At 34.7% G+C, this 58,096-nt stretch overlaps 2 protein-coding genes across 3 annotated transcripts; one reads left to right on the plus strand and one right to left on the minus strand.

The window, feature by feature from the left end:
* Window positions 1–10,687: 10,687 nt before the first annotated feature.
* LOC109008273 (protein EXPRESSION OF TERPENOIDS 1-like) lies at window positions 10,688–12,943 on the minus strand. Its single transcript, XM_018988293.2, has 2 exons — window positions 11,771–12,943; window positions 10,688–11,347 (listed from the first exon to the last, which is right to left on the minus strand). The coding sequence occupies exons 1-2, from the start codon at window positions 12,375–12,377 to the stop codon at window positions 10,965–10,967; spliced, it is 990 nt and encodes a 329-aa protein (XP_018843838.1). The 5' UTR covers window positions 12,378–12,943; the 3' UTR covers window positions 10,688–10,964.
* Window positions 12,944–36,821: 23,878 nt separating this feature from the next.
* On the plus strand, window positions 36,822–51,593 carry LOC109021557. Of its 2 annotated transcripts, XM_035693375.1 has the most exons (8): window positions 36,835–36,937; window positions 37,053–37,177; window positions 38,565–40,514; window positions 40,621–40,675; window positions 41,480–41,628; window positions 42,212–42,298; window positions 49,507–49,635; window positions 51,186–51,593. In XM_035693375.1, exons 2-8 carry the CDS (start codon window positions 37,109–37,111, stop codon window positions 51,285–51,287), a joined length of 2,541 nt encoding a protein of 846 aa, XP_035549268.1. In that variant the 5' UTR covers window positions 36,835–36,937; window positions 37,053–37,108; the 3' UTR covers window positions 51,288–51,593. The 2 variants fall into 2 exon arrangements, with proteins under 2 accessions (XP_035549269.1, XP_035549268.1); XM_035693376.1 differs by lacking the exons at window positions 42,212–42,298; window positions 49,507–49,635; window positions 51,186–51,593 and adding an exon at window positions 42,094–42,205 and having other exon boundaries at window positions 36,822–36,937.
* The last annotated feature ends 6,503 nt before the right edge of the window (window positions 51,594–58,096 follow it).

Genomic DNA, 58,096 nt, shown 5'->3' on the forward strand with positions numbered 1-58,096 from the left:
TAAACATTCTATAGTAGCATTAAACGATTTACATTATCATTAACTTTAAAAAATTTCAAACTAACGAATAACGCAATAAATAAAACCCAAGACGATCCAGACACTTTTGTACTTCTTCTTCATTGATTGGAATTTTGCATCTTCTATTCTTTCACGTTCATATGATATCCTTTCATTTCTTCATTGTGCTAATTCCAAGGCTCGCTTACAACAATCCGGTTGTTCCATTGCAAGGTCAACCCATTCAACAAATTCACACTGGTTTTGAGCCTTGTAATATGGACAATTCAAAAATCACCGACCAAAACTTTTGGGGTTAGCCGACGTTTGCAGTTTGGAGGGAATACCACAATAACATAGTGGTTTCCGTCTCGACATGATTTCATCTTCTGCCCTCATAGAATGTAAACTAGATATGGTGTATCTGCCATTACTTTCCATATTTCTGGGAACGAATATAAAAACAAGCAATAAACAAACACACAGTGTATGAGGTATTTTTACAAACACAAGGTGCACAATTTTATACCCAACTGACCTTGAGTTCTTCTCATCTACAAACTTGCTGCAAAAAATAGAAGTCAAATTTACCGAGCAATATTGTAATCAATCTGAATGAACATATCAAAGCCATATCTGAGAAGAAGGAAACCGAGTACGAGGTGAAAGAAGCAAATCGAGATGCGACCAACCAGCAAGCTGAGAAGACTATCGAGAATAAAGGGGCTGCAAAACCCAAGAAATTGTGCAGCCATGTACTTCTTGGAGATCTCCCCAGCCTCTTCGTTCCTTAAATTTGATGGAAGCGGTTTAAGTTCAAGTTTGGATGGTTCCTTACGTGGTAACTTTGGGAATTTAGCTCTGTAAGTCTCGTCGGCCATGACCACATCTCGATCACTTATTTGAAAACAATAATGTACTTCTAAAGCGAATTCCATATATTTAAATACGTCATAAGTGATCTGCTCCTCGCCGACCCTCAAAATGAGTTTCTCTTTCTAGACATCAATTAAAGTTCTCACCGTCACAAGAAAATGTTGGTTCAGTATCAAAGGGATCTCTTCGTCCTCCTCCATATCAAGTACAATGAAGTTGGTCGGAAGATAAATTTATCAACTTTCACCAGTACGTCCTCAATGAGTCCTCTAGGGTAATTAATGGATCTGTTTGCCAACTGCAGAGAGATGGTGGTCGATTTTCCTTCTTCAAGACCTAATTCCTTAGGCAGTAGTTTCTTTTGTACAATTGTACTGCTCTCCTCTGTCACCAACTGTAGAGAGAATTGATTATCAATCTTATTTTTTCTTAATATCTGTGAAAAATGAATTGGTGGATCATAAATTGAAGAGTAATAAGTTTCAAAAATAAAATCCCTAGATTTCTTGGGTTTTGCAGCCCCTTTATTCTCCTTAGTCTTCTCAGCTTGTTGGTCGGTCGCATCCCGAGGACCCGATCTACTTCTTTCACCTCGTACTCGGTTTCCTTCTTTTCAGACTCCACATTTTCGATAGCTTCTGCGTCTCGCTCAGTATTGCCGACTGGTCATATGTCCGCCCACTTCTCAATGTTATGGCTTTGATATGTTCCTTCAGATTGGTCATAGTGTTGCTCGGTAAAGTCCCTGTTGTCCTCTTGGTAAGCATGTTTGAGAGCTGACTGATTTGTGCCTCAAGATTTCGGATTGAAGTTGAGTTGTTTTCATTCACCATATCAGTCTTGTGCATGTATTGCATGATCATATCTTCAAGTGTCGGCTTCTTCTCTTGTTGTGGAAACTGTTGAGGTGGTCTAGTCGGCACTTGGTTCTTGTTCCATGAAAATTATGATTATTTCTCCATCTAGAATTGAACATGTTTGAATAAGGATTATTTTGACGTTGAAAATTGGACACGTAATAGGCTTGTTCATAACTCGAATTGGTAAAAGGATTCCTCACTTGGCAATCTACACTTAAATGATTTACTGCGCAATGATCACAAACAATATTAGTTTGAATAGCATTAACGTTTATCTTACCTATTTATTGTGATAGATGCCATTTGCGCCACCAATGTGGTAATAGCATAATCTCTTAACGCCTTGTACTCCTAGTCGGCCATATTAAATTTGGAGGCGGTGACCTTTTTTTTCTTCTCTTTTATTGTACGCCTTGTTCTCTTTTTTTAAAAAGAATAAAATAAAATAAAATTCAAAGTAGTAAAAATCTAACTGATATCAATATCAATAACAAATAACTATTCCCCGACAACAGCACCAAAAACTTGTTCGCATAAAAATATATATGCAAGTGCACAGAATATAACAAGTAGTAAAGTGTTTTAAAGAAAACGGATATCGAACCTACGGAAAATAATTATGTTATTGAGTATTGAAATTGAATAAACTAATTACTATTTGAAAAAATGAAATTTGAAGAATGGTTTATCTAAATTAAACTGAAAAAAAAAGAATATTAAAATTAAGATTTTAAAAATAATAATAATAGATCTAGAGTATTTGACTTCACTTAACAAATCCCACAATTTATTCTTCCTTGTAATAGAATCACAATTATTCCAAGTTGATAATAAAAATTCCTTAACTATTCAATATTTTCTCTTGAACAATACCAAAAATGTCTCCAATTAATAATTTCTATCTCTATGTGAATTTAACTAATTGGAGACTCAATAAGATATTTGAATTTTTTTTGAAAATCACATTAATCGCGGTAAAACATATCTACTTTCGCTCAACTAATGGTGTTTAATCCTAGAAATTTAATCACAAATCACATCTTAGTCTCATTGCAATCCAAAAGATCGACTAACAGTTAGTTAGAAAATTGTAAACATTAAGAACAAGGAACAAACACTCAATCATGAAAATATTGAAAATAAAATAACTTGGAATATAAACTGTGTGTTCAATGCTAGGCTACATCAAAGGTCTATAAAATAGAATTAGTTCATAATGAAATTAAAAAGAAAAAGAATAAAACTGGTGTTTTTCGTTGAAGTCGGTTGATGAGGCATGCGGTTCTCGCCTCTGCCCTCCAGTTCCGCATTCTCGAAAGAACACTTCAAAAATAAATTCTGAAACTCTAAAACATAAAAACTCTTGACTCCGATTTAGAACTCCTCTTTTTCATCCTACAAGATGAGATTAAATAGATGTCGAAATTTAAATCTGGAAATAAGATAACTGCTGCTAAAATCTCGCTTAAAGATCTAGAAAATAGTTTATAAAGATAAATGTTAACATAAAAGGAATTATCTCAAGAATAACGAATTTATCTAAAATGGAAGATTCAGTGATATGCGGCTTGAATTGCGGAGTTTAGGAGGATTTGGTCGCCAACAGATTGATTGCAGAACTCTGATTTAGTGGTCAGCAGCAAAATGATCTTGGTCGGGAGGAATTATCGCAACGAGTAGATGCCGTGTGCGTTGAATATAACTGGCGTGGAGGTCACAAAAACCAAACAACCCTCTCCTCGCCTACCGAGTGGAAAGACTCACAACTTAATAATCATTTTCACATTTTTTACTGGATAAATATAGTCAGTCCAAATTCCTGGCCAAATTATTTTTATATATTTTTATATGCTCCCTTCTGCTAGTCTGTAGGGTGGCGCCCTTTTGCTTTACTTTTTATTTGCTATCATTGTGGCATTGCCACTTTCTAGTAGTATGTGATTTTGGAGGTAGTTCTGGTCTGTACATTTGTAATGTGGCTTTGATTGAACTGGACCCACTTGTTGGTTTATGCTAATTATGGATGCTTTTCTGGAATCAGCAGTAAAATGTGAAATCTCCTGATTTTTACAAGAATCTGAATCGATAAGTACTATTTTTTAAAAAAAGAATAATCCATTAAGAGAAAATGTAAAAAAAAAAAAAAAGATTTTACAGAGAAACTTAAGTTAAAGTAAATATAATTATTGAGAAAATGTTAGGTTTTATAATAGAAGAATATAACCGTTGGAGAAATATAACCTTTAAAAATATATCCTTTGAAAAAATATTACTGTTGAAAAAATATATCCATTGGAAAAATATGACTGTTGTAAAAAAAGTCCGTTAAAAAATTATATCCATTTAAATAATATGAATGTTAGAAAATTAATGTGTAATTTTTTAATAACAAAGAAATATTCCAATTACCACTAGAATTAAAATAAATGAAAAGATCAAAATCAATATTTTAACATAATAGTGATAGATTTAGAGGGTTTGTTATTTGATGTTGTTGAAAAGTGACTAGTTAAATAAGAAAAAATAAATTTCTTAGTTAAATTTTGGTTAAAGAATGGCTAGGAGCGCCACTACTAATGCTCTAAGCACTTTAGAGCATTAGATCAAGTGAGCTAGGCATGGTTAAATTTTTATCAAATTTTAGCTAAATTGGTTAAGTTTCATCTACATCAAACTCAACAATTCTACTTTAACTTTAGCCATCTCCTTTTCAATGGCCAAATATAGCCAGCCCAAACTGCGCGCTGGCCAAATAATATTTTGGACAGAAATATAATCTTCCTGCTTCTATCTTCATCGCACGCAAAGCACACGGCATGGAGAAACAAAACATCGATCGAGTACCATTGTTGTTGCAGCCTCCCAAAGCTTTTTCGATTCTTTTTTCAAGGACCCCTATTCTTTTCTCCAGTGAGCTTCTACTACTTGAAAGTGTGTAGTAAATGGGCCATATTATATATATATATATAATACTCTGGAAAAAAAAAATTGAAAGCATCACTTGACAAGTAGAAGTAGTAGATTCAGATGGACGTGTGAGAGGTAATATTTGAGATGGAACCTCCGAGTAATTTGTACGGAGGCTAATAATGACGGGATCAGTTGTGGTTGCTTGGACTAGATTAACAGTCGAATGGTATAAATTTGGGCTATCAAAGATGACTTGGTAGTTGTTTTGGACGTTCCGCTAGCTACATGATTATACATGCATAATTTATAGGTATGTTAGCTATGGTTTTGTAGTTTTTCTTTTCCTATATTGTCGGCTTCCACTTTTCAAGTTGGCTCTGATTTGAGATTTTCTTGGTTGAAATTTTAGAGTTTGGAGGATTATGGTGAAAATGGACTAGATAATCAATATTTTAATAGAAAAGTGATAAATTTGGAGAGTTCGTTATTTAGTGATGTTGAAAAGTGTCTAGCTAAATTTATAAAAGTAAATTTACTAGTCAAATTTTGACTAAGTTATTATTAGATTGCGTTTGGATGTTGAGTTGAGCTGAGCTCAACTCAACTTTTTTATAAATAGTAGTGAGCTGAGTAGTAGATTGAGTTATGTGGATCAGTCAATTTAAACTGACTTTAAAGTGTACTTAGATATTAAGATGAGTTTAATACTTTTATGAGAAATTGAAAAAGATTATGAATCCCACGTATAAAAATGTTTTAAGTTGAAAAATATTGTGGGTTCTACGTGTAAGAAAATTTTGAGTTATGATGAGTTTAGTAATTTGAGAGTTGGGTGTTTGGATGTTAGGCTTAATTTAAAATTAGACTGAACTCAGCTGACCTTAGGTGAATTTGAGAACCAAACGCAGCCTAATGCTCTTATATACGTATGCTCTACACACCGATCGAGTTCGGAATAAAATTTTCCTCTATATATCTATCTTTGATGTGGACATACTAATTAAAACTACTTTATAAATGCTTCCGGTCCTTGTGAAAAACTGCAGTAGACCATTTGAAATTTTGAATGCTTCTATTTATAAGAAAAACTGAAGCAACATGATCTGGTTAGAACATAGCAAATTAAGACTGTTTGGTTACATTAATTTGGTTGAATTGGAAAAGTAAAGTACGAATTGGACTGGAATATTAATTTGGCTGATCCGATATTGCATGTTGGCAAACTTAGAACCACATCAGTTGAGAGCTGCTAGCCTGGTTACATTAAAAATTATCGACTACAAATCTACAATAATTGTTATATTTAATATAGATTGTGATATTAAATAGGTGAATTTATTGAGTATGAGTTATTATGTATTTACGTGAACCATTATTTTAAAGAGATGCATTGGTTCAGTGGTAATGGTATGTTGCTTCAAATGAAAGGGTAGGAGTTTGAAACTCTATAAGTGCAATTTGATTTATAATTTTGTGAAGTCTTGGACTTGGACAGACACAATGCTTGGGTCAACCAAGCCTTGCACGTGGGCCAAAGAGTCACAACACTTGGGTGTTTACACATGGGCCGAATAGGCACTTTGATAGGGTGCAATGTTTTAAAAATCAATTTAATTGAAAAGGCAGAACCAATGCCCTCCCTTTCCCAAGTGAGGCACCTGCTGACCACTAGGCTAGATCATACCCTTTGGTTTTTAAATGAAACATCATGATCTTTAAACTAATAACTGCCACTTGAAAAGTCACAAATTAAGAGTTGTGATCTTTCACATAGCGTCACTTCATTCTCTATAAATAGGAGATGAGACCCACGAATTTGATATTCTATTCTCTCATATTTTCAGTCACTTGCATAATTTTATAGAGAAATTCTGAAGAAAAACTTCAGAATTACTATCTGCAGTTAGTGACTTTGTTGTATTCTGGATGTAAATTACTTGTAATCCGATAGTAAACTATTTCGAGTTGAGGCAATTATCATCTTAAAAATAGTGATCAACACGTCTCAAAGTCATATTTATTTTTTAGATTATTGTATCCGTACAATTTTCTTTAACAATAATTATATCTTTGGCATGATCAGGCATGCTTGCAGTAGACATGCATGCATGCTAAAGATCAGATTCTTCGTAAAAATGGAAATGACAGAATAAACCTGCATCATCTATATGCAGGTCGCAGCGGCAGAGCTACGGGGATGGATAAAAATTACTGTTATTTTGGACCACAATAATTATATAAAATATATTAAAATTCATGCGCAAGCTGCCTGGCCCCTACCAACCATTTACGCTAATGATGGTCACCCCGCAAAACTCTACACAGTGCAATAGTATTGACTGGAACAAACCCTAGCTAGTTGATGCATGTTTATGTTCGGCTTTTTCGATGCTGCTTAAAAGTTCGAGCCGGCGGCCATGATCGATGATCATCCATTAATTCATTTCGAAGTTGATCGCCTGCATCGTTGCCACAGTTTTCAAATCTCTCAGATCCAGTTAGTTATATTCGTAATTTGGAAAACGTGTTAATGATAACTGCATGAATTTGACCAAAGGAAGTACTAAGTACTGTGTATACTTTCAAGGGCTATATATATAGAGTAAGATTGACCTACTGGATTTGGCAGTCAAGCACATTGATAAGTTGGAAATGATTCATCACAATTAATCTGGATTCATTATTTATATATTTATTTTTTTAAGAAAAATCGGCAGATTTTGCAAACTATAAGATGATCATCATGATCTGCTACATATATATATATATATGATTGTGTTTTAAGATCGAGCGAGCTGATCTCTGATCTGAACACATGCATATGGCATACCAAGTTTAGTTTAGGTTATTGTTATTCAGAAAAGTAACTTTGGATCCATTTGGTAAAGGAAATAATGGGGAAAAGAGAAAACTTTGGATCCTACTTATAACTCCTCGTTCCAAACAGCTAAACTGATGGCTAGATGGTACCACCCTACCTACGAATTGCTATCCGAACTGTATAATACCTAAAACTTGATGTGAGAGGGAGAGAGAGAGAGACCCTAAGTTGGTGGGGGCTTCACACATGTTCGTCATTCATGGATAATTAGGCCGGCCAGTGTCCTTATTTTCCGAGTACATTTAATTTGGACTGATGAGAGTCAATTTTCAGCCGAATTTCTGACAGGGACAGCACAGAGGGTATGTATGTATAAGGAAATCTTGACCCACTTTTCGTTTCTTGACCACGATTCGTTTTAAGATTGTCCAGGACACCAACATCCAAATTAAAAACCCAAAACCAAAAAAGTATTGCATGCGCTGGTCATGAGCTAGCTAGTCATCAGCTTCTGTTTTTGTAGTCTTTGATTTTTTTTTTTGTTTCTCTCCCTTTTTCCTTTTCTGAGCCGGCCCAAAAGGTTTTGATAAAGAATTAAAATGAGAGATGATAGTTGAAAAAAATATTATTAAGATATAATTTTTTAATATAATTTTTATTTTAAAAATTAAAAAATTAATTATATTTTACTTAAAATTTTAGAATAATTATAATAATTAGATAAATTGAGATAAACTTATTATCCAAACACGTTAGCTATCAAAAGGATTCTTCCCGAAAGGCTATATATATATATATATATATTATTGGGTGTTATTATAAGTGTAGCAGAAAGGAAAAAAACAACTGGAGTTGGCATTCACAAACGTAATTAAATACAAAATAATATATACGAGTTAGTAAGTTACATGCAGTATGTAATTAAGTTGCACAGATCATTCTGGGACTAGTGACTGAAATGGCACTAAAGAACATCAAATTGACCAGTAATCTGCAGTGAGGTGTAAGATAAAAAGATTTGGTTAATGTTGTATGTCTACACTATATATATATATATATATAATATTTCCACGTAGCATGGATAAGAACCCAATATATTTTAAACATTAGCATATATAGAACATTTGAATACGTCTGCGGTATGGAGGAGATCACTTGAGGAAATCAAGCAGGCCGGTTCAGATCACGTCGGTCAGTGGAGTACTGACACAAAAACACTTGTGGCTAAAATCATATAGACCAATTAACCCTATTTCGATCAAACTTCATGGACTGCTTCGCTCTCATAAAGATATATATATATATATATATATATATATATATTTATATGATTCTGCTATAATAATTTGCATTTATCATTCCATTAATATATATATATATATATCATGATATGAACCAAGAAATCGAAAAGGCAAGCAATGTCACCGGCGCCAACTTGCTATACTGATAATACTAATAGATCGATCAAGTAATGCTCCGGCCAACAGAAAGAGGGAGAACGTCACACACAGACAGACAGAGAGAGAGAGAGAGAGAGCACTGAAAATCCAAATTACGATAATGGCGCGGCCAGGTGCAATACCATATATATGGCCAAGCAGACTAGGAATATACTAAGTATCAAATGTTGTACTCTATTTTAGTACTACGTACTGCTGGTCAGTATGTGTGTGTGTATATATATATATATCTGAAGGTCACCACAAGCTAGCATCGACAGCATGCAGTCAGCAGATCATAAAGAATACACTCTTACGAACAAAAATGCATTAATACACTCATTTCAAATGCTGTAAATAACGTGGTAATTAAGATTAAGTCGATTCATCTAATTATGAGAAAGTTAAAAACGCGTGTCATGAAGTGCTGACTCAATGAAGTTGATGATATCCCATCGTACAACCATCTGTGTCTTCTGGCTTAATGATGCACCGATATGCATTGTTATTAAATAATATAAGGAACCTCGATCGGACGAGATCAGATCAAGCAAATATTTATCTTTGTGGTTAGAAGTACGTACATGAGAAGCAATTAAAATAATAACTGGCACTTTCATCCTCAATTTCAGCAGATCCTTTGTTGACCTAAAGTTGAATTTAATCTATACATTATATATAAGAAAGACAGAAAAAAAAATAAAAAGCTTTATGTCACAATATTAATGTTGTTATAATGATTTCATTCTAACTAATTTACATTACTTGGATCCAGCTTGGTTTCTTCAGCATGATTTTGTCGCTTTACCAACAAATTAATGTCATTGATCAAATATTTATGCAAATTCTCATCTATTTGCGTGTCATGAATCCATTTCTAGACTCCAATACTCAGAATATCCTTCAGTTTTGTCCATTAAGCTCAAACATGGCTCTAAAAAACACTTGGTAATGTAAGGATTACCTAATAAAACCCTCTATCTTAATCTTGACCTAAATAACTGGTTCGTGATCAAATCAAAACGTACAGATCTATTGATGACTGGAATATCCATAAAAGCATGATCTACCAATCGGTTTATCTTTATTTTCTTATCCAAACAAGTCATGAATAACTAAATGAAATAGAATAGAAGAAAAAGTAAATGGGACGTCAGATAATACAAAACTAGGAAAGACTTCCGTAAGCTTCCTCATGATAATTCTTTCATATATTCCCATAACCAGTAGGCAGTCTCATCATAATACTATTTTCGTAAACGTTATTAGCTAATGAGCACCTCTCTTTTCACTCCACGAAGGAGCGAGTCACATCGATCTATGCATGTCTATCTATTCATGAAGGCGCTAAATTTTAATTGTTTTGGAGATAAGTCGTCGCGGTATGTGTGTAAAAAGTAACTTCTGGTATCTACTTATGTAAATAATTAGTGAATTTGTGCAGGGAGCAGGGAGACTAGGAGAGGGTGTTCAAGGTTTGGCTTTTTGGACTGCAGTCATGGCAGCTTTCTAATCACCAAGCGCATGACAACAAATCCGGGTTGCCCATGCTCTAGCTTCTTTCCGTTTGCCCCAGAATTAATCGCGTAAAAGTCATGTAAAGGATAAAGATCATGGCTTTTTAAATTCTTTGCTTAACCTAACACGGAAGCTAAACGTCCCATTTGCATCCGGCAAGCAAACGGATAAACTGGAAAAAGTGACTTCGAGTGCAACGCCAACCAGAAAGCGTATTGAATATCAACCCAGATAAGAAAAAAAAACACTACAAAGAAACTAAATAATAAACATTATAGCACGCACACATCCACATGCTACCACAGAGAACAAATGTACTGTAATTTAAAATGGGTCATCGATAAGATCAAAATAACCGGGAAATCTGAATTGAAAATCGAACAAAATCAAGCAGCCCCCATATCATCATCATCCTCGATTGTTTCTAATTCCTGTGCCTTCTAGCTACTTCAGTGGTGGGTTTTACAAAGTACTACTTAAAACCTTAACGAGAATAACGCTAAAAAGAGTGATAGATTTGAGACTATCTTAAAGAGGTTTCTACGATCTGGGGGGAGGGAAGAATTGCGTACCAGCCATGAAAGCATTGAGCGAAGCTGGATATAGTGAAGGATCCAGCAACGTAGCAGATGGGTTACTAGTGGTTGCTGTCGTCGTGGTGGTGGTGGCAGTGGTGGGGCCTCCCATAATGAGATTAAGATGTTGAGCTCCGCCTCCATCGCCGCCTGAGGAGCTCTCCCCGCCTGGGGTGTAACGATCGTCGCGGCCTTGATCGTAGAGAATTCCCTTGAAAACATGTCCTCCAATGTTTACAGCTGTTTGATACGCGTACTGCTCGTCCGGATCTTCCATCGCGCTTACTCTTACACAGCGAAAGACCGCTGGAGAGTTCACCTCAGCTGGAAATTGTCCCAGTTCCAACCCTAGTCAACTCCAAGAAAGATCAGTCCAAACGATCGAAAAGGAGAAAAAGAATTCTAAAATATGAAGTAAGGAAGAACGGGAAGTAGTTTAATGGAACTTTTCGTCAGTTTTACTAACAAACAGTGGTAAAATTGGAAATGGAAAAAAAAGCTTTGAAAGAGAAAGATCAAAAGCAGGTGAGTGGGTGAGATTGACCATGAAGCTGGACTTTCTCACACGCAAACGATTTGGATTTGTTGGGTACGGGGTACTGAGTATTTGGGCCAGAGAAATTCGTCGAGATCACAGCAAAACGTTCTCTAGCATCTCACAGTTTTCTGAAAATTCTTTATAGGTCCTTTCCCCAGCAGATCTTTAGGCTAAAATTCCAATCGTGGAGTTTTCTTTCCCACCTTTTGTTTGTCCGTAAACTACAACTTTACCTGACGTGGTGTTGGGTATACGGGTGCAAGCAAGAGGGGCCGCTCCTAATTGCTTGTCTCTCTGCTGCCTTTTGGGATTGTCTCCTCGTAACTGTTGCTGTTGTTCTTGATGTTGATCTTGCTCGTGTTGTTGGTCATGTGGCTGTATCTGTTGTTGTAAAGCTGTGAGCTGTTGTTGCCGCTCGCGCCTTTTAGCTGCAGGAACCCAAGTGCTCTTTACGTGGGTTTGGCACTGAAACCCTCGGCTCTTGCAACATGTCCTGCATCTGAGATGGGAACAGTCTTTCTTGGCTTGGTTTCCACAGTCTTGGCAATTCATGCCTCCTCCTAGTCCTCCGGCCTGACTTATCAACGCGAATCCGGATCTTGACGGCTCATGATTATCAGAGACGCTGTTGGGGTTTCTTCGACTAGGACCCACTCCAAACGAGTAATAGTTGCTCAAGTTTTGCTGCTGCGAATAGTACTGTGGCCATAACTCAAACCCTTTGTTGCAGATCTCCTCGTTTCTGTACAAAAACAGGTTCCGCTCTTGCTTCTCTTCTTCTTCCTCCTCTTGTTTGTTTTGCTGGCCTTCTCGTCCACCTAGATAGAAAAACCCAGCCATTTTTTGCACCCAATACCCGAGACGACGACTTCAGAAGAACTCAGTTCTGACCAAAAATCCATAGCAGAACGTTGTTGTCACCAAGTAATAACCAAAACTTCGAAGACAGATCGTGATTTTCGGGAACTTGAGGGTCGGAATTGTAAACAACCTTGGTGTTGAGTTTAAAGAGACAGCGAGTCGGAGAGCGTTGGTTACAGTTTTGACCTGGATTGTGTTTCAGACTACTCTGACTTGGAGAGCGTGTGATCTTCGTTGTTGGGGTTTTGCAGCTTTTGTGGGCAAAGATATGGAATATTTTAAGGGTAAGAGACATGGGGAGAAAGAGGATTTCTTGTTTCACTCAGAGCTCCAATTCTCTTATTCCGTTGTCCGAAGCAATAATAATGGCACGGAATTAGAGCTCTGCAACGCCGCCATGGCAACTGCACCCCACTCTGCTACTTAAACACTAACCTCATTCAATTTATGACAACCAACTCTCTCTCTCTCTCATACAACTGAGTTTAGATTTTTGGCCGTGCGTTGGTGAGAGAAAGGAAAAATAACCTTTCACTGGACATTTCTCTACAGTTTACTTCCATTTTCATCCGATATTCTAAAAAAGAAAAAAAAATCGTTGAATCTCAGTCATTGTAGGAGCATCGGATGGTCACCATATATCCACGTGTCAAGGAGTCAGCTTTTGCTTATTCGTCCTGGTACCGGAAAACCCGCTAGTACTTTTTCTGCCCTTCCCCTCTATTACCCATTTTTTAATGCACAAAAGCGATCTACCACGAGAGCAAGCACTGATAACCTCACGGCAAGTCCCCTACAAAGTGCCCGTGAAAGTTGTATAATACTCTGACACGTCAACTATTTTTAAAAATTGTGGTGGTGACGACCGGGATTACAACTCACGGTAGTGACCCCCTTCGATCATAAATGTTGAATTTTAAGGCTCGTGATAAATGTATTTTGAAAGAGAAATGCTAGCACAAAACTTTATAATAATTTATTATTTTTATATTTATATTTATATATATTTAAATATTAAAATAAAATGATAAAAATGATAAATTATATTTTGTATAAATAAAAATATGTAGTGTAAGATTTCCCTGTAGAATTTTTTATTTTAAAAATATCAAAAATAAATAAATTCACAACCCTCCTCTATACAAATTTAAAATCTAAATCATTTCTCATAAGTCAAATCTTATATGTGGAGTGTCAAATTTACGTATAAAACTCATACTCTAAAAAAAAGTTAATGTTATAATTAATGTGCCTTAAATTTTATAATAAACGACAATAATTTCTACTTGCATGGCTCAATTCTTGTATTTTTAGTACATATGAGTCCATATTTCAAAAGATTAATCAATATTATCACTGGACCCCCGAGATTCATTACCAATTAAATAAAAACAAATTTCTCAATTCCAAATAAGCTAATATACTATTCACCGCTTTACTATGTACAATTCAGAGATATTTTATTGAGGACAATTTTACTTATAACTATGTATAATACACGTAATAAAGTACTTACATGACATAATTTAATTTAAGAGTAATGTGAATATTATATTCTACATACCGATTTGAGAACAAGAATAACTTTGTCAGTAAATACATTATTTCTTTAACAACAATTTACAAATAAAATTCTCAAATGTTTAACATTGTTTAAAAATAATATGATAAAATACTACATAATAATGCATTATACACGTAATTCATGTTTAAAATAATATGATAAAATATTACATGTTTCGTTTGAATTTAGATATGAATTGAAATGGTTTGTAAATAGTAGAATATTATTTTTTAATATTATTATTATTATTTTAAAATTTTAAAAAATTAAACTATTTATTATATTTTATGTCAAAAATTAAAAAAATTATAATAATAATATAAATTGAGTTGAAGTAAATTTTAAATCTAAACATGGGCAAAATCTTTAAGAAAACTTTGACTTTAAAGTCTAGGCAAGTTTTAAACCAAATCATGAGTGGGTTTTTTTTGGGGGGATTTTAAAACGTCTCTTGCTCGTGTGTTTTTTCCTCGTAATTCTACACCAAATTCTTCGTGTGATCATTTCGTCATTGACATTTGTGGCTAAAATAGTGTTTTTTTATTATAATTTTTATATCTTCTTAATGATTAATAAAATTATGAGAAAAACAAAAAAAGAAGAGAAAAGAAAGAAAGAATTACGGGATTATTGATAAAATTAGAGGTCAAACGCCAACTGCGAGATGTCACGTCTCGGCCTGACAGAAAGAGTCGTAATGCCAGCCATTCTCCAACCCGTGCATGTTATTCGGCTTTTTGCTTTGGGGTTTAGAGATTATTGACCAATTATTTCAAACGTTTTCCTAATGAAATTTCTCAGTCACCGTCCTTGAAAGGAACACGTTACATTAATTAAATAAATGTAACCAAAAAAACTAGCTATAAGGTCTAAGTGATTGCAATCTGTTTTCAAATAATATATATTAAAATAATTGAAGAGATTAAAATAAAATTACAAATTAACACGTTGTCTTAGATTAATCAATATTAAAAATAATTTTATAATATAACAAATAACATCAATCTACATCAATTTATAAATTTAATTTTATAGAATCTCTTACTAAAGTATTTTTTTTTTTATGTATTATATATATAAATATAATGCAAAAGAATCCCTTTTTCTTATTTATTTTAAAGAAATAAAATAAAATAAAAAAAAACACGTGAAGCGACCAAAATTAGTGGGCACTAATTATTGGGCTCCAATAATACTATAAGACTGAGAGGGTACGGTCTTCCGGCGGACATAGCCCCAGCCGTACACGCACGCATCTTGACAAATTTTGGTTCGGCGTGCGTGCCCAATATTACAGGCTACAAAAGAAGCTCCTGATCCCTTGAATAACAATAATACTAATAATGCCACTAATAAATTAGTGCAAACATCCACAGTCAGCACAGTGTTAGGGGCCCGAGGCAAATATATATATCTGCTATATAATGTCAGAATCAACCTAAAAACATGAATTTATTATCATAACAAAAAAAAAAACCCAGCAAATTTATTCAAATTAATTATTAAAAATTTTACGTTCATTTATTTTTACGTATTTTTTAAATATAAAATAATTATTTTAACCAATCATATTTATAAAATACATAAAAAATATATAAAACTAATTGTGTATAGCAGAATTCAATTATTATATTGCCATCATGTATATAATATTTATATATGGTTTTTAAATTTTATTTTGTCTGAAAAATACGAATTATATATGATGGACCAATTCTGCAAACTCGCGAATAATATTATATCTCCTTTTGAAGTTGAAAAGGACTTCCTCGTACTTTTTGATGTTTATTTCTTTGTATTCTCGAGTTGATTCAAAATATATATACAGATATAGCAATGAACCACCTTTTAATTTGTAAAATAAAATCTGTCACGCTATCCAGGCCGGCCTAGATTTATATATAAATTTGGATTTGTTTTTTCGAGTTTAATTAGGTGAAAAGCATGTGGTCCAGTACCTAAACCCTACAGTTGTAAGTGAAAATATATACAAAGAAAGAAGAAAAAGAAGAACATGTCATGATCTAGGACTACGATCGAGTATAAGGTTGGGTGTTGTCTGACATGACACCAATTAATTAGGCAAAATCACCTCTGTGGATGACAAAGAAAGACTCTGCCCCTTCTCCGGCAAGCACATACCCAAACCGGCATGCCTCCTAAACACTACATCATAATCCTCATCTTAGGACAATTTTTAATGAGTAATGTAATTTTAGATACAATCATATATGATTATATAAGCGTAGTGTATTCTAAAAAGTACTTTCATAACACATTATTAGGTCTAACATTACTTTTTTTTAATTGTCTAAAGAGGAAACATTGAAGATAAATGTTTTAGCTATAAATAAATATTACAAAAGTAAACTCATAAACTGATATAGATTGATACGGTACGTTAAATTGTAAATCAATTTTTATTATAAAGTAAATCTAACGTATAATATAAAATCATATTAATTTATGAATTTATTTTTATAAAATCTTCATTTTATACTTTATTATCTACGGTCATATATTAATGAGCACATTTCAAATATTTGCTTCTATCGAGTACTTAAATAACAACCACTTAAGTGTACCGCATAGTAAGCGTGACTGAGGATGATAAAATGTAAAATAAAAAATAATATTATTTAACATATATATATATATATATATAAACTCTATAACAAGCCGGTATGAAGAACATGTTATTCACTACATTGAGTTGAGATGATTTGATTTACAAGAAGAATTTAAAAATCATATATTTTACAATCAAAACTTGCCATGCAAGCAATATGGAAGATGTGTCAATTACACCGACTTATATATATATATATATATATATATATATATATATGAGTAGTGTTATATATACTTACATTTTTACTTACAAGATTCATTTTGTCAGTCTTGTTTTCAAATTCAAATTTCATAATTTTCAACTTATCAATAGCTAACATATAGAGAAGTAAATTTTTTGTATATTTTTCTTAAATACAAATAGCATTTATATATATATATATATATATATATATATATATATATGGAAGATGATTTGCACGTTTTTGTGACGTTTCCATTTGAAACAATAGGTTTGCTTGCTCAAATCAAGTAATATTTTGAGTTTGGTGGGCCCAACATATAGAACTGGGTTCATAGGGGCCTCCCTAACTGGATCCGCTTTAAAATGGTCAAAATTCAGCCGTGCTCTTTCCTGGATAGGCCTGAGGTCCAACCCCCCCACCCTACTGGATTGTATCCAAAGTGCAGGAAGAACCCTTTCAATTAGTTGACTTCATCATGATTCATGAGTAGTTACAAAAGGGATCTAGATATTGTTTTTGTCATTATAATCTAGTACAATCATCGCTTGTTTTGCCAACTAATGACCAACCGAGAGTAGAATATAATATAGACATGATGAGTAGTTTAATGTTGTATCCCATGAACTGTTATTGTCGATTTTAAAAATGATCAATCTTAATCTCGATCTAATAGAGATTCTTCTGATCAAATTCAAACTAGACTTCAATTTTTATCTCATTTTATCTCAACTCATTATCTAAACATTTCAAAATACCTGTTCTTGCCCTTATAAAGGAAAGCATAACAAGTAATAGAAAATTAAAATGTAGCGAATAAAAAACGTCAAATATATATATATATATATATGTATATATGGCTCGTGGCTCAAAAAATCATAATTAAAGCATGTGATCATGATATCGAACTTGGGCATGGTTTTAAATAAAATTGTGAGTTGCTGAATGTAATTTAGAAGAAGGGAGAATAATACAAAAAAAAAATTAGAAAAAAATGATATGATTTATTAAGGGTGGGGAATTTTTTGTCATATTTGATAATTAATTGATTAAATAAACAATTGAGTGAGGAAGTCTAACAACACATGAGCAAATGTACGTGTCCTGTCTATTTACTATTGAGCTCGACGCTCGATTTAGCGTACGTTTGGTTTATCAATTCATCTTAATTTTTTATTATATATTTTTTTAAATTCGAATACAAAATATAATAAACAATTCAATTTTTTCAAATCTTAAAATAATAATAATATTAAAAAATAATATTCTAACAATATTTTATCATTTCAACTTAATTCAGTTCAACATCCAAATACAACCTTAGTCTGGTTGACGTTACTGCCTCTCTTCATGAACATTAAAATTGTGTGCTCTCAAGTGTAATGAACCATGGGGATCGAACAATCTTTGATTTCTTTAGGGGAATATCGAGGATGAAGCTAGCACGTAGATTGGATTAGGAGTCATGCAATTATATATTTGTTCCAATATTTTTATTCCATTACAAAAGAGATCGATCATGGATATAATAATGTAACCCATATTTAATGTAACTTCTATTTTAAATATTGTATGTCACATTAAATATTATAAAATTCTTTTGAACTTCAGTTGAGCCGTGTGTTGAAATAGAAACAGTTTTGATTTTAGAAAAAAGCTCCGGCGATTGCAGTGATAGTTCTTTCTTTTGAGAAAGTTGGTTCTTTCACAATTTGGTGAAAGATATCTAGTTTGCCACGGGCGGGCAAGCTGTTTCTTGAATTGAAATCTGTTAATTTCTCTTCTCGGTTGGTTTTAGTTGTGGAGGACGATCTTCGGGTTACGCTTGAACGTGGGAAGGTGTTACAATTGCATCTCTTTCTCTCATGCGTTTCTTTGGATACAATTGCATAATTTGCCTTTTGGGTGTATGAATTCTAAAATTGGTTCTAAACATGGTGATTCTATTGGTAAGGTGTTACATGATCTGGAGGTTGATTCTCATGGTCATGGATGGGGAAAATCTCTGCGCATACTCGTTGAAATTGATTTAATGCAACCTTTAATCAAGGGGAAGATGATGTTGTTGGATGGAAAAAGCATATATATATATATATATATATATATATATATATATATCATTTAAGTAGAAAAAATTGCCCAGATTTTGTTTCCATTGTGGAAGGATCACACACTCTGGGTTGGTTTGTCCGAAAACGGGGGATTCAATTTCTTCAGTATCATCACCCTTTCAGCAATATGGCTCATGGCTGAGGACTTTTGGTCCTATTCAACGTGCTCATGACAGGGTCTGCTCAGGCTGTTTTAGATAGACAGTTTCTATTGATGGATAGGGTTAATGACATTTATAAAGGTTACAATAAAGTGATAGATGTCGCGGCTCTTGATGAACAAAATTTTGTTAACAAAACTCTAGGACCTAACTGGTCTGATGTTGACTAGTTACTCTCAAAGGCATATTAACTCTTGGATCAGTGATGAAGCTGGTAGCTTTACTTGGATGCTCACATGTTTTTATGGTCATCCTAATGTGGCTAGAAGACTTGAAGGCTACAATATTTTGAGACATTTGGCTAGTTTGAACCCTTTGCAGTGGCTTTGCCTAGGTGACTTTAATGAGTTACCATTTCACAAAGAAAACGTTGGTGGGATTCGAAGATGTGAAAAACAAATGGAGTCTTTTAAGACTGTTAGAAACCTATCAATTAAGTGATCTAGGTTTTTCCAAAGGGAAATTTACGTGGTCAAACAACAAAAGTGATGGCACTTTCATTAAGGAAAGGCTAGATAGAGTTGTTGCCGCAAAAAGTTGGTGTGAAACATTTGGTGATGGTGATGTCCAAGTGTTGGCTTCATCCTCTTTGGATCATTGTCCAATATTAATTACGACTCGATCTAGTACCCAGCATATACAAGCTTTTACTAGATTATGTCGCTTTGAAGCTAACTGGTCAACTTATGATGATTGTGAAGATGTGACTAAGGAGTATGGCCTCAAACTCGTCCTTCAGATGGGGGATTTGATTGTCTCACCAATAAGCTTAACTGTTGCATGTTAAAACTGAAGATATGGAGTAGATGTAAAGATCCTGCAAATGATGTTTACTTACAAACCAAGATTAACAGACTTGAAATTCTGCAACATGATTTGACAATAGAGTCTATTAAGGAGTATACTGGTCTTCAAAAAGAAATTAACTGTCTCCGTAAGATCAGAATGCATCAGAAGTGGAAACAAAGAGTAAAAGTCAATTGACTTCAACAAGGGGATCAAAACACTAAATATTATCATCATTGTGCTAGTCAGAGGAGGAAAAGGAACAAGATATTGCAAGTCTTGGATGAAAAGGAAATGTTTTTACAGATTCCAAAGGAATAGGTAGTACTTTCACACAATATTATCAAATGTTGTTTTCTTCCTCTTTTCCATCTAAAATAGAGACATGTCTTTATGTTTTAACAGATCTTTTAAAAATATTTACTAGAGAGGAAGTTGAAACAGCCCTATTTCAGATGGTCCTTTTAAGGCACCCGGTCCTAATGGATATGGTGCTTACTTTTATCAAACTCACTGGTCTATTATTAGTGATGATGTATGTCATGCTGTGTTATCTTTTCTAAATGGTGGCGCTGATATTGCTGATATAAATTACACCTATATTATTTTGATCCCTAAAGGCAGAAACCCAAAGACTGTAATTGAGTATCGACCCATAAGTTTTTGTATTGTGATCAATAAAGTTATTACCAAGGTGCTTGCCAATATATTGAAACTAGTTTTACCTTCTATTATTTTCCCAAATTAGTGTGCCTTTGTTCCTAGGCATTTAATCACTGATAATATCATTACTGCATATGAAACTCTTCACACTATGCATACTAATCTTCATGGCAGACATGGTAATATGACCTTAAAATTGGATATGAGCAAGACATATGATCAAGTTGAATGGGATTTTCTTGCAACAGTGTTGTCCAAATTGGATTTTATTGATAAATGGGTTGATATGATTTTACACTGCATTACTTCTTCCTCTTTCTCAATTCTGGTTAATGGTGCTCCTTTTGAAATGTGTACTCCCCAGAGGGGATTAAGACAGGCCTGCCCTTTGTCACCATACTTATTTATCCTTTGTGCTGAGGCTTTAAGTTCTCAACTATATGCTGCTCAACAACAAGGTCAGCAATCTGGTGTGCCTATAGCCAGAGGTGTGGTGAGGATGAGTCATCTCTTTTTTGTTGATGACAGTCTATTATTTTGTAAAGCAAATATGCATGAATGGGTGAGGCTTAACAATATCTTAGGTGTGTATGAATCTGCCTCGAGATAGCTTCTCAATAGAGATAAAACATCCATATTTTTAGTAAAAACATTGCTTAATCTACACAAAAATACTTAATGGAGATTGCAGGATTAATGGCTTCTTCAAATATTGATAAGTATTTGGGTCTTTCTTCTCTAGTTGGAAGATTTAAAGTGTCTGCCTTCAATGGTCTTATAGATAGAGTGAGAAGTAAACTGGTGAATTAGAAAACTCAATTTCTATTTATGGTTGGGAAGGAAATCCTTATTAAAGCGGTTTTGCAAGTAATCTCCACCTACTGTATAAGTGTGTTTTTATTGCCTAAATTTCCGTGTAAGAAACTTAACTCTTTGATATGCAATTTCTGGTGGAATCATCAAGATAATTGTTCTAGGATTCATTGGAAGATTTGGAGATCATTGTGTATGGGGAAGCAACATGGTGGAGTAGGTTTTAAGGATATAGATTGTTTAATTTAGCACTCTTGGCCAAGCAAGCTTGGAGAATGTTAAATTCTCCTAACTCCCTTCCAAGTAGAATTCTCAAAGCAAAATACTTTTCTCACTCATCTGTTACTTCTGTTGTATTGGGATCAAAGCCTTCATTTATTTGTAGAAGTATTTGGCAAGTATTACACTTACTGAATGAGGGAATTATATGGAGGGTTGTTGATGGCAAATAGGTTCATATCTGGAAGGATAAGTGGTTACCACAAGCTAGTTCAAATTGAATTCAGTCCCCTGTGAACATTTTATCTGAAGATGCCTTGGTTGTAGAGCTGATTGACACATGTGTTGGTTGGTGGAACATGGATATCCTTCAAGCTGTTTTTACTCAGGATGATATTTCACAGATTTTGTAGATTCCAGTGATTGCAAACGATGTTCTAGACAAGCTAGTGTGGAGTGGTACTTCCAATGGGCATTAGACTGTGAAAAGTGCATACCACTTATGTATGCAACTCTCTTATGGCAATAGGGGGAATCTTCTAGACAATTTGAATTTGCTTACTATGGAAGAAGATATTATCTTTGCATACAACTAATGCAGTTAGAGTATTCATGTGGCATGCTTGTATTGATGCTCTTTCCACAAAATTGAATCTCTGTAAGAGAAATGTGCTTTCTGATTTTGTATGCCCTATTTGTCTAAAGATGATGAATCTCCATGACATGCTCTTTGGTCCTGTTCTTTAGCACAAGATGTGTGGTTACTTGAATCTAAGTCCTTCTAGAAAGCCCTTATTACTGATATTGCTTTTGATAACATTTTTACTCAAATGATGAAGAGGTTATCTCCATAGGATCTAGTTCTATTTTTTGTCATTGCTAGATCAATATGGCTGAGAAGAAATGCATTGATTTATGAAGGGTCTTTCTTACATCCTGTAATTCTTTATAGCAATACTTTTACAAGAATGTTCCAACTTTATGGTAGCTATACAGAATATAAGGTAGCCCTAGACTCTTCACTAGGAAGCTCCTCCGTCAAATTGGGTTAAAGCCAATTGGGATGTAGCCATTAATACTGAAACCAGAAAGATTGGTATTGGTGTTGTTATTAGGGATGATGCTAGTTATGTTCTAGCAAGTTTGATGAAACCTCTAACCTTTTGTGTGGAACCATCTATAGCTGAAGCAAGAGGTTTATTAAAGGCTACTTATTTTTTCAAGGATCTTGATCTAAAGAATGTTCTTTTTGAAGGAGACTCATCCCAAGTTGTTGATGCTAGTTTAACTAAAGAGGAGCATGCTAGTGTTTTTAGTTGTTTGACTTCAGTCATACGGACAATAATTGATAATTCAGATTGGAGAATAAGACATATTAAGAGCGTGCAAATTGGGTAGCACATTGTGATACCCCATATGATAAGGATAATGGTAGGTGGTGTATGGGATCCCACATTACTTAGGAAGGAGAAGTTCTTGCTCTTTATAAGGTTCTAATGGGGCTTTAATTGTATAATTGACTAGTCCTTTTGGAGTATATGTCATGTGGTTTGAGCCTTCTATTGGGGCGTTACAAATGGTATGAGAGCCTATCCCAACCAGAAATGTGGGACTTGAGCCACGTCACCTACGAAGGACAGGCCCGACGAGGACGTTGGGAATTTAAGGGGGGGAGATTGTGATACCCCATATGATAAGAATAAGGGTAGGTGGTTATGAGATCCCACATTGCTTGGGAACGAGAAGTTCTTGCTCTTTATAAGGTTCTAATGGGGCTCCAATTGTATCATTGACTAGTCCTTTTGGAGTATAGGTCATATGATTTGGGCCTTCTATTTGGGCGTTACACACATAAACTTGCAAAACAGGTTGTGATTCTCACATCTGAGTTGCTGGACATTGATTCTACAGCTTGTTGTATTTATAATCTTGTATTGGCTGAATGCCAAACTTTGTGATTAATCGAATGACTATTATTCTATCTAAAAAAAAAAGATTCATTTGACATTATGTCTAATAAATCTTTATACAATGGGAGATTATTTATATAAACCTAAGGCATGTAAGTTTCGTGCATGGTTTTTTAAAAAAGTGGGACTCACTTGAAAGATTAATTCTACCCATCATCCTCACACCACATGATAAATGTATGAAAGTGCACTGTAAATATTCTATTATTGGACTAAGATGATAAAATGTGAATAGAAATCATGGAATTAGTTTGTATTTTTGAACTTAGCTTCTATTTATTTTAGATATTTCTAAGCACATTTTTATGTTCAATTTCAGAATCCATAAAAGAGAGAGGTAAAACCTAGTCAAATTCAAAAGAATTTTTTATTTAAAATAATTCCCAAGAGTTTTCAATGAAGCATGACTTTTGAATTGAGCAAAACTTTCAAGTAATAAGAACTCTTCATTTTTAACGTGGGCTGACTTTCAATGTGGATAGACATGTGGACTTTCCGCAAAATAAGTATGCTTCAACATGAGAGACTTAGGGCTCGTTTGTTTTCAGAGATGAGATGAGATGAGTTGAGATTAAAGTTAAAAAGTTGAATAAAATATTGTTAGAATATATTTTTTAATAATATTATTATTTTGGGATTTGAAAAAATTGAATTGTTTATTTTATTTTATGTGGGGATTTGAAAAAGTTGTAATGATGAGGTGAGATGAGATGAGATGAGATGAGATGTTTTTAAAAAACAAACAAGGCCTTAACGTTGGGATAACTTTTCAAAATATCAAATAAATGATAACTTCAAATAAGATGGTAGATGAGGATTGTACGGGTGAAAGTTGTTTTTGAAAAATATCAAATAAAGGAAAACTTTACAAGTATAGAGATATGAGTAGGTTGGTTGGTGGGAACTTACAAAAGACTTTACAAATCTGATGGATTGGTAGGTGATCATCATTTTCAACGTGAATTAATCAATTTTTGAGGTTGGTTGGTAGATAAATGGGAGAGAATTTTACTAAATTAGGACTTTTCAATTGCAAATGGTGAGGAAGCTTTTCAAACCGACAGATAGACTTTTCAACAAACAGATTTTCAATCAAGTTAAACTGGAGAACTTTTCAAATGAGGAGAGTTTTAAAGAGAGGACGTACATGGCTAGAGGAGAAAAAAAAAAATATTTTTTTGGTGCTCCCATGGGGAACTAAAGCTTAGGTAAAGCCTAGGGCATAAATTGATTGGTGAAAATGCTTAGACTATATTTCAATTCACAGATTAAGTTTTATTGTTTAAGATTCTAGGATTGAACTCTCTATTATTTTGAATATTATAAGTTTGAGACAATTATATTAAATTTTGCTATAGTTTGATTTTGTTGAGCTATATGATTATGAATATATGATTGTGATTTAAACATGTTTTTGATGTCATTGATGTGATCTTTTGCTACACTATTATTTGTGAACATAGTGTTGCATTTAGATCTGATATTTATTTTATTCATGAAAAATGTGGCTTGTAAATAAGGGAATAGGTTTTAGAATTAAATTTGTAAAATTAGATGAACATATTGTGTCATATCTTCCAATTATGAATTTAGTGTTATAATTCTATTGTGTGTATAGTTTGGATTGGAAAAATCAAAGTGTTGGATCCAATTGATGGAAACCCGAAACTTTACTTGCCTTTTTATCCATGCTCTAATATAATTTTAATTGTGTTTTAGGTAGAATTCAAAATACTTTTCAGATTCTTGTCATCTTGTCATTTGATCTTTTCCTTTAAGTTTGCGTCTTGTAGTGTTTCTTTCGTCTCCCTATGGATTGACATCATGAACTATATTATAACACCGCGTAGTAGTTTGAGCGTAATCACTACACACCACACAATTTTTTAATTTTTTCTCTTACCAAATGTGTGGTATATGAATGATGTGTAGAATAATTCAATTAGTTAGGAAGAATAAAATTAAAAATAATTTTAAAAAATAAAAAATAAAAATATGTGTAGTGTGTGATATATAAGGATGATGAGTAGCAAAACTCTAAAAGATTATGATGGATTCTATTTTGTTCAAAGAGACTGAACGAAACTTACACGTCTTAAACTTATGTATAAATTATAATTGTTAGAATATTACCATATTTATGATAGAATATATTCATAATATTCTTACATATGTATGTTAATATTATTTATTATCTAATGTTATAATATTACCATACTTATTATATAATATATTCATAATTTTCTATTATATATATTAATATGACTTATTTTTTACAATATTTAATTTATTGTGTAAATCAATTAGTATTATTGATTTATTGTATTTTCATTATTTTCTTAGCGTCATTCACATACAATTAGGGACACATGTTATGTACTTAAGAACAAGTTGAGAATAGCAAAGATGCATCACTCAAAATATCTCCCCCTTATGATCTCTTCTCTGTCTTCTTTTCTATTTTATTATATTTTTAACAATTATATTACTCTTATATTATTATTCAGGGTAAATAATAATAAAAAATCTTAGCCTAAATTTATTTTTGACCGGCCACAATTCTTTCTTTTGAGAATAAAAGAAAAATAGTGTGGTTGTCGTCGTATGCCCAAGTTCCATAAAGCCGTTTTCTTCATATAATTGTAGAATAACTATTTTGTTGTTTGACGCTTATTTGACATAGAATTTCTCTTTATTAATAGGGAAACAAACTTTTGGGTTAGTAAAGATTAATTAAAGGAAAAAGTTTCAAACCGGTTATGGTGTAACTTCTAATTTATACCATTCAATAGAAAGAGAACACGTAAGAAATTCATTTTGTTTACCATGGGTGCAACTTTAAAATATTACTCCCTTGTGTTTGTCTCATTCTCCTGAAGGAAGGCTTTGTCTGTTCGTTTTCGGAGAGGGTTATCTTGCCAATGAAAAGAAGAGACTTATTCACTAGTCTTTGGAGGCCAGCCAGAGGTATTGCTTTGGAGTACTTTTTTCCTACAGATTGATGATATTCCAAGCACTCCAAAAATATGCTTCGTGAAACAAATTTTGATGTTGTTACAGGTTTCTTCTTTTTGGTCCCCCGAGGAATGAGAAGACCATGCTTGCCAAATTAGTCGCTTCAGAGTTTGAGACAACTTTTTTTAATGTATCAGCATCTTCCTTGACATCAAAATGGGTGTGTCTGATAGGTCCCGCTACAGATTAATGCTTAAGTAGATGTTCTATTCAGGTGAGAATGTACCACACTTTAGATAATTTGCTTTCTGATGATCCATTGATAAATTCTTGGCTGCTTAAATACGTAAGGCCACATACATAATGCTGAAATAAAAGGGAAACTAGCAGCTAGCAATTGGAATACAAACACATGTAAAAACAGAGCATGCAAACACATGTAAAAACACAATAAAATTAACAGAAATAAACATGCAACAGAAAAACTATATCTTGCAATGACCCAGTCCACTCTAGCATGATCTTCTCATTCTTTACTTGCCCATGATCCCGTCTACTGCAACGGTCTTTATTCATGTCCAACTTCATCCCAGATATTTGGGATTTGGCTTTAGGCCTCTCTCCGAACGATGTGGCCTAACAATACTCCCCCTCCAATGGACGATTGTCCTCAAGGTCCACAAATGGAAATTGCACAAGCAATGACTGAGTTGTCTCCCACGTGGTCTCCTCCATTGGTAGACGCTTCCACTGGACTAAGCTTTCTTCTTCAGATTTATTTTCCCGTTTGACACAGACTCAGTGAGTGTCTAGGATTTGTTGAGGTTCCAATATAACTACGCCTTCATTGGTCACTGGCTGCAGTTCCTTAGAAGGCACCACCATGTCTCCCACGAATTTTTTTAATAGGGAAACGTGGGAAACAGGAAGAATGCGAGCTCCTTTTGGCAGCTAAAGTTTATATGCAACTGCTCCAATTTTTTGTAGCATTGGGTATGGCCCGTAAAATTGTCCAGCGAGCTTCTGGTGGGCACGTTTGAAAACTGACTGCTGCCGATAGAGATGTAACTTATGAAACACCATATTGCCCATTTCGAAAGTCACATGCCGCCTTTTTTGATCCAATGTCTGTTTCATGCGATTGCCAGAAGTCTCCATATTAGCTTTAAGTTGGCGCAACAACTCGTCTCTAGACATGAGACTCTGGTCCACTTCATGCACAGAAGAAAAGCCACGATGGTAAATGGGTAGTGGAAGAGGCAAACAACCATACAACGCTTGGAATGGGGTCATCCCTAGAGATGCATGTACGTTGTATTATACCATAGCTCTGCCCATGGAATGTAGGTGCTCCATTTGCGTGGCCATTGGTGAACAAAGCAGCGAAGATACTGCTCTACACAACGATTGACCACTTCTGTCTGTCCGTCACTTTGCGGATGATAGGCAGAGCTGAGTTTTAACTTAGTACCTGACATTTTGAAGAACTCTTGCCAAAATCGGCTAATAAATATAGGGTCCCGATCACTAATGATCGATCTGGGAAGGCCATGTAATTTGATAACCCCTTGAAACAAAATTTTCAACCATGCCTTTAGCAGTAAAATGATGAATTAAAGCTAAGAAATGTGCGAATTTACTTAACCTGTCGACAACTACCAAAATTGTATCCTTGCCGTGGGATGTCGGCAAGCCTTCAACAAAGTCGAGAGTGATATCGTCCTAGACTTGGCAAGGAATGGGCAAAGGGTTCAGGAGTCCCACAGAGGGGAGTGTCTCGGACTTCATTTTCTGGCAGACTTCACATCGCTTGACATATTTTTGGACTGCTTGGTGCAGTTTAGGCCAATAAAATTGTTAAGCTAGCCTCTTGAACATCTGCAATACTCATGAGTGCCCCCCAATTTTTGTGTCATGAGCCTCATGTATGAGCTTGGTCCGCAGCACCTCATGAGAAGGAATAACCACTCTTCCTTTGAATAAAAATAGTCCTTGGCGTTGTGAATAATGCCCCTCGGGTTGAGCACTGGCCCTCTGATCGACAGATTGGATATAAGAATCCCCTTCGTAAGCACCTTTAATCTCATCCCACATGGTTATAGAGGGCACATGTAGATGATGAAGAACTGGGCTGTGAGTCTTACGTGAGAAGGCATCTGCAACTGAGTTTTCACAATCTAGATTGTAAGTAATCTCATAGTCATAGCCCATTAATTTGGCTACCCACTTCTATTGCTCAGGTGTTGCCACACGTTGCTCCAAAAAATACTTCAGGCTGCGCTGGTCGGTTTGGATGACAAATTTTCTTCCTAGTAAATAAGGACGCCACAAGCGTATTGCCTTTACAATTGCGAGCATTTCCTTGGCATAGGTTGACCACAATATTTTTGCAATACCCAGTGTGCGGCTCATAAAGGCGATGGGCTTGCCTTGTTGAGTTAAGACTGCGCCAATCTCGTCTATTGAGGCATCGGTTTTAATGGTGAAGGAATCATTGAAATTAGGCATAGCCAAAATGGAAGTGGTGGTCATTGCTTGCTTAAGAGCTGAGAAGGCTATTTTGGCGTCGTCATTCCGTCTGAACTTTCCTTTCTTGAGTAAGTTGGTAAGAGGTCGTGCGATGATGCCATAACTCTGAACGAACTTCCTGTAATATCTTGTCAAGCCTAAAAAACCACGTAATTCAGAAATATTAGTTGGACGTGGCCATGCTACCATGGCTGCAATTTTATGGTCGTCAACCTTTACGCCTTGAGGCGTGATAATATGCCCCAAATATTCCAATTCTTGTAGGCCAAATACGCACTTGCTGGCCTAGCAAAAAATTTATGCTGCCTCAAAATCTCCAAAGTTTGTTCAACGTGCATCACATGCTTTTCTCCAAAGTTTTTTCAACGTGCATCACATCCCATTATGAGTACGAAAAATAGTCTTAGAGATATTAGGAGAATTTACTCTTACTTGATGATATTCGGCTCGTAGATCCAACTTTTTAAAATAAGAGGCACCATATAATTCATCGAGCTTGTCGTCCACCGTTGGAATGTGGAAACAGTCCTTGATGGTGGCGATATTAAGCATGCAGTAGTCCATGCAAAATCTCCAACTTCCATATTTTTTCTTCACTAGCAATACCGACAAAGAAAATGGACTGGTGCTAGGACGAATGAGCTCGGAGTTTAGCATCTCTTGAATTTGCTTTTCGATCTCTTCTTTTTGAAAATGGGCATATCAGTAGGGGCGTACATTAATCAGCTCGGTGCCATATTTAAGTGTAATGCAATGATCTATCTCGCGCACAGGTGGTACACACGAGGGTTCCTAGAACACGTCCCCATACTCATGCAATACCTACAGCATGTCTTGATGTTTCATGTCGTATGCTGCCCCTTGTGATGGAGCTTCTGTGGTTGGTGGGAAGCTTACTGCAAATAACGCATGGTCTCTTCGGCATTCCTTTGATATTTCTTTTAACGTAGTCCACTGTTTTCAATTTTGTACTGTACAGGCTGGGCCGGTATAGGTACCATATACGTTTCGTACTGGCCCAAATACCGGCCATACCAGCCTCAATTTCGGCCTGTATTGGCCTATATTTCGGCCTTCAAACTTTTTTTTTTCATTTTTTCAAACTATAAGCTTATTTTTTTACCCCCAATTCGGACTAGACTATTTATAATTTATTTTTATATATTTATATATAATTTATTTATATATAGACTATTATTTTAAAATATAATTTATATATATAATTTATTCATATAAAGACTATCCCGAAACGGTACACGAAACGGTACCGGTATCGAAATATTTCGTTCCAGTGCCTTGACCGGTACGGCTTCCGGTACGATATTCAAAACATTAATGTAGCCTCCTAAACGGCTTGCTCGCCTATCCTTTACAACCTTCAGACTTGATTATCCCAGATGAATTCCATGGTTGATTGCTTCCAATTACAACCACGAAACCCAGCATTTCCAGCCATGGAATGCCAAGCACTAGATCAAGACCTGATAATGGCAGCAAGAAAAAGGTGCGATAAAATCCGGTTCCTTGTAAATTCACCACTACCTTATCAAAATGCCCTTGACACTTCAGACGCTCGCCATTAGCAACCCGAACAATAAATGTTTCTGTTGGTACCATCGATAAACGTAGCATGCTTGCAAAGCGTTCGCAGATGAAGTTGTATGTTGACCCACTGTTGATCAACCAACACCACTACTTCGAGAGAACCCATCGTTGTTGTCATACGCATTGTTCTCGGAGCAGTCCATCCTGTCAATGAGTGTAACGTGATTTCAAACTCCAGTTCAGATTCTTGTACTTCTCCCACATCTCCATCTTGGTCAGCCTCCAATGTTTGTTAATTAGTAATTTCTTTACAGACCATGGTACTTGGACTAGCTAGTGTTTCCTTCCAAGAGCAATAACTGTGGTTTTTGGCATTTATGCCCAGTTGTGAAACGCTCATTGCAATTAAAACAGAGGCCTTGCACTCTCCTCCTTTGCATCTCCTCCCATGATAAACTCCTAATTGGGGCTGCAGGTGTAGCAGAAGCTACACGAGTGGCTTGTGGAAGAGCTAGAGGAGCTCTTGCAGGTGGTAACCACACAAAATTTCTCTGCCATGTGAGTTGATTGTCCCTCATCTGTGCCAAGTTAATGGCATCTTTGAGAGACTGTGGTTTAAACATCCGAATCCCATTAACAATTTTAACCTTCAAGCCGCCCATGAATGTCCCTACTAATGCCTTCTGAGTCCATCCTTGGACCCTGTTGTTAAGATTTTCAAACTCGCGCTGATGGTCTCTCAAAGTCCCTAGCTACCTGACTTGGGAGAGAGCTTCGTCGAAGTCCTCACACTCCGATGGTCCAAAGCGAGCCCAGAGTTCTTCTTCGAATTTCTCCCACGAAATCATGTGTCCTTCTTCCAGAAATGTTCTGCGAATCCATTGCCACCAATGGTTAGCCTCTCCTTCTAGATGATATGCTACCATGGAAACCTTATGGGCTTCCGTTGTGCCCTAGTACTCGAAGAACTGGTTCACACGGTTGGACCATTCTATTGGGTCGTCCCCTAAGAACTGAGGGAACTCCAATTTTGCTATTTTGGAGGAGACAACCTGCTGTCCCCTATCGTTGCCTTCTTGGTGATAGTTGTCGTGGTTGGGGCTCTCCTGGTTTGTGAGCAAGACATCAGAGAGGCGGTTGCGAGTTTCTTCCAAATGAGGAAGCCTGTCAGCCATGCCAAGCTCCATCCGGTGTAACCCATCTTGCACTCCACCGAGCTCAGCCTCCAACTGCTCAATACATTTTTTATTGGTTCCCATAAATAATCTGGCTCTGAGGCCAATGATAGGTCCCGCTACAGATTAATGCTTAAGTAGATGTTCTCTTCGGGTGAGAATGTACCACACTTTAGATAATTTGCTTTCTGATGATCTATTGATAAATTCTTGGATGCTTAAATAAGCAAGGCTATGTACATAATGCCTAAATAAAATGGAAACTAGTAGCTAGCAACTAGAATACAAACACATGTAAAAACAAAACATGCAAACACACATAAAAACAGAGCATAACTAACGGAAATAAACATGCAACAGAAAAACTACATCCTGTGACATAAAACTCTCAATTGCAAATGACCCAGTCCACTCCAGCATGATCTTTTTGTTCTTTACTCGCCCATGACCACGTCTAGTGCAACGATCTTTATTCATATCCAACTTCATTCCAGATATTTGGCTTTAGGCCTCTCTCCAAAACACGTGGCCTAACAGTGTCTCTGTCCTTGGTATCATTTTGTTTTGAAGGATTATGCTGGTTATGTTTCTTTTTTTTTCCTGTTATTTTCATTGTTGAAGAAGATCTTATATAAGTTTTATTTATACTTGAATAGGTTGGTGAAGCTGAGAAACTTGTTCGGACTCTCTCACGGTAGCTAAATCCAGACAACCATCTGTAATTTTCATCGATGAAGTATGCTATTCTCTCTGTTTGCTACATTGTGAGGGTCAAATCTATTAGAGAACTTAGCAAAGATTGCATTTTTCAACTGTTTCCAATCACCTTTCAAATTGGTCAATGTTGTAAAAATAATTAGAGGCAACTATGATATGGTAATATTTGTTTGAAACTTAAGCCGGCATTTGACTTGTCGAGAGAGAGAGAGAGAGAGAGAGAGAGAGAGAGAGGATACACGGGTGAGGAGAGCCTAGAGAGGGGAGAGACATAGGCCTCGGGAGGGCGGGGGGGAGAAACCCTACCACTTCGATTTTTTCCATACAACTGATTATATTTTACATTTTTTAAAACTTATGCGTCTCAAATGTTGATTGGGTGGTGTAAAATTATTATGCGCACCTCATCCTGCTCCCAGGAGCTCTCTTAATTAAAACCTCATCACAATAATATTTTCTAATTCTTTTATTTTTTCCAACAAAACAAAACTAAACTAAACGATAATGAGTAAGGAGAGTTTTCCCCCAAATTTTATCAATTTTAAGTGAAATAGAAATAACTATACTCCATGTTGGTTTTTTCAACCATGATATTATAGTGGAGACTTTGGGCATATTTGGTAAATAAGAACGTATTTTAAAATTTTCAAAATTTATCATAACTTGATTTTTAAACATTATTCAAACATAAAATACTATTCAATTTTAAAATTTCAAATTTTGCATCTAATCTTTACTCAAACACGAAAATTAATACAACTTTTATAAATTTTAAAATAAAAACAATATTAAAAACTTATATCCAAACAACTTTTTAATTTTATTTATTCACTTTCAATAACTCCAATACAATACTCATTTTAAAATGGAAAATGATATTATGCCCCCTGAGTTTGCCCCCTCAATTTGACCGCTTATGTATTTTATTTTATTTTATAGTATTTTTTTACTTAATGATTAAAGAAGTGACTATTAGTGTATTGGTTTTTTTTTATTTTTTAAAAATGTTTAAACATGTTTAAAAAATATTTGAAATAAAAAAAAGAAAAAGAAATGTAAAGTGTAATTTACATTAGGGGGCACATCAAGTGAGCAAACTTAGGTGGCATAGTAGTACTACTATTTTAAATTTGATTTTTATTCAACATTTTTTTTCAAAGAAAAACACTACTGTGTCCTCTCAAACATACCACTCAAAGTCACCGCTCATTAGTTTTAGGGAAGGCAAATAGTCTCAATAAATACTATTTTAAAGTTGATTTTATAACTAATAAAGTTGGATACTATTTATAAGTCCAATATGTATCAACCTTATTATATTTCTAAAAAGAGTTCATTTCTATATTAGTAGTGTGTTCAGCGTGTAAATAAAAAGACTTGCAAATAAATAAAATTTTTAAGTCAACCATAAATATACTTGCAAGTCTGTTTATTAACATACCAAACAGATCGTTAATGTTTGTAGTGCTCTATCTCAACTTATATTAAAAAAATATTGATTTTATATTTTTTACTAAACTTATAAATAACACAATTCTTTAAATCAGAGATTACTAACAGTACCGATCTATGATTGGGGTTAAAATTGGCCAACTTCGTTGGTTTGTTCCTTTCATGGGTGTTGTGCTTTACGACTCCCGCCATAGATTATATGGCAAATGTTGAGGAATAACTTCATATCCTCTATGAAGTTGCTGGCTAAAATTGGAGCGATGCTTAAATCACTATATTTAAATCATCTCATTCAATGTTTTAAAATCTTAATTCTCAGCTGAACTATTAAAATATTTAAAAAATATTATAGAGATAAGGAGTGAGTTATCAATAACTCAATAAGCAGAGAGCATATACTAGCATGTAAACACGAGTATTTATAAAGTTCAGTATGTAGAACAAAATATTTATTTTCAGAATGCAGAAACAATATATTTACTTTCAGAATGCATAAACAAAACTTGGTACAAAAAATATAGAGAAATGATATTAACAGTCGTGGATTACACAATCGTTGTACAATCCATTTGAAAAAAGTGAATAAATATGAGATCCGTATGAAAAATTATTAATTTTTTAGTAGTAGACCCCACACTTTTTCTAAAGGATTGTACAACGCTTGTATACTCCATGACTTTATGTAGAATTACTTAAAACTATAACTCATTTTTTAAGAGTTATGTTAAGTATATGGATAATTCCAACTAAGACCCTCTTTTAGATTTGGGAAAAATCGAGAGACTAAGACTCCGTTTGGCTTTATAGATGGTCTCAATCTATATCTTCTCATGTTAATATCTAAACATCATTCAAATATAAACACTTTTCGATTTCAAATTTTTAAAATTTTAACATTTTCATCTAATCATTATCTAATCATTACAATTTTTACAAACTTCAAAACAAAACACAAAAATAATTCAAAATTTTCAAATTTAAAAACAAAAATAACATTAAAAAATTATATTATAACCCTTTCTTAACTTTATAACTTTTTTTTATTCAATTTCTTTTTTCTTCTTTTCCAAAACTCCATGAAACTCTCAACTTAAACTATTTCATTATTATTCATAACTTATCTCACTATTATTCATATATTTCTTATCTCATTTAATTTGTATAACCAAACAAGACTTAAGTTCTTCATTCGTAACGTTATTAGTAAATAAAGTTTTAAGTATCACATAAAAAGAGAACGAAAGAATGATAATTAAAAATAATGCGAACTACTTTTCTCTTTTGGTTTATGCATGTACAGCCTCATTGCACCAAACATTCCTCATTTTCTTATCATCTTAAATTAAGTCAGATCTGTTTATCTTGAATATTTTCTTATTATACCATATGGATAGAGAGAAAAAAAAAAAAGAAAAAAAGAAAAAAAAAATCTTAAAAATTATGCTCTCTAATTGGTCTTAATTTCCAGCTTGAGAGGCAGTAGTGGTCCTTGTCATTGGATTCTGAATTAAAGCAAAACTAAAAGTCAGCCCCCATTTGTTGAAGCAACGCAATCCTTTATTGTCCCTTTTGGGATACCTTAATCTAGTCAGCTCCAGCTCCAGGTAATGTCGTATATTAATCTCATCCCCACCACTCAATTTGTCTCTTCCTCCTCCTCTTTTCACTTATCCTGTCTCATCATCTCATTATCTATAAACAAGATCCATCACTCTGCTAACAAAACAAAAAAACCAATGTTTTGAGAATGGTTAATGAACGCATACATGTTTCCTTGCTTTTGTAACTCAATTATTTTTACAATTCTAAACCCATGGCTGAGGAGAAGTAAAAATAAACTTACAAACTGATATGATTTTATGTGATAATTTGTTTTAGAAAACTGTTAAATATAGTTATAGAGTCTGTAAATTTTAATGGTGGACTTAATTTTTTTTTTTTCTAAATTGAGTGCTCGATATTTATACATTCTATTATTATATATAGCACTATTCTTTATTTTATAATAGAAGTATCTTAACAATATCATGACTAATCATATCAAGTCATCCCAATTTATAAATTTATTTTTGTGAATTTTTTATATGATCAAAACATATTTCTTCAATAAATACTTAAAAAAAAAAGTTTCATTTCATCTTATCTCATCTCATCAAATCTCATTTCCAAACATTACTCAAACACAAATACTTTCAAATTAATCATTATAATTTTTCTAAATTTTCAAACAAAAAATAAAAAAGAATTCAACTTTTTCAAATTCTTAAACAAAAATAATATTAAAAAACTAAATAATATTTTAACTTTACATAAAACTCCATAAAACATTACAAAGTATCTCACTATTATTCATAAACTATCTTCTTACTATTTACAAGATTCTCATCTCATCTCACACTCTAAATTTATTAGAAAATATCAGTCCGAGAAGTAACAAAACTAGTGATCTAGTTTGGATACTAAGAATATCTCAAGTATTATCATAATATCTTACTATTATTTATGAGAAATTCTGTATACAGTCCCCAAATATGCAAGCCCTTTATTAAATGAAAAAAAAATACTATTTTGATAAGGATATTATTGTAATTTTAAAAAAATTAAAGATAAAATTAATTTAAACTTATAATATAATTCTCATTTAGACACTGTATATAGTATTACTAATTATTTATTCTTTTATTATATTTTATTATATTATTTTTTGTTATTATTTAATATTTTATAATTATTTTTATATAAACTTTTTATTATTATTTATAAAATATCACTACCCAAACCAACCTAAATGATAGGACGGATATGTACGACGCTGAGTGGTTAAGTGGGAATGGGACAGTGCAGTCAACCGTCAAACCCAAAAGTCCGACGTCGGCAGTCACATGAAGAATTTAAGTTTGGCATGGAAGGCTTTGTTGCACGTGCCGTCCAACTGATTCGATTTCACTGGAATTCCATGAAGTCCTTGAATATATATACCTCCCTCCATCCTGAGACCGCCAAAGGCGAGGACCCAGACCCAGTCAAGTTGTTCAGCTTTCAAAACCCCCCCAACTTTTCCATTAGGTTTCTCTCTAAAACCCCTCTTTTAGTTTATTTATTTTTTTATTTATTTCCTTTTTAATGGTTTCCTCTCTCTGTTTTCTCAAATCCTTAATTCCATGAGCGACAACTTTCTCAGATAACAAGCGCCGCTGTAGAGAGAAAATAATTAGAAAAAGAAATAGAGGTTCGGACATGGGGTCTCTTGCTCCAGTGTCTTACTGGAATCCCGAAGACGACCTTTTGCTGATGAACGCCATTGAGGTAAAAACTTATTTTACCCACCGTTGACGTTCTTTCTTTTGAGCTCTGAGAAGATTGGCTTTGTTTTCAGGACCCGGTTGTGTGTAAAATCCTCGTTGGTTTTTGACCCGTTTGTGTTACTCTCTTCTTTCTTCTGTCCTTTGTTGTGGATAGACTGTGTGCTCGTTGGTCGTTGCTGAATTGCTTTGTATTAATTAAGAACATCGGGGAACTTTTTCCCCTCGTTGTGTTTCATTCATTATTGAAGTTGACAAGCGCATTGCAGGAGTCTATCATTCTTTATTTTTGCTACTTTTCATGGTAGCAATTGTCCCTGTTTGGGTTTTAAAATCTTGGGTCTATTGTGTTGAAATAATTGTTTGAAACTAAAGACTTATGGGCTTGATTGCATATTCGTCAACGATACCTAACTTTTAACATTATAAGATTTCAAGTCCTTATGGTTTAAAATGAAGAAACCTGAACCATGTTAGATAGGTTAGCGATGAAATTTATAGAATATTATTAGAATGGGTGGTTTGGAGACAGACTTTGAGAACTAGTGGTCCCGTTATCCACCTTATTGTGAAATCACCGCCTGACTCAAAAGCTTAACCTAATAGGAAGAGGTAGATTTTATTATTTATTTTATATCTTAACACTCCCCCTCACATGTGGGCCACACTCTCCCTCAATGGGTGGTCCAACACATGGAATATTTAATTAAATAGGATAGAGTGTAGAGTCAGAGTTCAAACTGAGGACTTCTGCTCTAATACTATGTGAAATCACCACTTGTTCCAAAATGGTTCATTTGCTCTGATATGGCTGTTCCACTAATATCTCTTAGCCGAATGTCAAGAGCTTGTGTTTGGAAGCCATTTTTTTTTTCTTTTTGTCTTGGTGCCATATAAAGAATTAATTTGTGGTTGGGTGGATGTCGAAGAGTCATTTTCAGAATTTGATGGCACCTTAATAGGCAAAATCCCATACAGTTCAAATGATTTCTTCAATGAGGTTATTCTGTTGTTGGTTGTGATTGTTCATTTTCTGTAAATCTGTTTAGATGGATGATATGATGAAATCGGTTAAACTCAACAGCAGATGAGTTTTTATTCTTTTCCATTTTTTATGTTCTCTATTATGCCTATCTAAACATTGACACGTATTTACAAATGTTAAAGATATTTATTGATATTTATTGATTGGTGCATCCTGTTTTTGTAGAAATCAGTACAACCTTTTTGTTGTGTGGGTGTGTGTATTCTTTTTCCTTTGTTTTCGTTTTTTGGGGTGTTGGTGCTGCCTTTAAACTATGTATTGTTTTAGACCTTATTGGTTTTGTTCCCAAAACTTGCATTGGCTTCAGAAACTCCTTGAATTTATTTATTTAATTTTCTGATTGCAGGCTGGTGCTTCTTTGGAATCACTTGCTAAAGGTGCAGTGCAATTTTCAAAAAGACTTACTGTTCGAGAACTGCAAGATCGGTGGCATTCTCTCCTTTATGATCCTGTTATTTCTACAGAAGCTTCTGCCCGCATGATTGCATTTGAGCGTTCTGCTACAATTCCTCCGTCAAAGTTCAGTAGATCTGGCAACTCCAAAGAAATAAAACCCATTTATGGTAAGAGAAAGGCCGGAAGTGTTCGTAATTGTTATTATGCGCTGCGCAAGAGAATTTGCAATGAGCCATTTAACTCCATGAATATGAATTTTCTTTTTCTTGATGCACCTGATAATGGAAATTTCATTGGGAACGGAGATGAGCCTTTATCTGGAGATCCTATCTCAGATAATTTTGGACTCCAAGGATCAAACTTGGATGCTGTTTTTCCTCAAAATCAGATAAATGGTAGCATTGCCACTGATGGTACTGCTGCCGCAGCCCATTCCTTTCACCCAGGACTCCAGCACCCTGGTGATAAAGATTATCTCATTGGGAAAGCTAATATACACGAAGATACTCATACTTTTGGTGCAAATCTTCATTTTACCGGGAATACTGGGGTTGAGGAATTGGGTCGACCAAAACAAGTAATGGCACACAACCTCTTCAAATCTGATGATTTATGTGTGGAGCCCTCATCTACATTTGATCAAATTGATAATGATCCGGGAAACATATGCTCTGACTTTGAAGGTAATCAGGTGTTCAATTCACCGATGTCGGAATGTGGTGCATCATTTCACAACTTGGGGTTTTCATCACCAGTTCATGGAATGCCTATATGGAGAACAGTTGAGGGCATTGTAGATCCATCTATGGCAGTTGATGTTGGCCTTAGAGAAAGAGATATTTACTCTGGAGTTAGATTTGAACTTCCCAATGATGATGATGACAGGAATGCGACAACATTAGGGTATGATGGTCAGTCAGACTCCAAGTTGAAAATTGAAACACCCTGTGATGGTTTGAAGAGTCCGACTACTAGTACAGAAGGTTATTTGGAAGAATTATCCAATTCTCTTCTGAATTTTACAAGTGAGGAAGATCTTTTGTTCATGGATGATGATGGGAAAGACATTGATAAATCTTACTATGATGGCCTAAGCTCACTCTTGTTGAATTCACCTGATGATGCAAGTCAAAATCACACACCCTGTATGACTGAACCGCAGGCATCAGTAGCTCAGGAGACATATCTTAACAATCCATCTAATGCATCTCCAGGAGAGTTAGAGAATAACAAGGGATCTCTGTGTGGTGATGGCTACGGGGCTCAAGATTCAGGCACCGAAATGCTATCGTCTTCGTTAGATTCAAACTCTCAGTTTCCTGATCTGAGTGAGGAATTTATGTTCTGTACATTGAACACTGAGGATCCAGAAATTCCATGCAATGATGATTTTTGCCCACAAAATTGGCTCTCCCCATCATCAGTTTCCTTTATATCCAATAATCCAACTCATTCAACTGTTAATGATATTTTGAGCAGTCAAAGAACTCGTGAAAGAGGTCTGCTTCCCTTGCAGAGAGAAGGAGAAAACATGGGAGAATTTCGTTCATCTTCAGCAAGTTTGAGCATTGATTCTTGTCGACCCACAATGCTGAAGGAAGAGAAGTTAGAAGTTTTACCCTCACAGCATCTTGGTCATAACCAAATGAATTCATTCATAAAGAGGCCATCTCTTTGTTCTGATAGCGTGAAAGCCTGTACCCAGGCAAATGCTAGTAGCGTTAAATGGGAACTAGATGTACCAGCTCCAATTAGAGATTATCAATCAACACATTCTGAGATTGAACCTCTAGATATTTCTGTGCCTGAACCTGTAGAAAACCCTTTAATATCAGAACAGGAAGAGCTACCTGTTGAGAGTGATGATGATGTACCTCATTATTCAGATATGGAAGCAATGGTAAATTCTAAATGATAACCTTATAGTTTATTGCTGGGTATTTTGTTCCTCATCTTTGAATTATCTGTTACAGTTTTTTTTTTTTTGTGGAAAATTTCCCTTGCAGATACTTGATATGGACTTGGAGCCAGAGGACCAGGATCTGTATTCTAGTGAGGAAGGTATTTCCCTGGCTAGCAGAACTCAAAGAATGATACTCCACTGTTCATACTTGCCTATTCACAAGGATGGCCTGCACTCGTAGTTTAGCAATCCAGTAGCCACTAGTTAACTTTTACCATGCTTTAATGATTAATCTGTTAGTATATGGAGATGAAACGATAGTTCCATTTTCTTTTCTTTTCTTAAAAAAAACTTCACAGTCACGCATTTTATGGTATTTGAGCTTTATCCAGATGTATCTTGTGCTTGCTTTTCAAGTTTTCAGTACATATTCAGCCTTTTTTGGTGTTTACTTTGTGTATTGACTAACCTTGCTGTTACAAGGTCTGTATTCAACGTATTCAAAATATAATAAACAGATAATTACAATTTCTATGCTTACAATACCTATCTTTTCTCTCTCTTACAGTGTGTGAGGGAGCCCGGCCATATATGCCTTTTTTCTTTAATAAAACATTTTATATTCAATTGTTGCACCCTGTATGGTTGAGACCAAACTTTGTTAAACATTTTCACAGGGGGTCTCCCCCCACTATGTCTCTGTCTATTTAATGCCTTTTCTTTTGGTTGTCAATTTTATTGCTGTGAAATACTGGCTTGAATTTCTGTGCTTAAATCATGTGCATAATATCGTCGGTGGCCTTTGGCCCAATGGCTCTGACTCCTGTATCTTGGGGGTGAGATCCAAGGGTCAAATCTCCCCTCCCCTTTTACTTAGGGAAAAATGTCAAAATATTATATGCTTAATATGATAATTATCTTCTTCATTTGGCATATAATCTTCATTTGTTCTCTATGTGCAGTTTCAAGATATCGGCTTGTGGACACGAAGAGGACAATTATAAGGCTGGAGCAGGGTGCACATTGTTCCATGCAAAGAGCCATTGCATCTCACGGAGCATTTGCCATTTTATATGGCCGATATTCCAAGCATTATATTAAAAAACCTGAGGTATGTCAATGCTATTATTCCTTCCCCAACCTACTTCTGGCTTGTTATATGATTCTTTTTTGCAGGCCTCTCTATCAGGGGTTGCCTTCAGAAAGGGAATTTTTGAATGGATGTTCTTACTTTTACTACCAAAATAGTTTGTAAATACGTTTGTAGATATTTCTGGATCAATTTTGCACCCTGAAAATCTTAGACAACTATCATTTCAAAACTGGTCTCATTATGCATAGATTGTTTACTGGGAGCGGGTGTCACACCCTGAAACAAGTCAAAAGAGAGAACCATGATAATGAGGCCCGAATTATGAGTTTAACACACCTAAATTATCAAATCAAATCCCTCTATCATGTTGCAATGATATGTATGAAATTTGATTGGTAAATTTTGATTGTTTATGTAACTGTGTTTAATGGGCAAGTATAAGACCTAATAAACCAAAGGACTTTTTGGACTCGATTTATGAAGGGATACAGGTTTTGATGTATTATAGACCAGAGTACGCCACTAGAAATGAATGTTGCAATTTATCAGTGGGTCAGCAGACGTGAAGATGCTATCAATGAAACATCATTTGTTTCTGCAGGTGTTACTTGGTAGAGCAACAGAAGATGTTATTGTTGACATTGACTTGGGCAGGGAAGGGCGCGCCAATAAAATATCTCGTCGGCAGGTGATATTTTCTGGTCACCTTGTTCATTCATACTACTAATAACATTTTTGCATTGATATTTCTCTTCTAAATTGTCAAAGTAATGAATTTGTTTGTATTAATGCTTTGCTTTTGAAAATCTCTTTTCTTTCTGTAGGCCCTAATATCCATATTAATTCATAAAATTGTGATGGACTAACAGAAGGGATATAAGTCTTTTTTTTTTTTTTTTTTATAAGAAAAATGTATTAATCTACATATATAGGCAAGGCCCCAAGTACACATGAAGTATACAGGAGATGAATCTAATTACAAGCTAAACCTTGTGAAAAACAACATAAAAGTCATTAAAACTAGTCTCATTCAATACAATAGCCAAAGCCCAAATTAACAATGTATGAAAGAAAAAGTCCCTAAACCCTCCCGATGAGTGTTCCCTATTATCAAGACAGCAACCATTCCTCTCTTTCCAAGTACAAACATTAAACATAGAGGTAGGGGTGTACACTAACCTACAGAACTGACCATCACCGACATGAACCGGCCGTCGGAGTTCGGAACCGGCCAAAACCGGAGGTCTAAAACATTAGAAACCGACGTTGGTCGGTTCGGTCCCGGTCTGAACCTCATGTAAACCAGCGAACCAGCTGATAATATATTTTTATTTTATTCTTGTGTTGAACCATGCTGTTTAACTTAAATGAGTTAAATGGTGTCTTTTTATAACTGAGATTTACAAAAAAAAAAAGAAACGATGCCTTTTGGTTTAATACACCAAACAACGTCATTTTGGTTAGGGTTTTATTAGTCTTCTCCTTCCCTCTTCTTCATTTCAATTCCTCTCCAACTCTCCTGCCGCACACTCTCTCTCTCTCTCTCTCTCTCTCTCTCTCATGTGACCTCTATTCTCGGTACTCGCTCTCGCGCCACCGACGGGAAACTGACAAACTAACTGGAATCACGCCAAAAACAAGCTTGCCAGTTTTCTCCCCCTTTAATCAGCCGGTTCGGTCGGTTTTTAACATGTAAGAAAACATTCGGCTTGGTTTCAATTTTGGACCGAAACCAAATCGCCTGTGTCGGTTTTCACCCCTACATAGAGGCACCATCTTCCAAACAGCCGTGATTTGACGATTTCCTTGAATTCCTCTCCAGCATGACAATAAATCTACCACCCTCCTAGGCATTATCCAAGCAATACCAAGCCTAGTGAAGATTTCATCCCATAAAGCCTTAACTACTTCGCAATGAAGAAGAAGAAGATGATCCACCGATTCACCGTTTCTTTGACACATGAAACACCAATTTATTATGTAAAGGCATTGCTTTCTCAGCTTATCGGTAGTCAATATTTTCCCATGGGAGGCCAACCAGCCGAAGAAAGCAATTTTGAGAGGAACACCCAGTTTTATAACTTCGGATCATTGGCCTATTCTACTGGATTGTGGAGGTGTTCGTAACAGCAGAAGGTATTTTAAGTTTGAAAATATGTGGTTGAAGTCAGAAGGATTTGTGGAAAGGGTTAAAAGATGGTGGACTTTGTATCAATTTGAAGGAACACCCAGTTTTATTTTTGCAAACAAACTGAAAGCCTTAAAAAGGGATTTAAAGGAGTGGAATAAACAAGCTTTTGGAAATGTGGAGGAGAACAAAAATGCCAAGTTGATGGAAATTCAGTATTTTGAAAGGCTACAAGAAGGGAGGTCACTTAATGAAGAGGAACAAGCTCAAAAAGCTTTATTAGTTGCTGATCTTGAGAGGTTAATTTTACAGGAAGAAATCTCATGGCGCCAAAAATCAAGAGTTCTTTGGTTGAAGGAAGGGGACAGAAGTACGAAGTTTTTCCATAGAATTGCAAACTCACATAGAAGAAATAATAACATTGAAGTGCTGAGAATTGAAGGGGTCGAGAATAGAGAAGAAGAGGTTGTCCAAGACCATGTGGTTGTTTTCTTTAAAAAGCTTTTCACGGAAGAGGTGGGTTGGAGGCCTACGTTAGATGGTTTGGCTTTTGACACTATTGAATCAGGGGATGTTACCAGATTGGAGAGGGCTTTTGAAGAGGAAGAGGTATTTGAAGTGGTAAGAAAGATGGCGAAAGATAAGGCCCCCGGACCGGATGGTTTCTCTATGGGATTTTTTCAAGAGTGTTGGGAGGTGATCAAAGTGGACATTTTGAAGGTATTTCAAGAGTTTTTCTTGTTAGGAAAGTTTGAGAAAAGTCTTAACACTACTTTTCTTGCACTAATCCCTAAAAAGGTAGGGGCCATTGAGATCACAGATTTTCGGTCTATAAGCTTAGTGAATGGTGTTTATAAGATCATTGCAAAAGTGCTGGCAAATCGATTAAGTGGGATATTGGGGAAGATTGTCTCCAAACCACAGAATGCTTTTATTAAGGGTAGACAGATTCTTGATGCGGCTCTTATCGCTAATGAATGCTTCGATAGTAGATTGAAGATGGGCAAAGCAGGGATTATGTGCAAATTAGATATGGAAAAGGCGTACGATCATGTTAATTGGGAGTTCCTCCTTTATTTACTGGGTAGGTGTGGTTTTGGTGAGAGGTGGAGGTCATGGATCAGATGGTGTATTTCTACGGTACGGTTCTCGGTGTTGATTAATGGTAGCCCAGCGGGTTTCTTCCCAAGCTCTCGTGGTTTGAGACAGGGGGATCCGTTATCTCCTTTACTTTTTGTCATTGTTATGGAGGCACTGAGTAGGATGATCTCAGCCTTAGTGTCTAATGGTTCCATCAGTGGATTCCAGATTGGAGCACCGAGTAGGGGGATTACAATTGTTTCACACTTGTTGTTTGCAGATGATACGCTTATCATGTGTGAGGCTGATCACGCTCAGTTGAGGGCGGTGAAGGCTTTGCTGCTGTGTTTTGAAGCAGTATCTGGCTTGAAGGTGAATTATGATAAATCCGAGTTGGTACTGATTGGAGAAGTTCAAGATATAAGGGCTTTGACGGGCATTATGGGGTGTAAAATTGCGTCTTTACCTATGACTTACTTGGGATTGCCGTTGGGTATAGCTCCGAAATCTCGTTTGATATGGGATACAGTGATTGAAAAAGTAGAGAAGAGATTAGCAGGGTGGAAGAGAATGTATTTGTCGAAAGGGGGTCGGACTACTTTAATCAAAAGCACACTTTCCAACCTCCCTACTTACTTTTTATCCTTATTCCCTATACCGGCAAGTGTGGCGGGTAGACTTGAGAAGTTACGGAGAGACTTTTTGTGGGGAGGCTTGGGAGATGAGTTTAGATTCCACTTAGTTAAGTGGGAGATGGTATGTCGGCCTATCTCCAATGGCGGTTTGGGTGTCAGAAATTTGAGAGTTTTTAATCGGGCTTTACTAGGCAAATGGTTGTGGAGATATACCAAGGAACCAGAGGCCTTATGGAAGACTGTGATTGCAAGCAAATATGGTGATCTAGGGGAGGGGTGGTGTTCCAGAGAAGTTAGAGGAACAGCGGGTAAAGGGTTATGGAAATACATTAGAAGAGGATGGGAGGTTTTCCAGCGTTACACTAGATTGCACTTGGGGACAGGTGCCAAGATCAGATTTTGGAAGGATGCATGGTGTAATACCAGTGTTTTACTCGATCTGTTTCCGTCTCTTTTCTTGATTGCAAGTAACAAAGAGGCCACAGTGGGGGAGGTTATGGAAGTCTCAGTCTCAGGTAGAAACATTCATTGGAACATTAATTTCAACCGGGTGGCACAGGACTGGGAGATGGAAAGTTTTGCAGAATTCTATAGCCTCTTATATTCTGTTAGACCGAATATCCAGCAGGAAGATGAGTTGTGGTGGCATCCTGCAGGAAAAGGGGTATTCTCAGCTCGCTCTTTTTATAAGGTTCTCACACAAGAACCAGAGGTACAGTTTCCTTGGAGAAAGCTTTGGCGTCATAAGGCTCCTCCCAAAGCCTATTTCTTTGTGTGGACAACGTCTTTGGGGAAGATCCTCACTATGGATAATCTAAGAAAGAGGAGGATAATTATTGTAGATTGGTGTTGTATGTGTAAAAGTGGGGGTGAGTCGGTAAATCATTTACTTTTACACTGTGAGGTAGCTAAGGCTATTTGGGACTCGGTGTTTATAAGGATGGATATGGCGTGGGTGATGCCGGAAACAGTTTTGGATGTATTGGCTTGCTGGAATTCTATCCGTGGGGTGAAACAGATTAAAGCAGTATGGAAGATGATCCCTATCTGTATTATGCGGTGTCTATGGCAGGAACGAAATGAGAGGACTTTTGAAGACAAAGAGAGATCTGTGGAGGAGCTTATATTGTTATTTTTTAGAACTCTTTGTACTTGGGCCATAGCTGTAGACTTTAATGGCATGGACTTTCACGAATTCCTAGTTTCCAATATGCCTACATAAACAGGGCATTTTCTTTGTATCGTGTTACTTTGGTGATTTAATAAAGTCTTATTTTTACTTATAAAAAAAAAACATTACTCCTAATGAATTTCCAATACTCCTCCAAATGCACTTCCTAGGGAAGGCAATGGAAGAATGGGATGACATGATCTTATAATAGGATCTGACTGAGAAGTTCTTATTCCCCGAATGAGTCCAAAGCAACTTATCCTCCCCTCCAGCCTTTAAATTTAGCGCATATAGCGCACTATAAAATTCAGTAATATCACCCACCCCCCAATCCTAGACAGCTCTAATAAAAATCAAGACCATTGAAGAGAACCAGTAGAAATGTCCATGTTGTTAGCCGCTGAGGCACCCTTATCCAACGCAATTAAAGAGAAGGAAAAACATTCTTCAAGGCAACATCACCACACCAAATATCGTACTAGAGTATGATTTGTGTTCCCCTTCCCACCTCAAATATGAAATTACTGAAGACATCTTCCCATCCATTCCGGATAAGTTTCCAAACTCCCACACCATATGCCCCTCTAACTTCATTTGAGCACCAACCTCCCCAAATACTCCCATATTTAACATTGATAACATTCCTCGAAAGAGCATCCCCTTTCCAATGATACTGCCAAAACCATTTCCCTAATAAGGCATTATTGAAGGTTCTCAACTTTGTAACTCCCAAACCACCACAAGATAAAGGGGTACAAATCTTATCCCACTTAATCAAATGGAATTTTTTCTCATCTTCTAAAACCCCCCCCCCCCCCTTTCCCCGCGCAAGAAATCACGAAAAATCTTCTCCAATCTATTTGCCACCCCCGCAGGCAAAGGAAATTAGATAGAAAGTATATTGGGAGCTTGGATAACGTGCTCTTGATTAGGGTGATTCTACCACCTTTGGACAAATAAATCATCTTCCAATAGGCCAATCTACAATCTACATTTGATCTTTTCAACAATCCCATCCCACATTACCTTAGATTTATGAGGAGCTCCCAAGGGAAGACCAAGATACTTCATGGGCAAGGATGACACCTTGCAGCCCAAGATTGCAGCCAATTCGCCTAAATTATTGACCAAGCCAACAAGGTCCATTTCAGATTTCGATAAGTTCACCTTAAGGTTTTACTTATAAAAAAAAAAAATTCACCTCAAGGCCGGAGGCAGCTTCAAAACAAAGCAAAAGAGCCCTCCAGGAGTGAATCTGGTCAGGATCCGGCTCACAAAAAATCAACGTGTCATTAGCGAAGAGGTGATGAGAGACATTGCTACCATTCGATGAACCGCCCACCGAGAAACCAGAGATAAAGCCCCTATCCGCCGCCACCTTCAACATTCTCTCAAGCTCCGAGAGCTACTAAAGAAACCTTCAGGAGTGCCATTAACCAGAACTGAGAATCTGATGATGGTGATGCAATGTTTCATCCACTGACACCATCTCTCCCCAAAACCATACCCACCAAGTATATACACAAAAAATTCCTAATTAACATGATCAAAAGTCTTCTATCCTATTTACATAGAATACTTGGGACGCTGGCTCTGACTCTACTGTCCAAGAGAAGGGAAATAAATCTGAAATTGGAAAAAAAAAAATTATGTACATCTGTAATTCCTAGTTGCAATGTATTAGCTAATATTTATTTCAAGGGGTCAAACCTTTTGATATGGAAGCAAACAAAGGCCCCTTAAACAGATATCTCTCTAATGCCTTAGAATTATAATGTTGATGACAAACATCATTCAGGACCTGTTATCAGACCTTTTCCTTAACATTAACATGTTGTACTTCTAATTCAATTGATGGCGGCCTGCTATTTTGGGACGGTCTATCATACTTAAGAGTTGGATCTATTAGGGAACTACCATGTATATTTGACTGGATAAAATTGTCACTGTTTTAGAACAACTTTGTCATATCAGTTTTTAAGATGTAGAATTAACTGCGTAATAGATACTTCCTGAATATCAAGAGATAGTTGATCAGGAGAGCCATGGTGTTGAAGTGGCCAAGATAAGAGAGGAGAAGTAATTTCCTGTTAGTTTCACCCTTGAGAGTATACACCAGTCACTCCTGACAGCTTGCTAATAGTATCTCTAGTTGTGTGCACGCCATTATAGGCATTACTTGGGGTTTCCACTTTTTCCATCCCTTAAAAAAAGGCACCATCAATTTGTAAGCATAGATATTAAATGAATGCAGTCTTGAGAAGGTACAGAAGGCAAATTTAAGGGTAAGATGAGTGAGTAGGACCTACAAACATGTTGCTACAAAAGGTGTACTTTTACGTTGATGCTGCAAACCAGAAAAACAATAGGTCGGAGGAGGAATGTATTATGGTACTATTTTTAAGAGCTTGCTCCCAAATTTGGTCATAGGAATAAGCATTGGGGTTGGGAGAAGCTTTTGTATTATCTACTATTTCCACTTGACCAAAGTAAAAGAAAAAATAAAATAAGCACAGTTGATTCACATGATTCCTGCTACCTGTGAATTTGTGGATTAATTTTATTGTTGAGGCAGAGATTTTATTCTATTATCATTTGAAATTTTGATGGTTTGTGATTGGACTATTTTGCTTGCAAAATCTTGCTTAACATAGAAACTGAGGTTTCCTTCTTATTTTTTATTTTTATCTTAATTGTTTGTATATTCTGCTCGGTGCTTTTTTGCTTTACTCCATCCCCCTGAAAAAAAAGGATGCCGCTACTTTTAGCCTTTAGAAATCTTTCATCTCTAGGTACACTTGATACCCTTCTTTGCTAACCCAAGGCTATATATGTGCTTTTAGTTGAAGTGAAATAACTTGCTTCCTTTGTTCATTTGCTAGGCTATTATAAAGATGGACAATGGTGGATCATTCTATCTGACAAATCTTGGCAAGTGCTCAATTTCAGTTAATAACAAGGAAGTAGGCCCTGGTCAGAGTCTAAGCCTCATTTCCAGTTGTTTGATTGAGGTATGTTCCTATAGTTCCATGAACCTGAACATAATCGAAAGGTATAAAAAGTTTTACAGCATTTGTGTCTGCCTTGGTATCTTTTTAATCAAGATCATCCAGTTTGGCAGTGATACACTGATAATAGTCCTGTGTTTAATCAATTAATCATACAGTCTGTTTACTTGCCAAAAAGAGGAAAACCACACTTTATCCCTTCAAACTACCACTACTTTTGTAATACGATCACTAAACTATCAAAGTTCTCACTTAGCCCTGGTATTTAATTCATAAATTTCTGTAAGCCCCCGCATTAAGGATTTTACAGTTAAGATCAATGAAAATAGGTGACACGAAATGATCTTAATGGTGGTAAACTGTAAAAATAGTGGTAGATTTTTTTTTTTTTTTTTGGGGGGGGTAAAATGATAACTTTGGTAGTTTGTTGGTTATATTACAAAAGGAATAGTAGTTCGAGGGGGTAAAACATAAGTTTCGTAGAAAGCAAAGTCTGGTATGTTATGAATGGTTTCATCCAAAAATTGCTCTTTTTATTCAATTAATGCTTCAGATCTTTAGCCTCGCTTGAAATAAAACCTTCCATGTGGTGTTGGTAAGTTCGTTATCTTTTGTGATGACAGCACAACCTTCTTTCCAATTCTTCTTTCTAAAAAGAAACAAATAGGTGGTTCAGAATCTGGGGCCTGGTTTCTTTAGTAATCTACTCACCATCCTTTTTACCATCATCCTCTCACCATCCCATGATGATTGGAACCTATTCTTTATGTTACACTCATGGACTAATCATTTGATGCTACATCAAGTAATGTTACTTCATCAATGAATCTTTTAGACTCGTAGTATTGTAAATCTGCAGACAGTGGTTCCCAGTAGCCTATAGCCAGACTTATAGAGCATTGGCAATGGCCTAGCCATTGCTAAGTCTAAAATTTAGCTAGAATGTTAACTTTTAGCTATAGTATTAATTTTTGACTAAATAAGTCTACATTGGACTAGCTATCTTAAAGTTAAAATAATAATATAATATTATATATATTTTTTAATTTTTTTTTTACAAATACAATTCATATATTTCTTAGATCTTCATGTTTTGTAAAAATAATGTATCTACTCTATCAATATTCGCAATTAGTAGAATAAATAATGTGCATGTCATGCATGTTTTACCATTCAAAGAGAGAGGGAAGTGAAGAAATAATAAAATATTACTTTCTATTGTGAATAGTAGCTAGCCATGTTTGGAGAGGATTTAAGATTTACTATAGCTCAAGTCTTAAGTTTTGAACTTTTGGCTAGTCCAATGTAGAAGCTTTTTCTCACATCTAGCTAAAGTTTAGACTTGCATTGGCATTTGGCTAGTCTATTGCCAATGCTCTAGAAATCAAGCTGTCTAAATCACAGGATCTTGCCCAAGTATTAATAATGTCTTAATTACTAATATTAATTTTTAATTGACTTTTAGCTATAAAGGGAAAGCTATTCCATGAGAGTTTTATTAGTGCACGATATGTTGAAATTTGAGGAATTCATGACAATTGGTGACTTTGCAGATACGGGGAATGCCATTCATATTCGAGACGAACGGAACGCGGGTGCAGCAGTATTTGTGTGACATCACCGAGAATAAGCAAACCCAGGAGCATCAACTGTGACTCGTAGCTCAGGTGCCACTAACAAGATGATCGACGGTGCTCATTTTTCCCGCACTTTCTGGGTTCCCTAGGTAAGCTGGATGTAAAGCTATTTTTGGTTTTGATTTTTTCTGTTTTTGAAAGTTGGGAGCCATTATTACTACATGTTTGAATTCGTATAATAACATTTTCTCTCCTGCATGGAGTTCAGGGCAATTAAACTCCCTACCCCCAACACACTTTAGGAAGAAGGACGCTGCTTAGGCCAAGTGTTAATAATATTTTAAAATCTGATTTTGGTATTCAATATCGGGCATCAAATTCTAATAGTGTCAAGTTATATGTCAATCTCTCTCTCTCTCTCTCTCTCTCTCTCTCTCTCTCTATATATATATATATATATATATATATCAAAGCGTCTAGAGACGTAAAAATGCATGTTAAAGATTTATCCAGGCTTAATGCCAGGTCCATAGCTCCTGGTTCTTTGTCCAAGCTCTGGGAGGCTGGGACTTCTCTTAGGATCCATGCATATGTGCCACCGCAGATGGCTTTAGATCTAAGTGATCGGTCCACCCTTAACAGAACTTGGGGTGTAAGATGACCACCACTTTGATAAATTAAGGTGTTTTTTTTTTAATTATTATTATTATTATTATTATTATATTTATTAATTTTTTTCTTTTGAAAGTTTAAGATTTTAAATTTTTGTTTCTCACAATTTGGGTTTTAAAAAGAAATGGTTTAGGCTTTTTAAAATGGTTTTCTATTCTTCAAAACTATTTTCTTCCATTTAGCAGCATGTTATGTTAACATTTTAGTCAAATTGGTTAATGGAAATCTTTGTTTTTAACAAAGAGGACGGTACCCCATAATTTATTAAAAAGTCCTCAATTATGGGCAGAGAAAAACAGTGAATTGACCACCTTAGTGGTTACAAGAATAATCAATAAATCCCGAAACCAAGGTGTGTTAAAAAACTAGTTCACATCAAAGCAAACAAAACCTATACACTTTAAAAGGACTAAATTATTTACATCTGATGTGAGGAATTCCAACGCAATTCATTTTTAGCATTCCTCAGGCATTGTGTGGTAACCCATCCCATTGTTCATAACCTTTATGCATGCTCGAAAAGACACTCATGTATATAAGCTGAGATACCTTTTGCCCATTCTTTGACCATCTCGATCTAGTCCGACAACCTCAATGTCCGGGTAGCCAAGCTTAATATACAACCCAATCCATACAACATAAATCTCACTTCTAAACCCTGCATAAGAATGAGAGAAAGTAACTAGAAAAAACCCCCATTCATTCCTAACCATTAATCCACTCATAAATATTTCTAGCATTAATGCGCGTTGATCCCATTGCACGCATGGGCGGATTCGATGCGTCGATTCACACATGAAGGCTACTGCATGCCGATAAAATCATATTTGTGAGGTTATAAAAGAACTTTAACTGATCTATATACATATGTTCTTGGGATGCTAGAACTCCATGCATGCTATGTACGGGTATTCGTACGATTAGTACGTAAAGATCGATATATAATCTTGTAAACTCCAATATTACTAATTTTATATTAAACCTCACTCTTAAAGCACAGATCATCCGTGCATGCGTACGTTCTTATTGCTTTATGTTTCAAAGTCTTCTTCAGTTCCTGTTGGGTTGAAATTGATCAACATTTAAGGTGAAAGGGAACTCTGATTTTTTAGAACAATGAAAAGGTATAAATATATATTAAAGAGTTTGATCAATATATTAAAAATTATCGAGGTCGTATAAATGTTGATACGATGCTGCATGTACAACCAGCTTGATATTTGAGTGAAGATGCATATTTCATTTCGATGCAAAATAAGGAGAGATATATATAATATAGGAGTTTGCCATAAGCGAATCCCCCGGCACTCCGATACTTAAGTTAGTAAAAATTCCAAAGAAAACTACTCATGAATATATTGTTTATACTTTCTAACATTAATCTTGTAGAACACGTACTACATGCACGACGTTCTCCTTACTTTGTATGCTCATGGTCTTCCGGTCATGCTAGGAGAAGACCGTGACAATGCAAATTAATAATAAGAGTGTATTTGTGTACGAACATATGATTTAGAACAAGATATGCATGAATCGTGTCCTAATTTTTATGTGTTTTTTCAAATTTCTTTATCAAACAATTTTATTTGAAAGTATTTATAAATAATTTTACAGAATGACAAAGAATGAACCTAATAATTTTATTTAGATGATCTGAAAAGAGTAATGAAAAAGTAATAAATAATACTGTTTGTAAATAGTAATGATCGAAGTAGTCCGAGACGTACTATTTCACTTACCAAACTCAACCTAACCTTTCAATATATTATGTTTTAGGAACCATATCTTTCTTCAGTTTTTTTATTTATTTAAAATATACCCATAATTATAGTGGTCCAGGAATTGGGTGGAAATGAAATATGGCTATCCATATTAATTGGTCTATCCACCCTAATACAGCTTGCTGTATATATAGTTCAATATATAATTATAAGAGATCACCAAACCTGAATTACGGGCTAGGGCTAAATATTCCTTCTTTCTTTATCACAAGTATCGACATCATTGTATAGATCACTTATAATATTAATAAAATGGTCTCCTGCTGGCTGCTGCTGTATATCTTAATTTGTTTGGTGGCTACGTTTCCGATAAGGTTTTCCTTTTGGCTGTTATTTTAATTATTTCATATATCTTAATTGTTGATCAATAATTCCAACAGCTAGCATTAATTAGTTTCGTTGAATTGAGATATAGCGTAGTTTCTTTGAATTGAGATATAGCGTACGGCGGTGATTGCGGTTAGAAATATAGCTTATAACGTTAGAGTTTATAACTTATAGTTCAAGTAATAAGTTTTATTATTAAAAAGTTATTTACTATACATTTGATAACGTATTTTCAAACATATTACGTTTGTTTAGAGACAAATTAGAAAAAGTGATTTATGAGGTATACCTAGAAATGACAATCATTTTATTTTTTAAAGATTATGACTATTTTTAAAAGTTTGAAAGTTATAATGATCTGAAAATTGTATTAATATTTTTGTTTATTGACAATTTTTTTAAAATTTGAACTAAATTCCGAATCATCCGAAAAAATACGTTTGAGGAAAAAACATCAATATAATACGTTTGATACTTTTGTTCAAACGTACTTTTTAGTTTATTGGAGATTAAAAAATATTTTGATATGTAAGAGCACTCTCAATGACTTTTGTATTATATAAAAAATGTAAATTATTTGAATAATTGTTCTAAAACGGAATTTCATCCGATTATGTAAAAGGAATTATAAAATACAATTAGATACAGTAATCCGTTACATGTAGTGGATATTGTTCATCCTGTAAAAATTTTATTATTATTGATATTTCATTTACTCCTTCATTTCCTTTTACTTTGATTTTTATCATGTAAGCAAATTATTTTGATTGTTCATCATTTAAAACACATATATCTCATTTTCTTCTAAAAAATATCTTGAAAATATTTTTAAACCAATTTTTTCATATTTTGATTTTATTTTAATTTTTATTTAGCTTATATATTTTTGTTTTACGTGTATAGGAATGAATTATTTTACATTGTATATAAAATCAAATTGTAAACATAAAAAAGTATATGGATATTATAAATTTATTGGTAGAAATGAAATATTTAAAAAGAATAAAAAAATAATATTTAAATAATATAGAGAAAAAATAGATAAGCTGATCGATGACATATTGTAAAAGTTAGTATGTAAAATAGAAAAAGTAAATTTTAATGATGTATTTTAAAGGATATGATAAAGAATCTATTAGGAGTGCTCTAACACCCAAACAAATTAATTTTTCTATTAAAGAGTTTTTAAAACTATTTAAACACTTTTTAAAACTCACAATCCCAGACAGCTTAATATAATTAGGGTTTTGCACTTTTTTCTAGAAAGATCCCTAGGTTTCAATAACTTCTAATGAAATTGGTCGTCTGATTTTCTATTTTGAAGTACCAAAATGATTATTCCGGCATGCAATAGAAAAAAAAAAAAAAAAAAAAAAGAAGAAGAAGAGAGACGATAGTTTTCTCATTTAAAGTTTACAAGATAGTTGGAGTACTAATTTGTTCTAGAAAAAGACAATTTTTTTTAAAAACGTTTGAAAAAAAAATCTTTGAAACCAAATAAATATAGAATGTACGTACGTTGATATATTTTTTAAAGGATTATGAACTCGATCGTCGAAAGGGTATTTCATTGGCAGAACATGATGATCTACAGATCACAGACAAAGACTGGCCTTTCCCATTTTTCTCACATGCACCAGCTTGTTGAATCATTGATAAATCAGTCCAGAATATCTAGTTTTTTTATAGCCCCAGCTTTGATCAGTACTCAGTCCCATCCCAGGTTTTTTAGTTCTATATCCAGCTTCATCCTATTTTTAATGCGGTCCTAATTTGGATTTTTCCAAACAAAAGTAGAAAAATTAAAAAAAAAAAAAATCCCAATTCACCAAGTTGGATTATTATTATTATTTTTATCAATATAACAAAATAATCCCCTGTATGGCTGTGTGTATATATATATCGAGTAATAATATTATTTATTATTCTAATTCTCATCATCTATATCTCATGATGTAATCTTAAATGATTTATTTCACTTATAAACTTATTATCTAACGCCACATCATGAAATAATAAGAACATAATAATAAAAAAAATGATAAATTAATTTTATATATATATATATATATATATATATTCCTTCGTCAGCTAGCAGTTTATACCCTGTGATGCAGACAACTCCCGATTCAATCCATCGTTTGCTCTTTTAAGATTCTTACAAAGAGAGAATAATGCGCGCGCACAGATGATACTCATAGTATGAATAATATATTCGAGCGAGAAGAAGTACTATTATTCTTTCGTTTAATAAAAATATATATGGCTTGATAATTAATGAAATTAAAAAAGTTGAAACTATATATCTTCTTTAATTAGTCTCTTATTAATTCTGAAACAAGCTAACTAATTATATGTCGATCCATGGACTCCAATTATAATCTTATTAATCCTTTAGAATACAAGCCTATATATCATATAACTCGATTATTTATTCTTCTTTCGTCGTTGTATATAGTTTCTCATAAGGAAATGATCATGAAGTTTTTCACAGTGACATATATGGGCCGTGCAGCATAATTAATTAATTCTGTCATGATCAGAACGAACTAAATAGGAAATGATTTGCATGACTTGCAAAGATGAGCCAAATCGACATGATTGCACACGTATATCACATTGTTTTGAAGTTAAAATTTTGAGTAGAGTGCAATACCTTTGAAAAATAATAACGTCTACTATTTACAATCACACACTCAACGATTGCAAATATCATTTCTCTAAAATTTTATTACATATTTATCATTTATTGTGGAGTCCGTTATTATCATTATTTTTTTCTAATCAAGCAAACATTTCATTAATATAAGGAAATCAAGATACATGAGGAAAGAGTGAGGTTCTCAAACAAACACCTCATTACAACAAAAACGTAGAGTGTAAAAGTGAAAAATAGATTGGATTTTGGAACAAAAAACTCAATCTCCACTCATTCCTTGAAAAAAGGTCTTAAATGACAGTTTTTTTTTCTTCTTTTTTTTTTTTTTTTTTTCTAAAGTTTGTATAGCTATGTGAACTGTGTTGTGACCACTGGAGACGATTAATGTAGGTGGTGCACTGTAATTTGTTGTCCTGAGATATTCACAAAAGAGACTGGTTTCTCCTGCCTCAAGATGATCTTCAATTAGGAAAATCAGAAATATAATAGGATGGATGATTGGCATGGATTGGCCTGAATCGTCACTGGCCGAGTTTCTTCTCGCCTTCCTATGACGACGTGTGGAGTCTATGCGTCGGTGATATTGAGATGGGGTGAGCCAGATTTAAAAGATTTGGGAGTAACAAAACTACTAGTACTGCATTCAATATTTTTGTTATAAAAAAAATACTATAATGCGCGTGGGATCCATTATAGTTATAAAAAAATAAAATAAAACATCAATATTTTTCAATTTTGTGGGATTCATTCAGTGGTGATCATGCATTGGGTATGCAAAAAAAAAGTTTGCAAATATAAGTTTTTTCTTAAAGTGTTTACCTAGTTTGTCTGCATTAATCCATGTTATCATTTCACAATTAAATAATGAATGGGCTGAGAAATAATTGAGCCACTATTGGAGATATTTGTAGGACAACTACCATATTATATTCTATCTTTTAATTAACAAGCTGTAGTTGAAAAGGGATCATTTAAAATATCAAAGGACAGTGAGACTTCAACTAGCTATAAAGAAATATTATTTAATTAATGCATTATATATAACTAAATTCAATATATAGTACAAGAAGAACATTATTTATATATCAATCCAAGACTGGCTTGTTCTCCAAAAAGATACTTCATATCTGCATGATGTAGATCATCATCGTGAACAACTAATAATTCCCCATAGATGTCGGCTAATTGTTATTTTACAACCTTTCATACAACAACATTTACTACAGGAAAACTGCTTATTTGCGACTAGTTAATTTCAATGAAATAACTATTTGCAGTTAAAATTAGTTACAAAAAGTCTTTTGGTTACAATAAATTGATCACAAAAATCTATTTTTCTTATAGTGATTAGATCTGGATCCTTAAGTAACGGTACTACCCTTTACTGATCAAATGCCATGATCATAGCTGTTGAATACTAGAATATCATGAATGAAAATTGAACTTTA

This window comes from Juglans regia, chromosome 8 (assembly GCF_001411555.2).
Source record: "Juglans regia cultivar Chandler chromosome 8, Walnut 2.0, whole genome shotgun sequence".
NCBI lineage: Eukaryota > Viridiplantae > Streptophyta > Magnoliopsida > Fagales > Juglandaceae > Juglans > Juglans regia.

Coding starts and splice junctions, on each gene's coding strand:
- LOC109008273 (XM_018988293.2), bottom strand. CDS start 12,377: ATGGCTGGGTTTTTCTATCTAGGTGGACGAGAAGGCCAGCAAAACAAA. Junction 11,348..11,770: donor TATACCCAACACCACGTCAG/GTAAAGTTGTAG, acceptor GGAGTTGACTAG/GGTTGGAACTGGGACAATTT.
- LOC109021557 (XM_035693375.1), top strand. CDS start 37,109: ATGGGGTCTCTTGCTCCAGTGTCTTACTGGAATCCCGAAGACGACCTT. Junction 37,178..38,564: donor TGCTGATGAACGCCATTGAG/GTAAAAACTTAT, acceptor TTCTGATTGCAG/GCTGGTGCTTCTTTGGAATC. Junction 49,636..51,185: donor TTTCCAGTTGTTTGATTGAG/GTATGTTCCTAT, acceptor GTGACTTTGCAG/ATACGGGGAATGCCATTCAT.